Genomic DNA, 72,089 nt, shown 5'->3' with positions numbered 1-72,089 from the left:
GTGCTTCTCTGTGTCCTTTGTTTATTATCTCTAATTATTTTCACATATATGTGTTTGTATGTATATATGTGTGTATACAATATGAATATAAACTATGTACAAACAATATATGTGTGTGTACACACACATAGATACACATATACATACACACATATACATATACACACATACACATATACATACATACACATACATATACATACACACATACACATATACATACATACACATACATATACATACACACATACACATATACATTCATACACATACATATACATACACACATACACATATACATACACACACACACACACATATATATATATATGAAATAACTCTGTACATAGTTGTTTGTGTCTCCATTAGAAAGTGAGTTTCTGGAAGGTATGGACCATGATTGTCTTTCTTTGTATTGCTAGGGCTTAGGACACTCCCTGGCCCATAGTAGATGCCTGATAAAAGTTTGTTGATCATAAGGAGGGAGATATCACATATAGGGGAATGAAGAAGAAGAGAGTTATGATTTGAGAAATCGCAAAAATAGAGGACTGATAGCCAGGGGGAAAAGTTATAGTTTGAGAAGTCATAAAGATGTTTAGTACAACATTAGGAAAATTAATTAAAGCTCACTTTCCAGAGATTCTGGTAACATAGCTCTCAGAGTAAGATGAAGAAAGGAAAGACATTGATACGTTTGCATTGGTAGATATCCAGTCCTATTGGGTCTGAATATTGGACCTATTGGACCCATTGGGTCTAAGACAAAACAAAGACCTGTGTTTTCAGGGAATACAAATCCCAGTAGCTTCTCTCCTGTTGTGTCTGACCTCTAGCATCCTGAGGACTAGTGGACATTCTCACCATCTGTAAGCCATTAAATACTTGATACCCAGTTGAGTGATTAGTATTATGTGATAAAGATGACAAAATAACCATGTTTTCTGGTATAGTTCCTCTAAGCTCTGTTATTTCAGTTAATAGATTTGTGAGCTTCTAGAGCTGAAATGCCTGGGGAGAACCAGAGAAAAAGTGGATGAATTTCCCTCCCTCAGTTCCAGGAGTCTGGATATCACATGTTCCTCCTAGCTTTGTAAATGTCTGCTGCCTTCTATAGTCTTATGTGGATATTAAAGAGGAGAAAACAAGAATGGATAAGGGAGTGGGGCTGTGGGTCAATAATGTCGAAAGTAGAAGGATGAGGGGACAGGATGGCCTGATCTTAGCTCAGCTGTTTCCATGTTAGAATTGTCTCTCCCAGAACCCAGCTGTACCACTCCTGTTCCTTAACTGAATCAAACCTCTGAGCAGGACTCCTAGGAATGGCTCTAGAGCAATTACCTATCTGTTCACTCTTTTTGTTTTTCCTATCACCCTCTTCTACTTGTTTTTCTTCTCTGTTTTTTTAACCTCTCAGTATCTTTCTTCTCTATCAAATCTTATCTCTTCTCTTTTTCTCCATTTCTCTGTCTTTCTCTGTCTCTCTGATTGAACATACAAGGCCAAATTCCCTTTTCTGGCAATAAAGAGAGCTCCATGGGAGCGTGCCTTCTGACCTTTGAAGTGACAACATGACACTAATTTTGGGGGATATTCTCTTTTTCTGCTGTCATTGGGAGGCATGCATGTGGATGCTCTGTGTGTGTCTGTGTGTGGAGGCAGCACTTTTAGGACAGTGCACAGTTTCCAATGGAAGGAAGCTGGTTCACTCACTCCCCCACAAGCTTGACAGTTTTTCAAACATATTCACTGTCAGCCCTAACAACCTGTCAGTAGCTGCTAGGATGGGCAAACTGCAAAGCGCCCGGCGCCCTGTGACAGCCATGCCACAACGATGCATGTCTCACACATGAAGGCTGAAACTTTTGAAAGGTACCCTGGCCCTTTGGAGGAAAAATGAACAATCAGATATTTGGAAGCAAAAAAAACCAACAAAACCAAAACAAAATCCACCAGCCTCTTGTCACAGCTGATATCTGTTTCTTTGCCCTGAAAATTGAGGTGTATGTGAAGGAATTAAACATAGCAGAGACAATTGCTACCCAGCCCCAAGTCCAGGAACTCGTGCCCTGTTTGTTATTTGCCAACGCAGCAAAAAAGCAGAACCCGTGGCATTTCCCGGGGCGGAGGTGCCAGCTGAGGCTCACTCCATATTCCTCCCCCCCTTTTTTGTCTCCCACTGGGGCTAGCAGCCTTCAGTAGGCAGAGAGATAAAGAGGAGGAATGGGACCTCCAACACTCTAACTGGAATGGGAATCATAGCCTGAGAGAACACCAGCTCAGAGAGGGACCTTAGGGATCATCTAATTCAACAACTTCACTGCAAACATGAGGAAGTAGATGCTCAAAAGGGGAGGAGGGGAACAGGCATTTATTAAATATCTACTATTTACTACTTTTAAAAAAATTATCTTATTCAATGCTTACAACAACCCCGTAGTAGGTGCTGTTATTATCCCCATTTTACAGTTGAGGAAGTTGAGGCAGGCAGAAGTTAAGCGGCTTGCCCAGGGTCAGGTTGCTGGTAAGTGTTTGAGGTTAGATTTGAACTCAGATTTTTCCTGATTCCAAGCCTAGCACTTCATCTACAATTAAGAAACAGAACACAGAGTCATGGGACTATAGCTTGAGAGCTATCCTCCCACATCCCTAACTTGTTTGGAGCATCCTAAACTAAACGTCCCATAGGTATGCATAATTTAAGTGTCCAAAGCAGAATTATTATCTTTTCCCCCAAGCCTTCTTCTCTTCCAAACGTTCTCATTGCCAGCTGAGGCTCACTAGATATCTCCCCTTCCCTTTTTTGTCTCCCACTGAGGCTAGCAGCCTTCAGTAAGGCAGAGAGATGGAAGAGGATGAGTGGGACATCCAACACTGTAACTGGAACTGGAATCATAGCCTAAGTGAACACCAGCTCAGGCACTTAGATTTCAGCTTCAGTGTCATGATTTCTCACTACCCCTTATTTCACATATACAAATCATGTCTAAATCTTTTCATGTCCCCTTTATGTCCCTTTCTCCTTATACATCTACCACTTTGGTGCACACTCTAACGTATCTATGTATTGATTGCTAAAATAGATCTTTCTAAAAAGTTATTGTTATTTTTTGCTTTTAACTATCAGAATTTCTCACAGTATCCTTCAACTTATATAACACATTATTTTAAAAGAAAAAGAACAAAAATCAGCAAAAATGAATCAATACATTGAAAAAGCCTCAAAATAACATACCAAGTATACGCCCATGAACTTCTGATACTTAACAATGAAGTAGAGTAGAAGTACCTTCTCATGTGTCTTCTCTGGGTCCATGCATTTTCTTGTAATTTTTCAATATTCACATTCATTATTTTTTGATGTTCCTTCTATTTACATTGTTGCAGTCATTGTATATATTGTTTTCTTGGCTCTGTTTAAATTTTTCCTTGATTCTCTGTTTTCGTCACTTTGATAATTTTTTCAAGCACAGTTATATTCCATTGCCTTCATGAACTGCAATTTGTTGATCCATTTCCTAATTAATGGTCATCTACTTTATTTTCAATTTTTGGCTAGCAGAAAAAGTGCTCCTATAAATATTTCTGTGTATATGACATTTTTTCCTTATCATTAATATTCTTATGATATAAATAAACCTCGTTGAAGACTCTCTAGGTTAAGGAATGAGGGCATTTTAGAAATTGTATTACTATAATCCATAATCCCTTTCTAAAACGTTTGATAGCTCTATCAAAAATGTACCATAGTAGCTTTATTCCCAAAGCCCCTCTGACATATGGGTAATTAAATGGCATAATGGATAGATTAGTGGACCTGGGGGTTAGGAAGTTTGACTTCAAATCCAACATCAGATACTACTGTGATCCTGGGCAAGTCACATAACATTTTTATCTCAAGTTCCTCATCTGAAAATTGGGTATAACAATGGCACCTACCTCATAGGGTTGTCATGAGGATTAAATGAGATAATATTCATCAAAAAGCTTAACACAGTGCCTGGCACAGAATTGGAACTACATATATGATAAGAATGATAATGATATCAATAAACTATTATTATTATTTAACTATCCTCATTTTTTTACTAATTTCAGAGATGAGAGAAAATCTCAGTATTGTTTTGATTGCATTTTTTTCTTATCATTAGTGACTTGGAGAATTCTCTTATGGTTATTAATAGTTCGAAAGTTTTCCTTTGACAACTACTTGTTCATATTCTTTGACCACTACTTTATTGGGATGATGCAATAGATTTCTAGTTATACTCTCCGTCTTGATTCTCTACTTTAACATATCTTCCATAAAGATGTCAAAGTGTTTTTCAAAAGTATAGGTTTGAACATGTAACTAATTCCTGGATCAAATAGAAAGCCCTCTGTTTGGCATTTAAATCTCTTCCTAACCTGGTCTTCCTACCTTTCCATGCTTCTATTTTCCACTGACTTTCTGATCCAGCCACATTCGTTTACTTACCATCCTCACACCTATCATTACAGCTGCAAGTCTTTGCTCTGACTGTCCCCAATGCCTGGACTGTTCTGCTGCCCCAACTCTGCCTCTTTCCATGGATTTCTTCAAGACTCAGATCAAATTCCACCTTATACAAGAGACTTTCTCTGCTTCTTTCCATTTATTGTGCCAATCAGTCAGTCAATAAACATTTATTAATCACTTTTTATGAGCCAGGCACTGGGTCAAAGACTGAAGATATAAAAAGAGGCAGAAGACAGTTCCTAGAAACTTACTTACTTACAAACTAATGGGGAGATAACAGGCAAACAAATATAAATATGTGTATAGGTAAGTAGATAGATATTTAAGCTTTATGTGAATATAGTTGTTCTTTGTTCTTCAATCTCAGAGGGCCAAATTGACATCACAATGTTGGGATAATGTACAGTGTGTTCAGCTGTGTCTGATCATACTGGTATAGTTCAGAAGGCTCTACCACAAGTTGGGCAGAAATAGTGTGTATGACCATTCAGGAGGAAGACGTCTTTAGATCTGTGCATTTCTTATTTCTTTTGAGCTACTGCCATTCTGCTTTGCTTGTAGAGCACACTGCCTTCTTTAACACGGACACACCATGTGGGGCCATCTCATGCCCATGTTTCCCATGTTTATTTTTGATTCTTTAGAGAGACATTGAAAGTGTCCTTGTATTGCTTCTTCTGGTCTCCAAGTGAGTGCTTACTTTGTGTGTGAATTCTCCATAAAATAATATTTCAGACAAATATACACTTGGTATTCAAACAACACAGCCAGCTCTGGAGCTGTGCTCTTTCAGTAGAGTTTAAATACTTGGCAGTTCAGCTTGAGAAGAGACCTCCAGAAAGGTTGTCTGGAACCTGATCTTGTCAGGTGACTTCAGAATATTGCAGAGAAGTCCAATGAAAGTAGTTCAATTTTCTGGCATGGTGATGGTACTGTCCAGGTTTCACAAGGCATGTGATAATATGTCAGCACAACAATTCTGTAGACCTTCAGTTTGGTAGAGAGTCTTAGTACTTTTTCTTTCTCACACTGGGGTATAAAAAGGGGGCAAAAGATAGCCCCTGACGTTGAGGAACTTACAGTCTAATGGGGGACACAATAGGCAAACGAATATATACAATCAAGCTGTATATAGGATAAATAGGAAATAATTAAGAGAGGGAAAACACTAGAATTAGGGGTTGGGAAAAGCTTTCTGTAGAAGATGGGATAACTTCCCTTTGAGATTGCCTTCCATTTGCTGTATATGTATGTGAATATATGCACACATATATACATATATATGAATCTATATGCAGATATATAAATGTATTCATTGTACACATACAAATAAATGAAATATTTATAACTGTGATATAAATAAGTATATATCTATATATTATACTATTATGAATTAAATATACTGTTTATATCTACTCTATACTGTGTATATACATACATACATACTATTTATTTATGTATGTGTAATATTAACTTGTTTTTTGCCACCTCCATGAAAATATGAGCTTCTTGAGGAGAGGGATTGAGATTTTACATTTCATGCATCCCCAGGACTTAACATGGTGCCTGACACATGGTAAGAGCTTAATTACTTATTGACTGACACTTAACTAGGGTACAGAAGACTTGGAGGTCATCAAGTTAAATCCTCTCATTTTACAGATGAGAAAACTGAGGCATAGATTGGGGTAGTGATTTGTTGGGGTTCACACAGGTAGAAAATGTCTGAGGCATGGTTTGAATCCATATCTTCCTGATTCCCATATCCAGTGCTCTTTTCATTAAGTAGGAGGGAGATTCCTAGGCTTTCAAAGGCTGTATCAGTAGGTGCATCTATCAGGATTCAGCATCAGTCAGGACCCACCAACTTGTCAAGGCTTTTGACCTTGATTCCATGATAGTATGTGCATCTTCATATAATTATTGGAGTTAATAAGACCTTGGGGTAACACTAAGAAAGGATCATTGTCCAGAATGAGAAAGAGCCCCTATATCTTGGCCACATGTGTTCAGTTCTGGGTACCATATTTTATGAAGGCCAATGGCTGATAAGAAAGAAAACATCCAAGGATGGTCTACCCAGATGGTGAAAGGTGTCAAGATTTGCTAACTGGGTTGGACTAAATAACTGATAGCTAATTTTTGCATCATTTCTTTTGATGATGAGCTCAGCTTTTAATAGGTGTATTAGAATTTCCTTTTCCCCTAAATAAAACTATAGGGATAAAAATCCAATCATATGTAATTCCAGTTGTGTTACTTCCTATATGATCTTGAGCAAATAATTTATCCTCACAGGGACTTAATTTACTTATTTATAAAATGAGGCAGCTTTCCAAGATCTCTAATTTCTCTTCCAGAGCTATATTTATGATATAATCCTATATTATATTTGAAGGACTTTAGACTTATAAAAAAGGAATTTAGTTATCAGCAATAAAGAAGAGATCAGGAGTCAGAGACTATGGAAGTGGTATAGGAAAGAAGTAGGCATATTAATCATAGTCTAAAGAAGGGCTTAATAGTGATAAAACACAGGTATTATAGAAAATAAGTATCAAACACGGTAATGGGAACTGTACTGAAAACCAGATTAAAATGTAATTAGGAAATATTTAATAAAATGAATAGAAATATGCTATGTTATAGAAAATGTTAATAATTGTTTTTTTGAGTCAATATAGTGTCTTCAGAGAATTTTAAATGTGGTTCAATGGCCTCATTTGTATAAAGCTTGATACTGCTGTATACAACAAATTCACCACTCTGCAGGTCTAAGGTTAAAGTTGGAGTGAGGAAGAGAAAGAAGGTTTAAAGTAGAATGTTAAATTAGTAATCTATTGTTATCATATGGTGGAGATTCCAGGTCACTTTCCCTAAACATTTGCTTTCTATGTTTTGCTACAGCTCCTCTTGGCTGAGGAAATGTCAATAATAGTTTTAGGAATATGTTTCTTTGGCACATATCTTGTTTCTCTGGGGCTTTTAGAAAATTAATGGGACATGGCAGGAAAAGCAGAAGAATCAGGTTCAAATTATGATTCTGTTGTTTATTCCCTGTGTAATCTTAGGTGAGTCACACTTTGGGGGGGGTTGTTCAGTGACTTCATCTGTAAACCAATAAGAATAACTTTTTTATATGTTGCTTTAAGGTTTGCAAAGTTCTTTATAAAAATTGTCTCATGACAATTCTAGGAGGTAAGTCCTCATTTTATAATTTAGTAAACTAAGGCAGACTGAGGTTAAGTTAATTACTGGGTCACTTGGATGCTAAGGTCAAATTTTAATTCAAGACTTTCTGACTCAAGATCCAGACTCAATACACTGTGCCATCTTTAGGGGTTAAACCACATAATTTTTAATGTCCCTTTCTGTCCAATGCTTTATGGCTGTGGGTGTGAATAATGTAAGCATACAGGAAAAGGAAGCATGAAAGGGGAATGGGCCAGTGAATTTCAGAAGACCAAAAGATTGTCCAGTGCTTTAGGCACATGGCTGGCCCTCCTCTCCCCTAAGGGGGTGTGCTCTTCTCATTGGTGTGCTTACCTGGACTTCCCCTCAGACTCAGATGTTCAGAATTTTCCCAGGAGCACTTTTTCCTTGTCCCTGTAAGTGACTGACTGCTACATCCCTGCTGGCTTTGCTGCAGCAGAAGTTTTCAATGTTAAACTTTCCTTGTTCTATCTATATGCCGTGACGCCCTTGGGAACCTCTTCTCACCTTGATTCCGGCCCGTGGCTCCTATTAACTCTAATGGGAACTCGGCACATCACCCTCAATGTATTGAGATGAGATTATTTCCCGTCCAATTGTTTTAATGTTGTGGATATTGGGTGAGTCTACACACATTTAACCTCAGGTTTCATTATGAGACTCAGAGCATACACAGTGCAGAGAGATGATAAACCTGGACAGAGGTGCCAAGAAAAGATGTATTGATGAGGACTTTGCAAGAGTTCAGTGCAAGGAACAATAGTAAAAATAATTACATCTTTAAGAAGGGAGATGATTTTTTCCCCCTGTTTTAACTTTGAAGACTGGATGGATATTGCTAGAGTGTGTACAATTGTCTATCAGGAAATGCTATGAGGAGAAAACAAAACAGCCCTGTTCATTGGTTGTACAAATACATGGTGAAGCTGCCCTTTATTTTCTCTGTCTCTGTTTAAAAGTCTCCTCAATCCTCACAGACAGCATTATGGTTACAAAGGGTTTCTCATCCAGTTTTTCATTTAATCTTTGTAACCCTCTGAGGAGGGGAGGAATTAATTTTCCCATTTTACAGTTGAAGTAACTGAGACAGAGAGAAATCAAGTGACTTGTACATGGTCACAAAGGGAGTAAATATCAAAATGGGACTTTGAAACAGGTCTCTTGTTTCTCTTGGTGTGGTCAAAGGAAGAGGATTTTAATTTGGTTTTTTAAAGATAGGGATAATATAGGGGGGATCATATCATTCTCTCAAGCTATTATGCTATATTTCTTCTATCTTCTATGCCCAAATTCCCAGAAAACATGGTTTATGCTTATTCGCTCCATCTGCTCATCTCCCATAATCTGACACTACATGTCAATTTATTCCATTCCAACTTCTGATCCAACCATTTGACTAAAGCTTCAATCACCAGAGTTACTGATGATCTCATTACTCCTAAATCTCATGGCTGTTTTCTTGGACTTCCTTCTGTTTTCTCTCTGTGCAGCATTTGACCTCTCTAGGACTCGGTTTCCTTATCTATAAATAAAGAGGTTGAACCAAATGATCTCTAGAGTCACTGATTTCAGAAAATGTTGTGAAGAGGAAGAAAATAATGCAGGTGATTATTATTTGCACTCCATTCACTGTGCCATCCTTGTGGACACTGTCTCTTCCCTTGAATTGTGCCATTGCTTGTTTATGACTTCTCCTTCTCCTCTTAATCTCTCATTAGTTTCTTTTGCTGTATCGACATCTTTCTTCTATCAATAAGTGAGAGCCTGTCCTTTCATGGGCACATTGTGAAGAGTTTTATGAGTCAGACAAAAACTTAGTATTTTGTCCTAGAGGTAATAGGGAGCCATAGGATTTTTTAGGTAATAAGATGCCTTTAATGCTATTTTTTTCAATGTTATAGTCACCTTATCTTAAATTGCAATATCCACAAACTTTATGGACAGGCTCTGAGACTTGTACTTCAAAACCTCCCATGACTTCCATGATATTTATCAACATCTGTTTAACTGAATGGAACAACAACAACAACAACAAAAAAAAAAAAATGAGTGATTCTCTTCTTCTGCCCAGAAGGGTCAGGCTCTCTCTTTAGCCATGTGTAGACCTTGAGATTTAGAAATCTGAGAAGAGTAAGAGACCAAGATTTTGTGATATTTAAAATGGCTTTCAGAATAGTAACAACTCAGTGGAAAGAGTGTTAAATCAGGAAGCACAGGTTTGAGGTTCAACAGCTTTCACACTTAATAAAACATTGACATTGGACAAATTCCCTGCATATGTGTATTTGTTTATGTATATATGTATACATGTATATACAAATACATATGTATATATACATATTTACTTACAAATATATGTAATTACTTGAATATATATACGTGTGTGTGTATACACACACGCATATATAGATACAAACAGTGACATCTCCTTTTTGGATCTCAGTATTTTCATCTATAAAATTACCTAAGTACTACAGTAATTAATTGACTGAGTACCTTGAAGTTTATGGGGTGTTCAGGGAGGACTAGTAGTTCTGTTATGAGGGCTTGCTGATCCTTTTTCAGAGCCAACTCTGACCTGTGACTTGAAGAAACTGGAGCATGTACAGGGTCCCACTCCAGTAAAACCATCTTGGTCGACAAGCTGAACCACACTGAGGATAATTAGCAGGCTTCAAGTCCTTGGTGAGATAGGAAGATGTCTAGCCCAAGGCTTCCTCCATCAAAATGGGTGGATGGGAATAAGCTTTTCCAATAGCCATGAAATCAGCTGAAGCTGATACTATGGGGCACTTAGAGCTTGGTCTGACATTGAAGATGGCAAGGTCATCCACTGCATCCTGGGTCATTGCTAGTCATTTAGACTTTTGTCTTGACACTGAACTTTGATGACTCTGGAAGAAAGAGTAAAACTAATGACTGTATAATTTTGCCTCACTTAAAGCCAATTCACCCTCAATGATGTCATTGGTTCCCTTTGAAATGAAGGATAAACGATCTCAATTGAGAAATAAATGGGGTGGGGAGGAAAGAAACATACTCAGGGGAAAATGTAGGAACAGACAGAAAGAAAATATCCTCCAAATTCAGCTAATACATAATACTCATGGTGGGGAATAGTGGCAGGTAAAGCTGGAAAGTCGCAGGTAGTGCCAAGTTAAAGAGGGCTTTGACTCTCAAAATCACAGACTTGTGGAGTTGGAAGAGATGCCCCATGTCCATATAATCCATATGGTCCCAAACATACCTGAGAAGGAATCCTTTCTTCCACATACCCAACAAGTAGTTATCTAGACTTTGCTTGGTAAGGGGGAACCCAGTATCATTGCATTTTGGGATAGCTAAAGAAATGTTTTTCACCCAGCCTACATTTGCTCTTTTTAATTTTTATCCAGTACACCTAATTCAACTTTCTTAGACCAGATTGAAGAGCTTAAATTATACTTGGTCAACAGTGGGAAGACACTGGGGGATTTCTAGCAAGGGAAGGATGTTATCAGAATTATCCTTCAGGAACATTGATTTGTTACTTGGAGATGACCCAATAAGAAAATAATTGTAAAAGTTAACTAATTTTTAAAAAAAAAAAGCCAACTAATTTACTTTCTACACAGTTAAAGTCTAACAGAATTGTGAATATTTCTGGATAAATTCAACGTACTCTGTTGATATTTATAATCACTCCTTATCTGCCATCTGCTCTGGCTTTTTTCCACAGCAGTGAGTTATACATTGGAAAGGGCAGAGGTCTCACTCCCGCTTCCCGGTGAGGTTGGGGGGAGTAGGGGCTGTGTCATCCAGGCTGACTAATTGCAGGTTGGATCTGAGCTGTAATCACTGTCTAATTGCTGTTTATCATGCTTAGGACAGAGCATGGCAGCCTGTGGCAGGATGGGGATCATGGTAATGCCTCTAAAACCTGCCAGAGCTGGGTGTCTGAGCCTGCTACAGGAAGCTTTATCTTGGTGCTCTGAGACGCTATTGTTCTCATTAAGGAGATCATCGCTCAGGTGGAGCTGTTTCCCCAGTCACCCAGTCTTGTCTTGGTGAAACAGAGAACTCTTCCTGCCCAGAGTTATCTCCTGTCATCAGCTCCTGTGTCTCATCTTATGGATAGCGATCAATCAGAGGTTGGGAATCTCATTTACAAACCTTCTTCCTACCTGCAGTGGGGAGGATGCTGAGCAAGATCCCCTGACTTGGATGGGCTGGCTCAAGGAGGCCTGAAGTTACAGTCAAGGGATTGAGTTGAGGCTACTTCTTAACTGGGAAATTGGCTATCAGATTAATAATTCCTCAGCCAAATGGAGCTGTGGGCCTGTTGCCTGCCTCCTTGGGTCAGTGAGGTTCCCTCAAAAAACTGTATTGTGGTGGTTCTTTCCCCTGAGCCAGAGAATTTGATTCAATTCTACACCAAACATTGATTAAATGACCATATTCTCTATGTTTCTGGGCATACATTGCTATGATCAGCCACAGGTCCTGTTTTCAAGGAGTTCATAGTCAGGTAGCAATAGGAAATAATATTGCATCTAGAAATACAGGACTCAGGTCTTATATTCTCTTTGTGACTCTGGAATAAGTCACTTTGGGGAGCTTGTTTCCTCATCTGTAAAATGAAGAGGCTAGCCTAGATCAAGGGAGGGAGGGGGGTCTATGGATCCTTTAAAAGACCATGAACTTGAATGGATGAAAACAAAGTGTACATCTTCATTTTAATATAATTAGTTTCTTTTGTAATCCAGTGTATTTTATTTTATATATTTAAAAACATTAAAACAGGGTGATGTGACTTCTCTAGGGTCCCACAGCTAATAAATGACTGAGGCTACATTTGAATTCATGAAGAGTATTTCCAGGCCCCACTAGCTGCCCCCAAATCCCCTGGTCTACATCAAAAGTCCCTCCATTTCTAAGTCTATAGTTCTATGACTGTAGAGAAATAACTTTATTTGAATACTTCAGGAATCTATAATCTGGATAATGTCAAACCTTTCTCCATTGATCTAGAATGCAATTGTTCCAGCTCTTAGTGGATGAGGGATTTTGTGGTTAAATATATATCTATATCTATATCTATATCTATATCTATATCTATATCTATATCTATATCTATATCCCTTGGTGGTGTGAACCTTGATGAATGGCCTCTGAAGTTCAAGAAATAGCCTGGTTAACATATAAAAAGAGGACTTGTCCAACTTGGTGTATTTGACCCAGCTTTGACCCAGCTTTCATTCAGCTGGCATAACTTTTGATAATTCATGTTATATGGTTCATGAATTTGGTCTCTATCTCTTCTAATTTGTGAAACTTTGGATCTAACTAAACTTCTCTGGGTCTCAGTTTCCTCATTTGTCAAGTGAATTGCATTTGATTAGATAATTTCCTGGATTTCTCCTAGTTTTAGAGCTATAGTTTTTGATCTCATGCATCCCTAACAGATACATCTGTTTCATCATCTGTTAAGTGAAAGTGTTGGATTAGATGACTTCTTGATTAGGTTTGTTCTAACTTTAGAGCTGTGATTTTATGATCCTAGGACCTACATATCACAATGAGACTTTGAAGATAAATTTTAATCATAATTGCAATGTATGTGATTATAGGGGAAGTATTTGAAAGATATTCATGTTGAAATATTAGGAGAGGTCCAAGGGGATATATTGTTATTGATGGGATGACTAAAGAAAACTTCTTGGAAGAGATACTTTTTGAATTGGTCTTTAAAAGTATGAGTAAGAATATGAAAAGGGAGATAAAGGAGGAAATCACAGGTGGAGGGAATGAATCTAGCAAAATCATAGAGGATGGAGAAGAGGACAGAATGCATGAGAGTAATTTGGTAAATTGTAAAATATATAAGAGAAGGCAACCAGGATAGAGAAGATACTTGAGATTATGCCACGTGAGAATCAATTAAATTAACTGGTGACTTAGTCAAAGAAAATGTCCAAAGTAGAGAAATGGAGTGTCCTATTAGGGGAACCCCAAGGAGGCCAGTATCATTTGATTGATAAGTGCAGGGGAGGGAATAAGTTTTAAGAAGTCTGGAAAAGTGGAATGGGGGCTAGATTGTGAAGTGCTTTGAATGCCAAAGTGAGGATTTAATATTTGATTCTGGAGGTGAGAGGGAGCCATTGGTCTTTATTAGGGAAGGAACAACATATTAGAACCCTTGTGCTGGTTTATAAGCTGCCTGTGGTCCTACATGTGGAGCAAATAAGAAGACCAGATAGTATTAAACTTGAATCACAAGATCAATGATAGCTACAGCCTTAATTATATTCCCTGAGCCTTTCCCTTTTCCTGTGTGGGGTCTGGTCCCAGAGGTTTAAAACTATGGCATTCTGTATAATACTAATGGTACTTGTGATCAGCTATGGCATCTGAATTTTTTTCTTCCCCTGGCATGCTTAGTTATCTTTGATCTTGCGATAATGCCATTTCCCCTGCTAAAGTGAACAATTTGCATTTGTAGCTATGAAATTCAACCCTATTTTTGTGGGATGATTTTCCCCAATTGATATAAGTTGTTATGAATTTAAATCCTACCTGCTAAAGAATTAGCAACACCACCTGACTTAGGATCATCTGCACATTTAATGAGTATATTATCAGATTCATTTGCACAGACCATCAATACTGATATTGAGCAGGAAGGCACCCTGTGGGACTTCCTGCCTCCCTTGTCTGACACCTAGCTGTTGACACTAGGTCAGAATTAGTCATTGCAAATCAATACATGGTTATTTGTAAAGGATTCACCAGTGCAGAAGGGGAGGTTGAAAGGAAGATAGAAGGGGGAAGGGATCCTGGACAGAAGGGTTGGGGTGGGGGGTGGAAAGACAAATACAAAGTGAATAGTAATGACATCTTCATTAAAAATACATGCTGACCTGTTGACTTGAAGGAGGCCTGAAAAGCAAAAATCCCAGAATTCTCTAGGCTGCTTTTCTCAGACAAGGGGACTTTGATAACAACAAAACTATGTCACCTTTTTGGTCTCCTTGGATTACTAATGAAGAAGAAACACAGCTTCCAAAATGGACAATATTTGTCCTGGCCATACATAAGAAGGCTTCCTTAGTCTTTTGGCCTAAGCTTCTTGTGAACTTAGAATATACTTCTGAAAGCCTGGAAAGAGACTTCTCAATTAATTTGGTTATATACATATTGATTAAAGCCCATGATGTCTGCAAAGCTGTTCACCAGGCAATGAAGAAAATATAAAATTTAATAAGATCAGGCATCTGCCTATAGGAGTGCTCAGTGTATAATATAATGTAATTTTAAAAGTAATAACTAGTATATCTTCATAATCCTGGGAGGTAGACGTCATTTTTTAATCTTGTTTTACAGATAAAGAAACTGAAGAAGATAGAGGTTAAGTGACTACCCAGTAAGTGTTTGACATGTGTTTTTGTTTGTTTTTGCAAGGAAATTGAGATTAAATGACTTGCCCAGGATTATAAATTAGTAAATGTTAAGTGTCCAAAGTCAGATTTGAACTCAGGTCTTCCTGTCTCTAGGGCTACTGTTCTATCCACTGTGTCATCTATCTGCTCCTTAGGTAACACTTGAACACAAGTTTTATATTCTATCCAATTCCTAAAAATGAAAATAGCATGGTTGTACATGAAAGAAGGTCAAACTGCTCTAGGAGATTGTGGAAACATTTCCTTGTTATTTCTGGCCTTCTGGATTCTGTAGGCCCCATTCCTCTTCTTCCTGATTTATTCAATATGAAGGATACAACTATTTAATTCGGCTCAATTCAACAAATACCTATTATACAACTACCATATGACAGGTACTGATTTGGTATTCAGGATATAATAATTTAAAAATTAACCACAACAACATATTAAGACTATACACAGTCTCTGTCTTAGATAATCTAATATAATGAAGAGAAGGGTATATGATATATACAGTACAAGATAGAGAGTGATGGGGATTTAGGCAATATCTAGACAAAATATTCTAAGAGAAAGGTGTTAAACTTGTGGCATTTGCCTGCAAAAGTATTTCCAAATCGTATTAAAATTGTAATTGGGGGAAAATTTAACAAAATCATTAAAAATACATAAAAACAAAGATAACATTTTAAAATTAGGTCATTCAGGATTAAGGTCTCCTTCCCTTTTTTATTTGAGTTTGGAACCACTGATCCAAGAGTAAGGAGGAGACAAATTCAGCTGGAGAGAATAAAAGAAAGTTTCCTAGAATGGATGAAATCTAAGGTGGACCTCAAAGAAAGAGAAGGCTTTCAGGGTTCAGACCATATAGATCATGTGTTCCAGGGATGGAGCTGGCCTAAGGGATTTCACACAGAAGTGTGAATTTGGGTGAATTTGAGGTGAACCTAAAGGTCCAGTTTGATTATAACATGGAATACATGAGAATAATGAGACCAATGTGACCAATGTTGAAACATCAATTTGGAGCCAGATTGTGGTAGGCCCAGATGGTCAATCAATCAATATTTGTTAAGTTCCAAGTATTGTGCTAAGTGCTGAGAATACCAAAAAAAAAAAAAAAAAAAAAGGGAAAAAAAAAAAAAAAGGCAAAAAAGAATTCCTGTCCTCAAAGAGCTCACAATCTAATGAGTAAGATAAGCAAATAACTATGTACAAACAAATTATTGTTCTCAGCTTATAAAAGCCCCTAAATGGTAAAGGAACTTTGAGAATTCAACCAGGAAGTACTGTACAGCTTGTCTGGGAATTTTTCCCACTCCAAGATTCTGAATGGCTGTGAATAGAAATTCTCCCAGCCTTGAAATGCAGCCTTGAAAGGAGCAATGGAAGGAAATAACAATTCTGAACCTAGATTAATCTTATAGGAAGGGAAAATTGGAACAATGGATAATGTAGAGAAGGAAAAGATTCTAGGAACAAAACAACAGAAGATTAGAAAAGGGGTGTCCAGAATTGGAATCTCCCTTCTTTATTTTCCATGGAACCATGTTGATGGATTTGTTGTTTTCTTGATGCAAATTGTATAATCATAGTTACAGATTCTGCTGGATCCTGCTTTGGTGATATTTAATTTCTATCCAATCCAGGTAGAGTTGTGTTAACACAACATCCCCCAATGCTTTGATAAAGATGAAGGAAGGGTACCTCATTAATCCCAGTGATGGAAGATTATTTTTGAGAGCCATGGTAAAGTTTGTGTTGAAAACCAGATTGACATTGTCAAAAGGAGATGTAGAAATTCTTTCTGGATATTTGGATGTTTATTTCACAGCATTGTGGGTCATTAGGAGTCAGAACTGAAGAGAGACAATAATAGAAATCCAACTTTCCAACTTACTTCATGGAAGCATTTTGATAACACTCTTTCTCCCACCTCCAAACATTCTTTGCTCCTTCCTATTTATCACAGGAAAGGTGATACATTTTGATAAATCAAAGAGAGACACTATCCTAGGAATGCATAGCATTTATATCATGCTTTGATGCTTTTAAAGCAGAACATTTGATTCACAATTCATGGAACTAGGTGCTGTTATTATTCCCATTTTATAGACAAAGGAACTGAGGAGAAAAGAGGTAAAGTTATTTGCCCAATGTCAAATTTCTGAGGGCAAATCTCTCTCTGATCTTATTAACTCCAAATTCAATCATTTAACTACCATCTTGTTAACTAGGAAGGAATGACAAAACAGAGTCAGAGGGAAGGGATGTTTGATTGAATGTCCTGAAAATACTAATTCTATCTAGTAGCTAAGAAGCATTAAAGAAGCAGCATAGTTAGAGGGATAAGCCTACAGCATTTGCAGACTCTTTGAAGGAAATGCATAAGTTTAATATTGAGAAAGTAAGACTTAGGCACTGAGGCAGGAGAAGGGATGCTTTTCATCTCTGAGAATTTGAGGGGCTCTTTGATAGAAAAGGAGCAATGGTAGGAAATAACAAAAAGGCAAATTTCAGATTGATATAAAAGAAAGCATCTTAATAATTCAGAATTGGTCCGATGTGGAATTTATGAGTTCTTCATAAGTGGAAGTCTTTCATTAAAATCTTAATGACCATTTATTAGGGATCATAGGCTCACACAGTTACATAATCTCAGAGTTATGGGGGAACATTAAAAGCTATGTAGCTTGATTTAAGTATCACTGATGTTCTAGAACCCCACGTTCTAAGCTTATATGGATAATATCTTAGGGGGAGTGGGAAACAGTGGCTTGTTTTCCCCCTATCCAGACTTTTCTCTGGATATTGAGAAAATTGAGAATTTTCTCAATTACACTTGTGTCTTAGTCTTTATAAATATGAGTAAAAAAGCCCTGGGAAAAGAATAAGCATTTATATAACACCTGTTTTGTGTCAGGAACTGTGCTAAACAATTTTTACAACCATTATCTTATTTGAGACTTCCATGAAATTACTCACACCAATAGTATCAGGCATAGACTAATCTTAATTTTACCCCAGAGACATAAGGGAAAAAAATGTAAAGGATTCCCAGGAGTTCATACCAATCAAGGCATTCTTGTCCTCTCCATTGTATCCCAATTTCAGCCTCAAGAACCTATATAGATTTGTAGACTTAGAATTTATTCTCTGGGTCTGTATTTTCCTTAGGTTGGAAACATTGGTGTTGCTCACATTTTAGTAAATTCAACCCAGAAATTTAAACAGATATCCAGATGTACAGGATTATACTGAGGCTTTGCTCTGGAAGAAAAAGGAATTGGGAGTTGTTAAAGAGGCAATCTCCCTTTCCCCTAAGGGTTACACTACTATTCTAGTAGTGAATTATTCTAATTCACAGCCATGGAGGGCAAAGTTCAGATTTTTCCAAAAATGGACAGAGTCAAACAGATCATTTCTCTTGCTGAGAGTAATTACCCATTCTCCCTAAGGTGTGAATTCTACAAATGAGAAGTAATTGGGCCAACGTCTTACAGCCAGCAAGTAACGATCACAAGATTTGAACCCAAGTCAATATAAATCAATGCATTTTCACATTTCAGCTATGTTTTCTTATGGAGATATAATGTTTGCAGGTATAAGGGAATCAGCTTTTCCTTTAACAATTGTCAAACTTTTTCATTTAACATATCAAGATACTATTGATAGGTGTTGCAGAACATTTTATTAAGATGTATTTAACATATGAGGAAACCATTGATAAGTATTGTAACATTTTATTAAGGTATATATGCAGGAAATTTTAAAAACTTCTTAAAATGAATAATTTATATAGAATATGCTCAATCATAAAGGACACTTCCTTTTATAAAACTAAAGCAATCAAACTTTTTTAAATAATGATAACTAAATTTATTTTAAAACATAGGCACACTTTGCAAAGTAAACCCCTTCCATTTCCCCTAACATAGAGAAGCACTTTGCAGCTTTATCTTCTTAGCCCAAAGGAGCAGCTTTATAACTTTACCCTACTCTTTCAGTCATATCCTTATTGTATTTTAAAATGTCTTTTTTTCCCTTTTTCTTTTTTTACTTTCATTGACAGTACTAACTAAAGTTTCATGGAACAAGAAACAAAATAAAAAGGGGACAAATGTCTAGCTAACTTTTCTCTGATTTAACTTTCAATTTTTTAACATCTCTGGAATGGAATGAAAATCTTTTAGGAACAGACAGCCCACTTAAACTAGGCAGGAACTAGAACTACCTGGGCATCAAAAGCATCATCTCAACGGGTGTTGCAGGAGTCTAAGGATGTCTGTTAGAAGTAAAAAAGGCCAGGACATGAATCAAGCCACTAAATGTGCCTCGTCTATTCTTTTGCACCAGAGCCTAAAGGAAGTGACTGAGGAAGTGAGTGGGAAGAGGAGGAAGGAAGCAGGAAGAGAGAGGAGTTGTTCTTGTCCATCTTTCATTTCAAAGAAGATCAATGAGTAAATTGGATTTAAGTGAGACAGAGCTATGTCTTCAGCCTCACTCTCTCCTCCAGAGTCATTTGAATCCAGTGGCAAGGTAAAAGTCAGGCATGAGAGTGGCCACAGATACAAAGCAGGGGAGGAATCTTCAGAAACTGGGAGAACTGTCTCATGTTCCTGGAGACTCCTGGATCCCAGGCAGTCTCATCACCAGGAGAAGGTGATAGCATGTGTGGGCATTTCTGGGTTCCCCTGTCTTACTCTTTGTGCATGCCTATGGAAGAAAGTGGAAGCAGATTCTTTGTTCAGGTAGGGTCTGCACTGGGTTCAGGGGTTCTTACCTTTTTGGTGTACTGGACCCCTTTGCCAGTCTGGTGAAGCTTATTGTCCTTCTCCTCAGAATAATGTTAAATGTATAAAATAAAATGCATGGGATTACAGAGGAAAGCAGTTATATTAAATTTCATTTGAAGGATTGAATAGAGCAGGTATTAAGCACTTTCTATGTACAAAAGCTCTGGGGATACAAATAGAAAATCAGACAATGCTGGCTCTCAAAAAGCTCACATCCTAATGGGGAAGAAAACACATAGGAGATTTCTAGGGCAAATTAGACAAAAAGGTCCCTTGGACCTTAGAGTACAGCAACAAAACAGCAGGTGAAGAACAGCTAAATGGATAGAATGCTGGCCCTGGAGTCAGAACGACCTGAGTTCAAATCTGCCCTCAGATACTAGCTGTGTGACTCAGGGCAAGATTGCCTTGATTACCTTCTCTGTCAACCCCCCCCCAATAATGATATTATATCTACTGATAAAATGATAGCAGTTTCTGGTGTGGAAACATTTTACATTGCCAATTTTCCTATATTTTTATCTTTGTATTTCCTCATACTTAACACAGAACCTGCTGAACTACTAGATAGGCTCTATCTCCATAGAGGTTGCTTCTCAGAATAATAGTTAATTAACCCCAGGTTAAGAACCCATAGACTATATTTTTTTAGGTCCCTTCTAACTCTGAGACTTTCTAGAAACCAGGGACTGTCAGGATATAGATAAGAAGCATGGTTAGAGGGATAGTTCATTTATAGTCATTGAAATGGCATTTCTTGTGTCCAGAAATTGCCTTTATTTCTTCTACTTAGTGAGACTGTGAGTTGAACAGAAAGGAAAGGTAAAAGGAAGGTAATAAATATTTAATATTCATTAAGCACCTACTATCTGGCAGACACTATATTAAATGTTTTATAAATATTATCTCATTTGATTCTCAAAACAACCCTTTGAGATAAGTGCTATTATTCTCCTGGTTTTCATTTACGGAAACTGAGGTAGACAGAGGTTAAATCCCTTACCTAGGGTCAAACAGCTAGTAAATGTCTAAGGTGAGATTTGAACTCAAGGCCCAACACACTATTCACTGTGCCATCAGTATGACTATCCTTCCAACTCCCAACTACTATGTGAGATAAGTGATTCAATTAAATTAAATTTAAATTAATACCACAACAAGAAATTGGAGAAATTTTGTTCAATGCACTAAAAATATTTTAGCAGTGTTCAGAGTTTTCAGAGAAATTTTTTGTGCATCTCTTCTTAATACAAAAAGAAGGGATACATTAATATATTTGTTGAATTGAATTTAATGATTTACAGATCAAAGGAGATTTCCCTATAAATCAGCTTCAACATCTGAAAGACTTCTCAGAAAGCTGGACTTTAGAAGATAATAAGTCATTTTTGATAATACAATCACTTTGGGTGGGGAAGGGCAGGATTGTGATTTCATCAAAAGTGGGAAATTTCCAATGTGTATTTCAAGGGACAACCAGTTCATTCAGGACAAAGATGGTTTTAATTTTGTCTTCGTATTCTCTTGTACTTAACACAGGACTTGACACATAGGTGGTGCTGAATAAATACTTATTGATTGATTGGAAACTTCCTTCAGTGATGTATATAGGAAGCTGCTTTATAATTTGTAATTTCAAAACTTAGCTTGGGACATAAAATAAGTGACATGTTCACAGAAATGACATACATAGTATGTCTCCCAAGCAAACCTTGAACCCATGATTTTCTGATACTTAGGCTGTCTTATTGTTATAAATTATGCCAGTGGTACTCAAAGTGAGGTTCAAGGACACATTTTAATAATAATTTAATTTTCATAATAATGACATTATCTGCCTACTAAAATATTGTTCCCTTTTCCAACTACAGATCTGTGTGAGACTGGATTTTCTTTATATACTTTACCCCAAACAACATATCACCACAGATTGAATGCAGAAGCATATATGAGAAATCCAGCTGTCTTTTATTAAGCCAGACTTGTAAGAGATTTGCAAAAATATGTATAGCCATACTGCTCTTCTCACTATTTTTTTTTGTTTTGAGAAATAGTTATTTTTTCATGAAAATATGTTACTCATATTAACATGCAATGGATTTTGTATTGCTACTTTTAAATAAATTAATATTTCAAAAATATTAGCTTTTTCCAATGTTAAATATCAATAGACATAATCCGGAGAATTAACAATTATTTTAAAAAGTATTAGTTTTTTTTTTCTAATATGTCAAATATCAAGAGATATAACCCACATAAATAAAAGCTCTTTGAGAATCCTCAATAACTTTATGAAAATAAAGGGATCTTGAGACCAAAAACATGTGATAACTGCTACCATGCTGCCTCTCAAGATAATTCTTAAAAAAATACAAAAGGAAAGAAGGACATTTAAAAAAAAAAAGATACAAGAAAAAGTAAGCTGGGAATATAGTAGAGTAAGTACCAAATGAATGCTCTGAACGTGAAGAAATTGTGTTCATTCTATTCCAGTATTTTTTTCCTGGTCAAATGATAGGTGATTTACATGAAAAATTGCCTTGGCATTTCCAGCCCTCTCCAGTGGCTTCCAGGGATAAATTGCTCCAGAGGGTAATGAGGCCTTTGGGGGGCAACTGGGACCTTCTGCACTTTTTCCCAGGTAAGAACCATGTAGCATCTGGGACCTATTGTCTCTGAGGTCTCTCTCTAGTGGTCTAGCATAATAGGAATGTGACCTAGCATTACAGTCTTAGGAAAGATATTCTGTTACAGATTGATTTTATAGAGAAATATAAAATTTGGTTTTGTCCAAGGTAAAACATTTTTACAAAAAACAGTATTACTCTTTCTGCCTCCTTCTTTGTTTTCCTTCCTTCCTTCCTTCCTTCCTTCCTTCCTTCCTTCCTTCCTTCCTTCCTGCCTGCCTGCCTTCCTTCCTTCCTGCCTTCCTTCCTTCCTGCCTTCCTACCTTCCTTCCTTCCTGCATGCCTTCCTTCCTTCCTGCATGCCTTCCTTCCTTCCTTCATTCCTACATGCCTTCCCAATTTGGTTTTCTTCAGACAGATTCATTGTGAATCTATCAGCAATTAGTTCTTTCCCTTGCATTTGCTCACTTTGCTTCTGTTTGTTTTCATACAATTTTGGAATTAGAAAGGAGCTCTCTGTTGGGAATATCCAAATGAAAAATTGAAAATTGTGTTAGTGTTTATTACACCTTTATAGCTCAGTACCGATTGCCTTAACATTAGGAAAACAGACTAACAAAAACAAAAACAAAAAGGCATTCATTCTTGTGCTGTCAGTTTGAAAATAGATATCTGGCTTTGACATCATGGGAGACCTGGATTTAGATTCTACCTCCAATACTTACTCCCTGTGGAATCATTTGTAAGTCATTTAACCTTAAAGTACAACAATTTCTTCACCTCTACAATGGGCATACCTGTAGTAATGATTTTCTCAAGGCCATAGAGAGGACAAAATAAGATAACTGATGCAGAAAGGGTTCTAAACTTTAAAATACTATTACTACTATTATCATGTTTGTGTTATTATTGTTATAAATTGTCTGAGTGATCTGAAAAAATTAGAGAATTATGTTTTGAATATAAGCTGAAAGGAGTAGAATTTTGATGTTCTGACTCTGGTGATCTCCCTCCCCACTTACATTATTCTCAGTCTTTAATTGAAACACAGGAAAGACAAGTATGAACTCCATTCACCTCCCAAAATCTCTCTCAGTTATACTTCTAGTCAACCCAGGGTCACATTATTTACTAAGGGAGAGGTCCTTAGCTCCCCCTCAGAGGCACTAATAACTCTATGTTGCCTCTGCAGCCAAAAGACACTCAGGTCAGATGAATCATTGACAAAAGAAGATAATCCATTGGCTTGGTTCCACGTGATTTTTGTAGCATAACCATGTAAAGCAAATGTTTTTGTCTGTGGTCAAATTCTTGGGCATGATGGTGGGAGGAAGATATTCGAATTCAAATTTCATCAGCTTTATAATTTTTCCATAGCCCGTCTTAAATGGAGTCATAGGCCACTTGGCCCCAGCATAAAGGGGTTTATGAAAACAATTTGTTCCAGTAGTCATGAAAGTAAATAAAGCAGGGGCTATTAGAGCCTGGTAAACTTTGAAGCTGCCAAGGGCATCCACTGCATCCTGGGCCATCTCCACTGGTCCTGACTTTTATTTTGCCCCTGGACTTTGATGACTTAGGAAGAGAAAGTAAGACTAACAGTTTTGTAAACTCTTTGCACAACCCTTAAATCCAATTCCTGTGCAAGTCAAGGCATCATCCACGATACTTTTGATCCTCAAGGAAGTGAAGGATGAACAAGGAAAATGTGTGTGGATCACTGTATTTTGTTTGCTTTATGAAGAGAGCTTTTCTGCACCCTAGGGGATGATTTGCCCGTGTATCTATCCAATAGACAAATGGATGGATGGAATAAGTATTTATTAAATACCTGCCATTTTCCATGAATGTGCTAAGGACTTTACAAATGTTATCTCATTTGGTCCTTACAACAACACTGGGAAATGAGTTCTGTTTTTATCCCATTTTACAGTTGAGGAAACTGAACCAGACAGAACTTAAGTGACTTTCTCAAGGTCACAAGCAAGTATGTGAATCTTGATTTGAACTCAGGTCTTCCCAACTTCAGACTCTGAGCTCTATCTACTTTGCTTTTTAACTAGTTGGTTATTATTGGGCTATTTAGGAAGCAAGAAGCAGCCAGTCCTTCCAGGTATGAGTAGGAATATGTTTCTTTTTCTACTATAGAGACACAATGATGATATCAAATAGTCAATAGAAAATTAGTTTATACTCTCAGAGTTGGAATAGATTATAAAACCCATACTGAAGAAGGGATTTTTCCTATATTTGGCCTTGTCCTTCTTAACATTTTCATCACTGACTTGGATAAAAATCCCAGATGACATGCTTATCGAATTTGCAGATTTACAAATGTACAGAATATAGCACAGTGTCTGGCGATAATAAATGCTTAATAAATGCTTGTTAACTGACTGATTGACAGGTAGTTGACACAAAGCTGGGAGTCCTAGCTAGCAAACTACCAGAATCTGGGTTCCAAAAGATCTAGACAAGGCAGCACTAATAAGGTGACATTTAATTGGGAAAAGTGTAAGGTTTTTGTTGGAAAAAATCAGTTTTACAAGTCAAAAACTCGAATGCATAGTTAGGTAGCAATTTGTCTGAGAAAGATCTGAGGGTTGGGAAGCTTAGGAGACAGTAACTATATTGAATTGGCTCTAATGTGACAGCCAAAAAAAATGAATGTGATCTTGGATTTCATGAAGAGAAACACAGATTCTAGGAATAAACACTGCTCTCCCTGAGTATAGCTGGGTTTGGTTCTGAGTGCCACCAGGTTAGGTAGGACTTTGAGACCATCTAGTGAAGGGCAACCAGGAGGGTGGTAGATTTGACATCCATGGCACCATGCATAAAACAACTAGCGATGTTTTGAGAAAAGAGAAAACTTGGCTCAGTACACAATATCTGTAGTCAACTGTACGAAAGGCTGTGATGTATAAGGGCAAGGGAAGTAATCCTAGTTTGCCCCCAGAGATTAGACAAGAAGAATTGGAAGAAAATGCAAAGAGAGTTTAAGTTTCACTTAAGAAAAAAAAAACCTTAAAATATTGAGAACTATTCAGAAAGCAAATGGGTTATTTCAGAAGGTAGTTGAATACTTTTTTATTGGACATCTTCAGATGTATGGCCACTAATCTGTTATAGTGTGTTACAGTGATAATTCCTTTTTCAAATATGGGTCAGACCAGATGGCTTATGAATTCCCTTCTACCTCTAAAAGTCCATAATTTTGTGATCACCAGAGTATTATTTTTCAATTTATACTGACACTTTCAATGACAAGGAATTCATTACCTGCCATTACATTTTTAGCTAGCTCTTAATTGTCCAAAAGTTTCTCCTTACATTGAGGTAGCTTTTTCCCTCTAAGTAAATGCCTGAATTGGAGAAAGATTGTCAAAGAAGGGAATTACTCATGATGAGAATGTGTGTATGTAGTGAATAGAGACATCTTGGAATGAAAAAATACAGGAGGCCCCCAAATTCATAAATTTAAATAGCTTAAAACTTCATTAAGATTTTTGGAATACCCTAAACAATTATCAGCACATTTAGTTTCTTCAAACAGACCAACAATTATTGAAGAATTTTGTTTTGTTTTCCTTTTTCATTCAAATGTTTATAAGTATCTACTATGTGTAGAAAAGGTGCTGATAAGGGAAATAGTTTCTCCCAGGAAAACATTTATAATATATAAAGAATCTAAACAATATAGTTGAGACAAAGAGAAAAAATATACAAGTTGGTTTAGAAAAAAACTGAGAAGAGAAGTGACACTTTTTCATGGGGAAAGGAATTATGGAAGGTTTTATGAAAAAGAAATGACTGAGCTAAGCTTTGAAATAGGAGAAATATTTGAAGAGATGGTAAGGCGAGGCATTGAATTCTGGAAGTAGAAATAGACCTGTGGGAATGCATGGAGGTAGGAAATTAGGACCAGGGATAGCTAGAATACAATTTGGTGCAAAAAAAATTTCTCTGCAGCTGGTTCTTAGTAGCTGAGCTCCTTCCTTTTGGTCAATGTTGCTTCAGTTTGCCATGGCTAGTTTCATACATAGGAGGTGTTTTGAGGTGATTTTCAGTACACCCACTGACTAATCTGTTAACAAAATAAGCAAAACAAAACAATAAAAATAAAAACAAAAACATTATCTTTAGAAGGGATCAGATCTTCCCATTGATTATTAAACTTTAAAAATGTTGGGTGTCCCAAGACTCATATTCTACTTCAGCTACTTGTGTGCTAGGTCACAAAAATATAAAGGCTATTATGTACATATATATGTATGTATGTATATATTTGTATACATATATATGAAATAAATATAATATATTTAAACAGATTATATTTCTATATAATTTAATATACATATATATGTGTATATAAAATAAGTCAATATCAAGTTAGAACAACCAAAATATCTGACTGACTTACTAACTTGAAATAGTGATGTATAATAGAAAGATTATTGAACTTGTACTCTGAAGAACTGAATTTGAGTTCTGCTTCATTCACTCATTTACTGTATGACTTCAGATATCACCTTCCCTTTTTAAGAGTTAGTTACCTCATCTGTAAAATGGTGTCATTAATACTTATACTGCCTCCCTGACAGGGTTATTATCTTGAAGATGTTTTAGTTAACCAGAATGCCCCATAGAAACATGAGCTATTATTTATTATTTGAGCATTCTTTCTGCATTACAAGAACTGTGCTACTGAGAAAAGAACTGTGGGCAAAGCAAATTTGCCAGCCACTTAGGACAGTTTTTTCCTCGAATCACCAAGGGCCCTTGTAAACTCTAGACAGACACCCCTGAGCCTGTCCCCATCTGCCCAGGGTGACCACACGCTCCGATTGTTCTGCCACACCATCAGCATGAAAGAACAGCTGGTTATTGCTAAATTCTGGGATTTGCTTCTTGGAGAAAAAATAATTAACACTGGCAGGAGTTTGATTGCATTAATTCACAGAAAGCAACACCCAAATGATAAATCCATGGTGGGGGAACTGCCCATATGTTACATATTGGCTTAACATGGATGAGGCATTAACTACACCAAGTCTGAGCAAAAGCCTTTATCAGCTTTATTAGTACTGAACTCAGTGCCTTCCACTGGGGCTGACACACTTAATTAAAGATGCTCTGGTCTAATTAGGTTGCGCATCAAATATACAAATACAAGCTGAAAAAAAACCCCAGTGACCTGAGCCTAAATTCCCTTTGATATGCATAGTTATCTCAAATCTTTTCCACAGAAACGGAGAGCCCTGCTAGGAATGTTGCTCCTGGTATGAGCAGGTCTGAAAGAAGGTTGAATCCTAATATGGCTGAAAAATGAGCATTGGGGATTATGTCCCCCATTGCCTTTTGGAACAGAGTAAGAAGGAATGAACTTATTTGGTTTGCTAGCCACATATCAGAGATATTGGGGAGAAAGTGCTTTATAATCTTTAAGAACTTAAAATTGGGGCTGTCAAGATGGTGATGACAAAGCTGACTCTTTCTTGCTAAGTTCCATATCCAGTCCTTTTCTCACATTATTTCTCATACTTAGGAAATTAAAATTTGTGAACTATAGTTATAAATTAACGAATATGGGAATCCCTATTTATGTACTACCTTGCTGGATTTCTAACCAGCAAAATCTTGAAAGTTTGAATGGTAGAATCTTAATTATAGCTGTGGTCAACTCTCTCTGGAAAAACAATCAAATTTGCCATCATTAATGTTTTGTCACATATATGTAGAATTCACTTCTTGTCTCTTTACCTACCCATTAAAAATCATAGAATTAAAATGCTACCTCCTCCAGGTAGCTTTACATGACTCCATCCCAGCATTAGATTTACCTTCTTCCTTCCATAGTACTGTATTTTGTTTGCTCCTATCTGAGGGAACTAACTGGGTATCTATATTAATTTCCTACTGGATTTATTAAGTTTATGATTATGATCACTTCTTAGGTAAATGGTAACTCTTTCAGTCTTTAGTGCAGGGCTGTGTACATTGTAGGCACTTAATAAATGTTTATGAAACCAATAAAGAATGATTTATTTTTTTAATCACTTCATTTCCTTTCTTGAATGAGAGATATAACATCTCTAACCATTTCTTTCATACCTCCTCCATGGTCCCCATCCCTTCTTGTATGGGCTATTATAATAATTTCCTCTTTAGTTGGTCTCCCTCTAATCCATCCTGAATAGGCTTCCATATTTACCTTAGTATTGTATGGGAATGATGACCTCACTCCCCTCCTCATAAAACTTCATTGTTTCTCCATTGCTGATTAGTTAATGCTCAGACTCCTTAGTCTGGCATTTAAGGTCTCTCACAAGCTAGGTGAGCCTTAATCTTATTTGATTCCCCACCACATGTGCTATATTCCTTCCACACTGGGATATTTGCCAGGGAGAGGTTGTCTAGAATATAGAAGAAAGAGGCAGATTGAGATTATATAAAATTTTGCTCCTTTGTTATATCACTCCTGAAAGGAACAAAAAAAAGTTTGTATGTAAAATGGTAATGAGACATGAGACAAAACATAAAACCTCAGATAAAAAGTACTTGAAGAGAGTCATATGCTATGCTAAGAGAATCAGTGACTAGAGGTGATGATGGCTGCAATGGCTGGTTGTCCATCACTTCCCTTACATATGATTTTTTTGGGTTTTGGTAGATATAGCTAAGAAAATATAAATCACAGGGCTCTTTGTGGACTGTGGGAAAACTTGAGTATTGTCCGTCAAATCTAATAGAATTCAATTTTAGTTCAATTCAATTTGAAGTCAAGATGGTTCATTACTCTTTGTGGAGGACCTAAATGGAGAAATTAGAATCCAAATAAAATCAGATGATGACAAGCTGAAACTTCAACAAGCAGAGGAAAGAGATGATACAGAAGCTGCTTGAAGGAAATTAACAGTGGAAATTGCCCCCTGTTTGTTGAACTGAGCAAGTTGTGGAGAATCAGTAGATAAGAACTGCTACTTGGAGCTGAGTTAGCTGACAGTGATGATTGAAACAAGGCAAACTCCATTGCATTCTTGAAGCAATGTGGAGAAAGCAGAATCTTTCTGGTGAAGAGCTGGTCAGATTATCATATCAATATTGCTCTATAACTCCAGCTATATATGCCTATGTTGCCATTAATGATAGAAAAGAGGGGGGAGGAAAAGAGGGGAAAGCCAGTACTTTTTCTTGTGAGATAGATTGATAACATTTTTTTTAAAAAAAAAACATAACACTTTCTCAGCACTCTGGCAAAGGTGGCTTTGTGTTAAAAAGGACTTGTTATTGCTTTAGCAACCCAAGAATAGGCAGGAAGTAACTTTGTCTAGGAGGGGATCTGTGAATACAAAAAGGGAACAAATAAAAGAGAATCAATTTTTTAACCAGTAAGGAGACACTTGGCGTAGACTATTTTCTAAAGAGATTGAGATCATCAAGATTTTCAATCCAGAGTTATGAATGATACCAGGGACATCAATTTTCCTATTCTTAAATCTTTCTGCTATATAACCACTCTCTCTCCTAATAGAATTACTTTCTAAAAGTGAGAATTTGAGTGGTAACCTTGGCTATAGCCATTCCTCTATTCCCATCCCCAAGTATGCCAGTGTGAATGCATATTGAAATGAGCAATCCAGTCCAGAGAGAAAGAGAGAAAAGGGGGGTTGATGCTTATGTACTTGATGTCTCACCATAAGAGAGAGAGAAGGAATTAACAGTTGACCCACAGCTGTCTGGAACCTAAATCTCCTTTTCTTTCCTCCTCAGCCAGTATTTGAGTTCATCCCCTCACTTCTTTCTATTCTGCTAAAGAAGTATATATTTAAAATTTTTGTATCCTCTAAATATTCCACCTTGAGACACAGTCCTGACAGCTACCACTAGTTACTTAAATGTGCTATACTTTTGAAGGCTCAGGATTTTCAAATGATGGCTCAAATTATTAAACTTTTCAGTCTGGGAGATATATCTTATGCTAGCACTAATGTGAAATAGAGAAAAAGAATTAGCTATAGTATTATCATGATTATTCCCCAGTGATGACCTGAACAAATTTGGGGAGAATACTTCCTTTTAAAAAACAAACTTTGGATTCCTCTGAGAATCAGGTGAAGAAGAATATAAAATGGTTTTATCGCTTATACTTTTTCTTTCCTGTCCAGAAAATCATGTTGTTTTAAAATAAATCATTAAGCCAGAAAATAAACACATTACTGTAAGGTTCTGTAATGGATTGTGTTTATTTATTAGGAAGACCAGATCAGAAATAAACCTAATTAAATCACATCACTCCTCTTCTCAAATGATTTCAGAACTCTTTTTCACTATTTCAGGGGAGTTCTGGGGAGACTTTTGCCTATTATTTGAGGTCTTTCACACTATGGCACCCCTCACATCTTTCTAGGATTTTTATTATATTGCTACCTTCTATATACTCTAAACTCCAGTTAAACTGGATTATTATCTGTTTCTTGAATTCTGAATTTTCTATGGCTTTACTTATATTATTTTCTATATCCATTGAAATGCTTGAGTTATGGAAGTCAATTGTTAAATTTTCAGTGTGAACATTTATACTTTGAAAATGGGCAAACACTGTAAATTAGGGTTTTATTTAATGCTCTGTGATTGTATACATTTAAGAAAATGATGGAGAAAATGTTAATGAAGCAGATTAAATATAAAATTGTATATTTTGGGGGTATGGTTGATGGTTAAACATTTACCAGCACCCTCCTACTTATACCTGAAATTTCCTCTCTTTAGAGGAAGTTTAACTCCTAAAGAATTGGATACAACTGAATGACTAAATCATTGTCCTGGAAGTCCTTCTTAGCTTCTAACTTAATACAATCAATTAGCAGATACAATGAACCCTCCAGATTTCATTTTCTGCTTCCACCCACCCCAACAATTCCAAGTTGCTCTCCCTATCTCAGCAGAGAATTCAATTTAAGTCCATTTATTAAGCATCTATTATATATAGTGCAGAGGGCTAGGTACTGGGGAGATATAACAGTAAAATAGAACTACTGCCTTTTTGAGTTCATAGTTTTGTCTATCTATAGATAACTCACTAAAGGTTTCATGATTTCATCAGAAAAGATAAATCCTGCCACCAGTGAAGACTGGTGTAATTAATAACAGTAATTAATACATACACATAATATATATATATATATACACATTTATGTATATGTGTCTGTGTATTTGTACATGTATATATAGGTATATATATATATGTATATATGTGCATTTATATATGTATATACAACAAATATAATAAAGAAGTACAAAATAAAGTGCCATGTAAGGTCTTATTTGGAAAGTAGAGGAAGTAGCACTTGAGTTAGGAGTTAAACACTGGGCAGTGATTCAACAACAAAGAATCAAAAGGAAGAAATTTCAGGTATAGGTAGGAGGCTGCTGGTAAATATTTAACAATCAGCATCTCCCCCACTAATGACCTATTCAGGATCATATAATGTCTGAGGTCACAATTTGAACTCACATTTTCCTGAGTTCAGATCCTCTACCTATCCACTGCATCACCTAGCTACCCCAACAATGATATTACTAATCTCTGAAACAGAGAGTTGATAGACTTTAAAAATCTGAGGACCCTTTGCCTGCCTTGTTAAGGTGGTATCTTGCTTGAAAGAGAGGGAAGGTTGAGGGAAATGATCCCTAAGGATCCCATCTACCTGCACAATAGGAGTGGTTGTAATCTTGCAGTCTGGGAAAGTGAACCCAGGAATAATTGAGTGAGGGATCATCAATTTAGAGTCAATTATTTTAGGCCTTGGAAGAGACCCTGAGGAGGAGAGTGGGATGGGAAGATGTAAGGACTGCTAACTTATGACACCGTTAGACCTTTGTACCCGACCAATTATTGCAAATTCATGAGCTTTGCCCTCTCACCCCTTGGCGCTCTCTGGACCCCAAAGCACCTTCCAAATGCACAGTGTTGGTCACCATTGCCTTCTTGTCATCAGCCATGGAAGGGCTTAACAGGACTTTCAGCCAGGGACTCTTGGGACTCTTGGATTTTCTCTATTTCCATATATTTGTTTTCAATTTGTGAGACAGAAGAGAGAAGGGTATAGCAGAGGTAATCCAGTCAGTGGCCATGAGGACCTGGAAAGGGCTTCAAATAGAAACGTTCCTTTCGCTTTAGAGGTATAAAAATTTACTCTCACTCTCCTTTTTCTCTCTTTGTCTCTGTCTCTTTCTGTTTCTCTGTCTCTCTCTGTTTCTCTCTCTGTCTCTTTCTGTCTTTGTCTCTGTTGATCTCTGTCTCTGTCTCACTATCTCTGTCTCTGTCTCTCTGTCTCTCTCTGTTTCTGTCTCTGTCTTCTCTCTGTTCTGTCTTTCTCTCTTTTCTCTCATTATCTCTATCTGTCTGTATGTCTATCTCTGTTTTTGTCTCTCTTGGTCTCTATCTTTCTCCTTCCCTATTCCTCTATTTTTCCAATCCTGTTCTTTCTTTTCTTTCTTTCTTTCTTTCTTTCTTTCTTTCTTTCTTTCTTTCTTTCTTTCTTTCTTTCTTTCTTTCTTTCTTTCTTTTCTTTCTCTCTTTTCTCTCTCTCTCTTTCTTTCTGTCTTTCCCTCCCTCCCTCTTTCTTTCTCTCTCTTTCCTTCTTCTTTCTTCTTTTTATTTTCTTCTCTTTTTTCTTCTCCTTCTCTTCCTCCTCCTCTTTCTCCTCTCCTCCTCCTCCTCTTCTTCTTCATCTTCTTTCATCTTCATCTTCTTCTTCTTTTTTCTTCCCCTCCCTCCCTCTCCTCTTTCCTTCTCTTCTCTTCTCTCTCTCCTCTCCTCTCCTCTCCTCTCCTCTCCTCTCCTCTCCTCTCCTTTCCTCTCTTCTCCTCTCCTCTCCCCTCCCTCCCCTCCCTCCCCTCCCCTCCCTCCCCTCTTCTCTTCTCTTCTCTTCTCTTCTCTTCTCTTCTCTTCTCTTCTCTTCTCTTCTCTTCTCTTCTCTTCTCTTCTCTTCTCTTCTCTTCTCTCTCTGTCTCTCTCTCTCTGTCTCTCTCTCTCTCTGTCTCTCTCTCTCTCTCTCTCTCTCTCTCTCTCTCTCTCACACACACACACACACACACAGTTCTAGGAGGAATTATTCAATTACATTCTTTATAACCTGTTACATAGCTGTTGCTTAATAAATACTTGAATGACCAATTTGAGAATAAAGTGTTAATAATGGATCACCAGATTTAAAATTCCAAAAGAGGAATCTCAGAGAATACCTAGTCCATATGTAGGCATGGATGACAATGGCTATCGTCCCTACTGTCTGCACGGAGAACATTTGTAATAATAACAATAATGGTTATCATTTACAGAGAGCTTTGAGGTTTGTAAAGCACTTTGTAGAGCCTGTTTCATTTGTTTTTCATAACAACCCTTAAAAGTAGGTTAAGTGACTTTCCCAGAATCCCATATCTAGTAAATGACTGGAGGTAGACTTGAATTTAAGCCTTCCCTATTCCAATCTTGCATTACTCACTTCTTGTCCTTCAGTGACATACTCTTTTTTAATTAGATTAATTCAATTACAGATATGCAGTGGACCATTCTAGTCAGGACTTAATCAAAAAAGAGTATGCCATTTTGGGGAGGGAGGTAGGCACTGTAGGAATTGCAGTGGTATTTTTGATGAGTGAGTTGGTTCACTAACTCCACTTGATAATCACTCAGCTGGGGCCAGGGTTTGACCTTTGGGGAGTAACAGTCTGAGTTAGTTTAGGCTGCAGAAATCTCCTCATGTCTGGAGGGTTTGGGCTCTGTGCTCCAGTCTCCCTTTCTCCCTCCCACATACAGTTCAGAGTGAATACAGACCAGATAGATTTAGAGTCATGGTTTTGGGAAGCTGAGGACTTTTTATGGACTTCCAAAGCTCACCTTAAGCTGTTATCCTTGATGTGTTCTGGAAGGGGATGGGCCCTAAGGCTCTGAGGCCAGAGGAGTATTCATGTTGGTATTGGTCCTTTAGAGATTTGGGGATTGCAGGTAAAGCTCAGGACCTCCCCAGGATGATTGCTTAAATAATGGCTGTCCCTGACTATAGTAACTCCAACACTGCCTGTGTTTCTATATTTTACTGGGAGAGAATGTGAGTTCTGTCTCTTTACTAGTCTTTTTTTGGCCATTTATGATTTTGGCTCTGGATTGTTGCAATTAAGGGAAAAAGGACCTGACACAGACTGAGGGTGATACAGTGATCTAGAACACAGAAAAAGCTGTAGGGAGAATGTATATGTGGGCATGGAATAACCCCCAGATTCTACAGGAATATTGCCTCATTCTGTTTCATGCCCTGTGCCCTGTGCTTCAAGTTCTGAATCCTGTAAGCCAGTGCCTACTGTCCTATGCCCTGTGGCTCATGTCCAATGTCCAAATCCGTGACCTCACATCCTTTGTCCTGTCCTTTGCCTCCTTCAGCCACATCCCGTGTTTTGTTTCTCAGACTCATGTCTCATGTCCTGTGTCCTTTGCCCCTGTCCCATGTCCGGTTTCCTGGGTCTAGGACCCTGTGGCTCGAATCTCCTATGTGGTGTCTGACACCAGCTATCCCAGCTGTCCAGTCCCCAGAGCCACCTTTGGGTCATGGAAGGTACCTATAAGGGCTTACTCAGAGACTGCTTTTCTTCCTGTTGGGGTTCCTATTGGATCCAATCTGCTTGTTTAATGACCCTCTCAGCCATGCCCTTGCTCTGCCTTCTGTCTGGATTCTGAATTTGTTTGCTCAAGGTTTTCAGGCCCATTAGACAGGGCAAGGTTTTGTTTTCCCCAAAGATCTGCTAGTTTCTGGGGCACTGGCTCTGTAACCTCTTTCAAGCCCTTATTTTGGCTCTTCTCATCCCCTATTCTGGGTTCTGCTGTTCACTGATTCCTAACTAATTGGAAGAATTCTTTCTGTCCCAAAGTATCACATGGTGACCTTCATTGCAGCCCTCTGCATGGTCTGTGATTATTAACCAGTTAAGTAAACAGTCACTGGGAGTGGGCAAAACAAGCTGTAATAAGCAGTGAACTCTTTAGAATGAACCCTGGAGCCAAGATCTTTGTCAGTCTTAACACAGGAGAGGCTGGCATGGGGGGCACTGGAATGATGTCTAATAAGGAGATGGGGATCCAAGTTATGAAAATTGTTCCTGGTGAAGGCTCTCTTCCCATCCCTGGGAATCTCAGAATATCATAACTGAGAGGGTACTTAGACTATGGGACACACTGCCAGAGTTAGGAGGTCCCTTAGAGCATAGACTATGCTGTAACAGGGATCCTCAAACTACAGCCCTTGGGCCAGATGCAGCAGCTGAGCACGTTTATCCCCCTCACCCAGGGCTACGAAGTTTCTTTATTTAAAGGCCCACAAAACAAAGTTTTTGTTTTTACTGTAGTCCGGCCCTCCAACAGTCTGAGGGACAGTGAACTGGCCCCCTATTTAAAAAAGTTTAAGGACCCCTGCATAAGTCAGAGCTAGAGGGAGAACCCCTAGAACATGAGAGTGTCAGAGCTGGAGGCAGAACTTAAAGATCATCTGTCCAACTGCTTCATTTTAATGAAGAGGAAACAGACTAATTGGGAGAGGGTCACAAGGGCTAAGGACAGAGCCAAACACCAAATCTGTCCCCTGACTCTCAAGACCAGTGCTCTTTCCATAACATCTCATTGACCATCTGATACATAACTAAATAAGAAAAGTGACTGAAAAGAAACACAAGAGGAAAAGGAAAATAAATTCACTGGTAATTTTGAACATCTAGTTTGGGCAAGTTCCATAATCTATCAGTCTACCTCAATTTTCTCTCTTGTAAAATGGAGATTATAATTAGCACCTTGCTCTCAGGATGAGAGGTTGTGAGGATAAAATGAGATATTTGTAAAAATGCTTTGAAAACCTTAATATATTTCTGTATATGCTAGGTATCATTATCATCTTGATCGTGATCCTTACTGTATGAAAAAATCTTGCCATATAGTAGGTTTTTCATAAAGACACTTAAAAACTTGTAACTTTTGCTTTATATCATCTTCATTTCTGAATCTGTCCTTGCCCTTGCTCTCTCTGAGCCTCTTACTTCCTTTGTAAAACATGGAAGTTGGATTAGATGATCTATGATTTCTATCAGCCTTAAAATTCTGTGATTTGGAGTTTACAGAGCACTGAAAGAATGTAGTTTATAAATGAATCATGTCAATAGCATGTGACATTCTGGAGTCACTTGGGACTCTATTAGAGAATGGACTGTCTTTAGTTAGACTGGAATATACAACTGTTAATGCCTGCCATCTTTTAAGGAAGCAGTTTGAGTTTTAAAGAACACTAAAAAAAGAAAAAAAAAAGAAAAAAAAGAAAAAAGGCTTGAGATCTATAGATATTCCTAGTGTAACTGGGATTGAATAGGACAAACTGTCTTCCTTGCTTCTGACTTGCATCATAGGTGTTAATTCAGAGCTTGGGTTCTTTGGGTTCCTCTGATGATCATGTGTGATTCAACTTTGGGTACTTTGGGGAATAATGACATAATCCCTTTCTTGGCCATTGAACCAATGACTCAATAAGTCTTAAAAAAAAAAAAAAAAAGAAAAGAAAAGAAAAGAAAGAAAGACTCCGCTCCTGGCTCTCTTCCTTTGACCTTTCAGGTAACATCATGTAATTCTGGGATTTTCTTTGCAAATGGGAGAAAGCTGGCTCTCTGCCACCCTTGTAATTAGGCAACTATTCCCAGATAGCAGTTAGAGGATGAGGGTTTACACTGGGCAAACAGGCTTGGACCTCTGCTGGCTTCTTCTGATTGTATTTCTTTGCCTGACTCAGGACAGCTGTTTTCAGATTAAGAGGTGACCTTGTGAGTTCAAGAGATCTAGAGGTCCTGAGCCCATTAGGTAGAGATAACTATGAGGACATTTCTTCATAGGGGAAGGTGACCACCACCAAGAGTTCCAGGAGGATCTCAAGTTTAGGCTTAGCTGGCTTTAAGGAGACAAGGTAGACCTGAGGTGAAATGTGAAATATATATCCAATAGTTCTACAAGTTGTTTTTTGCTTTGATGAGGTTTAAATTTCAACCTCTCAGGAAAGTATAATTACAGTTATAAGGTAAATCACTGAATTTTGTTTTAATTCTTTCAGTCAATGTATTTGTTTATGTTGTATATTGTTCATGTTTTGGTTAGCATTTCTCTTTGGAGAGAAATGCCAGTTCCTGATTGACTCAGGACTGATTCATATTGACTATTTAGTGTTTTTCTATTCCCCTCTTTGGGGAGACCTCACACATAAACATAAACCTAAATTTTAAGTATTTTGTCCCCAGGGCAGCAGGGTAGAAGCCTAGGGAGCCAAAGAGTATGAGAAAAGAGGTCTAACTTCTCTCATTAGAAGTCAGGATTCACTCAGATGGAACCTAGGCTGCACGTATAGTTATAGAGCTTAAAGGGTCCTTTTAGTGAAAAGGGAGAGAACCAAGTACTACAGGTCCTCTGACTCCAGTGGTGATTGATATTGTTAGATTAAGAGTCAAGCATCATCAAAGTGGAAGATTAAGGTGTTTCATGATTGGTGACATTAATATTTCCGATTTTGGATCCTAACATGGGGCAGTTGACTGAAACAAGCTCCACCTTGTTGGGTCCCAAATGGAGTGTGTAAGTCATATGCCCTGAAAGGACGTTGATGATGTTAATCTGTCTGGGAAATCTCAGTCGATTTCTTCTCAGAAAGGATATGCTAGGGGTGGGTAGAAGAGGAAGCAATGTAGTAGTAGGATGATAATATACAGAGGGGTCATGAATAGTACCCAAGCAAAAATAAAATTCTGCCTCCAAAATCTGGTAATGTGCAATTTTCCAACAGATTTGTTGCAGACTATCTAGGAAGACTGTCAATGTGTGTGTGTGTATGCCTTCATTTTTCTGTTTCTTCAGCACTAAGGAGACTTAGTATCTCTGTTACCATCAAGCACAGAACTCTTGATACAGCAAGAAGTTAATACATGTTTGTTTTATAGTTAAATGGTATGTATATATGTGTGCATGCAAACACACGTGTCCATGATGTATAGACACTCTTAAAGGGTTAATAAAACATTGTCAGGGCTACCATATTGTTTCCTTAATCTACAGGTCCGTATTTCATCATGAAAAAAATGAATGAGTACTTCTTGGAGTCAAAGGGCTTTTGCCAAGGCCCAGGAAGGCTGTATCTATGTGAAAACAAAACAAAATAAAACAAAAATGAGTTTAACTAAATTCAACTTAAAAAACAAAAACTTGAAAGAGCTTGGTTTGGGGGGGGTCCATTCTAAGTCAATTGAACTTTTCACTTTTTGGGAAAATACAGTCAATTTCTTTCTTACAATCTTATTTCTGGAACTCTTCACTAGGAGGTGTTTTTGAAGAATACTTCCAGCTTGCCCTAAGGAATTTAGTTACTATGTAAAATAGAATAGAATCCATTCATCCACCAACACAACTCCCTATGAAAATCTGTTTTCAGAGGAGAGAAGAGAGAACAAAGAGAGGAGGAGTAGAGGAAAGAAAATGCTAAAAATGTTTCTCTTTGGAGACTATTTGAGAAATACTTCTGCTTTTCTGAGGCAGGCCTGATGCAAGGCACCAAAATTTAATTTTTTAGAATATTTAAATAGAATATAGAAGTTAGGTTCAAATTTACACTTTGTCCTTTATATGTGTGACCTTGGGCAGCTCACCTTACCTCAAATAGTTTGAGTTTTCAAAATGAAGGAATTGCTTGTTTGACTGTTCTATGACCTGGTCAGATAATATATAATAATAGTTCATAGGATTTTAGAATTGAAAGGGAAAATAGAGATAACCTAATTATCTCATGGACATACAGGCTAGAGTAAGGTAGAGAAGTTGTATCATTGAGTTAATTCCTCTGTAAGCAGATGAGGAAGTGGCCTGAGAGTAGCAAAGCAAAGGATGATAAAGAGGATTCTTCCTCAGAATCTGCAAAGAAATTGGATAATTGTGAAAATGACCACTTGGACTTTGGTGGACAGCATGTATGTACATATGTGCATGTTGTATATATAAATAATTGTCAAATCATTTCACTAGACACATTGTATTTTATTTTAAAAACTCCTGATTAATCATGCTTGTTGCTTTTTTTTTTTTTTTTACATTGATTCCATTTATAGGGATAATGGTAGAAGATATGGGTTGTCAAAAATACACAATTAGAATAGTTCAGGGACTAAACTTTATCCTAGTGATCAGAAATCATACTGATATAAAAGCACTGGAGTTTTTTTATTTCTTTCATAATTTTTGTTTTAAATTTCACAAAATGGAAAGAAGAAAGATATATGAACAGAGAGCTGTTTCCTTAGGCTAAAATTATTAGTTCATTATTGTTTTCTATGACCATACTGGGTCATTTTGTAAACAGGAGTACTTCTGTGCAGAAAAGAGTGAATTAAAAGGTGAGAACCAGAGAAAAGTTGACCATGAGAGTAGGCTGGTATAGTCTGAGAAGAAATAAGCCTTTTGCAGAAAGGAGGAAAAGTCCTCCTCAATCAAACTCTGTTTTCAATTGTGACATCTGCTAGCAAGAAGTTTGAAGATGAATTTATTTCTGAGTAAAGAAAAGAAATGTAAAGTTTAAGAGTACTCAAAAGACAACCAGTATGGAGACTAAACTATAGCCTGTGAGGATGAGTTTAAGGGGGATGGGAATATTTGCCTTAGAGAAGAAAAGACTTAAGGGACATAAGATCAATTACTTCAAATGTTTCAATTAGAATGAGATTAGTTTTACCTGACTGAAGAATGACTAGGAACATTTGAGGGAATTTGTAGGGAGAGGTCAAGATGACTGAAAGAAAAAAATCTTGCAATTCCAAAATGAAAAGGACTCCCTGGGAGATGAAAATTTCTCTATCATTAAAAAAAAAAACTAAACAGAAGAGGGAATGTCACTTTCTGGGGGTGTTTCAGGGCAATTACTCTTCATTTATAGAGTAGTTATGTCTCTTCCTACCTTGAGATGTTGTGATGCTGTGGCTCTAGAGAAAACAAGAACGATTCATCAAAACCTAAGCACTGACATGGAGTTCTCAAACCTGTCTTAGAATTTGAGTCTGACACTTATAATTATTGTGTCTCTGAATAAGTTATTTCCCTTCCACTGAGCACATAACGACTACCTTAAAGCTCAAAGCTGGAAAAGCAGGATCTTTTCTTTCCTAAACTCTTGTCACCTCTGCCCTTCATTCAGGAAAGGAAGTCTTAAGCAAATGAGCTTTGAGCCCCTGGTTTTAATTATTTGATTAGCAATAACAATGTGATACCATGTGGGGTAGGGGATAAAAATATAGTCAGGAAGTCCTGAGTTGAAGATTCTCCTCTGACTAGCCATTTGTGGGACCATTAGCAAGTCACCCAACCTCTCAATATCCCCAGGTAACTCTCTTAAGTAGATAACTTAGAGATAAGTTGAAGATGTGCATTAATGAAATGATTTCCATAGTAGGAATCCCTAGTTGGATGGAATTGAAGACCCTGACCAAATGCTGTTGCTGCTGCTGCTGCTGACGATGGATGATAAAGAGGAGAGGAAGAAAGAGAAGGATAATGAAAGTAAAATAGGTTATCTGTAGCTCACTGGTTCCCTGAGAATGCAGCTTATTATTCTGCCCCCTTAAAACTTCATTTCTGGTTTCATGATTGCTAGTTATAGCTCTCTCTGTCCCTCTCTGTCTCTGTCTCTCTGTCTCAGTCTCTCTGTCTCTGTTTCTGTCTCTATCTCTCTCTGTCTCTCTCTCCCCTCTCTTCTTCTTTCCTCTCCTCTCTTCTCTCTCTCTCCCCCTCTTCTCTCCCTTCTTCTCTCTGTCTCTGTCTTTCTGTCTCTGTTTCTCTGTCTCTGTCTCCCTGTTTCTGTCTCTCTGTGTGTCTCTCTCTTCCCTCTTATCTTCTCTCCTCTCCTCTCTTTTTCTCTGTCTCTCTCTCTCCTCTTCCTCCTTTTCTCTGTCTCTGTCTCTGTGTGTCTCTCCTTCCTTCTCTCTCTCTCTCTCTCTCTCTCTCTCTTTGTCTCTGTCTTTCTCTCCTCTTCCTCCCTCCCTCTCTCTCTCTCCTCTTCCTCTCTCTCTCTCTCTCTGTCTCTCTCCTCTTCCTCTCTGTCTCTCTCTCTCTCTCTCTGTCTCTCTTGTATGTGTGAGTGTGTGTGTGTGTGTGTGTGTGTGTGTGTGTGTCTAACAGGGGATATGGGAGCCCAGCAAATCTGCTGATCCAAATGCACCTAAATCTTCATCTTGGGATAAGTAGTTTTAAAAAACGATACAAAGTAGTCATAAATATAAGGGAATTAAATTGAAATTTTTATGAAAGGGGGTTAATAACACTTAACTACCTCACCTATGTGTTGTGACGATTAATTACCAGCCATAAAGAGCTGTGAAAACCAATAAAGCACAAGGAGAAAGGAGCAGACACAGGCCTGGTGAAGCTTCTCAGAGGGACCAGCTCTGCCTTCACTCTAGGGCCTGTTCTAGCTGCCTCCTATAGGGGCACCACTGACCAGCTTGGGTTTTTCTGAAGTTCAATCCCAATTAAACCCAGGCAGGAGCTGGAGGAACTTTGTGAGTTTGGAAAATAATCATCCTAGGATTAATGAATGATGGAAGGAGTGTGACAGAAAACTTAAAATTTTTAGGCAGTTCCCCCTTTGTCTCATTGGTATCTTTTGTCTTTAGGATGAAACTAATGAGAATTTCCCTTTCTTCTTAGGCCAATATTCTGACAAAATATGTGGCTATTAGAACAATCAATCCATTTCCCCAGTAAAATATTTGGCCACTAGATCAATCAATCAATTAGTCAATCAATTAAACATTAAGTATTTTTATAGGTCTATTCTATATAAGACACCAGGGACAGAAAAACAAAAATACAGCTTTTATTTTATCAGGGAACTAGCATGTACATATTTAGGTATTTTCACAATAAGTATGCGGTGGTTATCATTTGGGAGAAGTACAAAAGGCCTATTGTGTAGAAAGTGTTGCTTGAACTGAACCTTGAAGGAAGTAAGCAGTTCTAAGAGATAAAAGTGAGGAAGGAGGCATTCATGCTATGGAGGATGACCATAGAGATGGGAAATGGAGGGCCTTGTGAGGAACTAAATAAAAAGACAAATTTGACTAGTCCACAGCAGTCAAGGAAGGGGGAAAAACCTATAATGAGATTGGAAAAAATAGAATAGTGTCCCCTTGTTGACGGACTTTAAATGTCAGATAAAGAGATTACATTTGATTTTAGGGGCAATAGGGAACCACTGGAATTTTGTTGAGTAGAAGAATTATAGAATCAGATCCCCACTAAAGAAAAATCAAGTTAGCAGTTGTTACCTATTCTCTCTGAAACCTATGTATGAGTTTGATTCCATGTGACTTTGCTCCTTCCTTTTACACTAGTCATCATCCATTTCCTAATGCATCCCCTTCTTATCTTCAAGCTATGTTACTGTATAGTTCCCATTATTTCTACTTTTGCCACTAGTTCCTCTTTGGTGATCAGAATCCAGTTCAAAATTATACTTCCTCATGTTACTTCCTCCAGCTTTTTGAAAGATGAAATTATCGTTAAAGCAAATCACAAATTATCAACTTTTCTGCTTTGAGGAGAAAGTTCCACAAGTTTTCCATATATCTAGTGTCCCTAATCATTATCACTAATAATCAATACCTCCATGCCAGATTCGTGATCTATTTCCTGAGCTCCTCATCTAAGTAATGCTCCTGTCCAGGTGGTCTATAGTACACTTACTCTACAATGTTACTTGTATTCTTGCCTTCATCAACCCTTCCTTGAATGTTACTTATTGAAGAGGAGGAGAATCTTTATATTTTTGGAATTGCTCACATGGAAATATCATTTTAATGATAATGATTCTGCATAGCTCCTTTTATTCAATTCTGAAAGAGATATATTCTAGCTCCATATTTTAGTCCTCAGCTACTTCTCGGTTAGTCACAATGATAACTATAGTGTGATATTGGTCTTCTTGGGCTAGTAGTTCTTTCTCATGTTATTTGTTATCCATGTGAATATTTGTGGCCAGAAGTTTCATTGTTGTCTCTCTTCTTGGGTCCTGACACCCATAAATTACTATTTTTTTCCTTTCAACCATTCTTCTTCCTCTGTTGTACCTGCTGCACTCTGCAGTGGATTAGCAGATCTAGATCTATGTGGGCAGGTTTCCACCCCCCCCCTCCTCTCCTTTCAGCATAAAGCCCTCCTGATAAGATTTGTAAGACTCAGGCAAAATATGTTTTTACCAGCCCTTGTTAGACATACTATATCCCTGGCCAAGTGCCCATCATTTGTATGTTTTAAGCCATGGTCCAGAAATCCAAATCCCTTTCTCAGACACTGCCCTCTCAGACACTGCCCACTTAGCCAGTTGCTCACTTCACAGATGGTTTTTGTTTTCTAAATCCACTAACTTCAATTGACAGTAGTGTTTAAAAACACCACCTGTGCCTTTAAGGTTGTCAGTTTTTGTCTAGGAGTTCATAGATCCCAGAGATGTTTTTCTAGGTTTCTTCTGATGACTTCATTTGTCTCCATGTGAATCACCATGTCTCAGTGAAATCCTCCAAAGAGTATCCACTCAAGCACTACAGGAAATGGAGAGGATGAGTGGTTGGGGGGGTTGAATAGTGGGGGGATCCTCCTTTAGTTCCTTTGATATCTTGAGGATACCAACATAGCATTTGAATTGTTCACTTTTATTCTCTCAAGAGGACTATCCCACCTCCCTTTTCCTGTTGTTCTTGTCTTGGATGCTAATAAAAGATGTGCAATAGAGTGAAAAGAGCTTTGGATTTGAAATCAGAGAACCTGGATTCGAATTCTATCTCTGCTTCTTTTTGATTATATGGCTATGGTCACTTATATGGTCACTTTACTTCTTTGAGACTCAGTTCTTATCTGTAAAATGAGATAGTTCTAAATTATCCTTATAGTACTGACAATTTTAAGTTCCATGATTCTATTTCTACCTTTCCATTCCACAAAAATCCACCATAATTTGTCATTTAAGGCAGACTGAGAATGTCTGTCATATGTCACTTCAATACTTTTGGGTCACTTATAATGTTGATTCATTTGAGGATATGGATTTCCATGATTTGTAGCCGTGGAAGCATTGGGAGATGCTTAGTGTACAGGAATGTACTTTTAAAGTAGAGAGCATCTTGGGATCATTGGAAGTGGCTCCTAATTTTCAAATGTGATCCAGTACCATTGTGTCTTCCTATTTAAGTCTGTGATCATCTGATCATCTACTGTTCTTTTCATTTCCTTTGATCATATGTGCAAAGACTAAGACAAAGAGACCATTGCTGGAATTAGAAAATTTGGGTTCAAATCCCATATATTACTTGGGCCTCAGGTTTCTCATGTCTAAAATAAGGAAATCTAGTGAGATGGCCTCTCAGGTCTCTTTTAACGTTAGGGTTGTGATCCTATTATTATTTAATTTAGCTGGCAAAATAGAAAGGGATCTGTTAACTGAGTTCAGATGGGCCACTTCCTACCAAATGTATTTGGATGAGTCACTATCTCTCTGGAACTCCGGTTTCTCCTTTCTAACATTAGGACACTAGGCTAGCAGGTCTCTAAGGTATATGGAGTGTCCAGGGAGGATTAGTACCTCCAGTTTGAGGGCCCACCAAGTCCTTTTCAGGCCCTCTCATCAATTTTTGGTGTCTGTTTTCATCCAACTCTAACTTACGGGTCCAAGAAGTGGCAGGGTCCATTCCCTGGTAAAACCATCTTGGCAGATGGGCTAAACCAAGTTGAGGGAAACCAAAGAGCTTCAAACCTATCCATGAGTTTGGGGGGTTTCTACTTAAGCATGTAAGACTTCCTCCAGCAGAATGGTTAGATGGGGATAATTTGTTCCCACGATCCAGCTTGAAGCAGGTGGTGTGGAGTGTTTTGAGCTTGTTCAGATATTAAAGATGGCAAGGTCCATCACTATATGTTGGGTCATTGCTCATTATTCTGACTTTTGTCTTGACTTTGATAACTCTAGAAGAGAGAATGAGAATAACAATTTTGTGTAACTCTGCCTCACTTAAATCCAATGCATGTGAAGGCATCACCTGTGACATTAAAAGAAAAAAAAACAAAAAACAAAAACAAAGAACAAACAAGTGCTTTCCAGGCATGATTTTATTACCTGGATTCATTCTTTGTCTCTGTTACTTTAAGTTGTGTGACCTTGAACAAAGCCACTAAACTATTATGGATCTTAATTTTTCTATCTATAAATGGATAGGTTTGGATTAAATCATTTCTAAATTCAGTTGTAGGGCTATATACTATTGAACCTATAAAGTATAAAACTTAAAATATTATATCAATTTAAAGTATTAAGATTTTAATTTAGAGTCATACTCTTTCATACTTTTAAGAGGTAGATCAGGAATTGACACTAGAAATCTTATTATGTAGATAAAGACCTTATACATACTGTGGAGTCATGAAAGTCTTCAACCACATTAAGTTCCTTAAGGGTGTTCTGTTACTTCATCATTCCAATGGGGCTAAATTTCCAATCAGTTTGTGAATTGCATTCTCCATTCAAACCAGAGCTAGAGAGTCCTGGCCTTTTCTCTCCTGGAGGGCTTTTCCTACCATTCCTGTCCTTTGCACACAAATATTCTCTGAATTGGTTCCCATCTCTTCTTCAAACAACTGCAATTGATTTCCCTTTCATATTTTATAAGACATTCATAAGGGGATTTCCTTGGCAATTGTCATGATGACAAAATGGCTGCTATGGTTTCCTGAGAGTAGGGCTGAAGAAGAATGGAGCCAGAGCTAGGGAGGGGATGGGTAATGGAAAAACAGTTTTAGAAATGTTAACTGATGAATTGTCAGAAACCATTTTGTACATTTTCAGAGCTGTCTACTGCATTGTTTACTAAGGAAACATGCACACAATTCATTCTAGGGACCAAACTCATCTCCCAATCCCAAGCTCTCCTTGTTTAATGTTCTGAGGTCCTTTTCATCTTTGCCCTTCAGTATTCTATGTTCAAATATCTGACATTCTGTGACATGTGAGCTAAAGTGTCATCCATTTCTGCTAATCTACATCAGAATGTCATAGACTCCTTTTGCTGTCTGTGGTGGAGCCTTTTTCAGAACTATGCTTGTAAATGAATACAATAAAATACATATTTTAAAAAAGAAAAGTCATTATGTTACAATACTATTTCAATTAAAAATTGAATTCAAGATTAAAAAAAAAAACTTGACTGATTCTAGGATAAAAGCCTCTCCCCTACATTTCAAAGAGTATGAGGCAGCTACATGAGTTAGTAAATAGAGTGCTAGATATGGAGTCTGAAATATCTGAGTTCAAATTCTAAGATATTGGTTAGCCTGGATATGACCCTAGGCAGTCAATTTACTCTCTGTTAGCCTCAGTTTTTTCATCTATAAGGAAATTGAGGGGGGTTACTTTGATGATAGAAGGGAAGGGAATAAATATTAATTCAGGGCTTGCTATGTGTTCACCTTGGAGCAACTAGGTGGTGCATTGAAGAGAGCACTGGGCTTGGAATCAGAAAGACTTATCTTCCTGAGTTCAAATCTTGTTTCAATCACTTATTAGCTGTGTGACCCTGGGCAAGACATTTAACCCTGTTTGCCTCAGTTTCCTCATCTGTCAAATAAGCGGAAGCAGGAAATGGCAAACCACTGCAGTATCTTTGCCAAGAAAACAAATAGGGTCACGAAGAGTCCGACTGAGCAACTGAACAAAAATGTGCTCAGATAGCTAAGGACCCTTCTAACAATAAAACTTTGATCTTATGATTTATGAATCTTAATCTATTTCTCTCCATGGCAGACAAACTGGGCTTCTCTCTTCCCCTGAGTATGTTCTGAGTAAACTAAGAAAGAAATTGGTTTATTCTCACTCTTCCTAACCTCATTCATTTATGCCAGAGTCTTCTATGGAGAATTGAGGGGAGGGAGGGAAAACTTTCCCTTGTTTAATTGGGAAATACCTGGGTGGGAAGAGGGAATCAGGGACTTGCCTGAGGCAGTAACATTGATTTTTTTTTTTTTTCTCACCATTCAGAACAGATTGCCTTTTGTTTACATAAGATGTTAAGTAACTGGGATGAATAGGAAGAAGAGAGTGGGCTGGATTACGTTGGGGAACATGAGCAGCCATTTCAATGATCTCAAGCTGCTATCCAATGCAAAATGAAGTAAAACATCATTTTTAACACAAATGTATTCCCTCCTGTGTGGTTGGAAATCTTGGAACACCATCATTTTCAAAGAATCAAAGTGCTTTGTGGGTGACCAAAAGGGAAACAAGAGCAACAGGGTAGATGCTGGAAGGCTGCCAAACATTTCCATTGGAAATGACCTTTGGGCCAGGAGTAACATAAGGGATGTCATCAGAGAAATTATGATGGGAATTGGTAATGTAGTGAGGGCAAGAAATAACAGATAGGCAATCTAAGAGCACTACGCATACCCATGAAACAAAGAAGTCCTAGTGAGAGACCTCCAGCCTTTTTAGATTCATCCTTTGGGAAAGATGCATGAGAGAACATGAATTACAATTATACACACAGTAAGAAAAAGACAGGATGTGATCTATACCAGCAGCAGAGGAAGTATATTCACTGATGAGATAACACACAATTTGATCAGGCTGACCAAATTTCTCACATTTTATCTAGTTGCTTTGGTGTCAGCTTCAGGTACTGAGAGAACCTTAGCTGATACTATTCATTCAACTCATTTAAGTAAGTACTCATTTTATGTTAAGGTTTTTGTTATATTAAATTCTTTGTTTAGATATTACAGATAGAATAGATATAGTGATAAATATGTACGTGTATTATAGTTTTATATATATAACTATATATATATATATAATTATATATGTTCTTGTCTCTCCTATTGGAATATGTTCTTTGAGGACAAGAATTGTTATTTTTATCTTTGCATCTTCAGCTTTATCATACAGTAAAGGCTTAATGAATTTTTATTGTGGTATATTGTGATTGCTTATTAGGCACTGGGATAATACCAAGTTAGAGGAGACAGTCTCTGTCTCTGTCTCTGTCTCTCTCTTTTTCTCTTCCTCCCTCTTTCTTTCCCTCCCTCCCCCCCTTCTCTCTCTCTCTCTTTCTCTCTCTCTCTCTCTCTGTATATATATATATATATATATATATATATATATATATCTCAGAATATAAGTTCCTTGAATCGAGAGTCTTTTTCATGTATTGTGTGTGCATGATAAAGATTTTTTTTTAGTGTGATAAGACCTGACTATACTTGCATTCTATATCAAGGCTTTTAAAGCTTTTTCCACTAATGACCTCTTTTTTAATGTAGCCCAGGGTATAGGTATATAAAATATATATACAAATCAAATAGTTACTGATAATAAATGATAATTTTGTGACCCCCACATTCAGTTGCATGCTCCCATATGATTTGCAATCCGTAGTTTAACAAGGTTTTGCACTAGAGAGTCCAGTGTCATTTCAATGTCCCATTAAGGTAAGACAGAGTTCCAAATAAAATGATACAAGCTAGATTTCTTACTTCCTCATAATAGTTTTAAGCCAAAGCCATGTTTGACAGCAGGATAAATGATTGGGAAGCAGTTAATGAGTCATACAGCTTGTGTCTGGAAATCTTGATTTTCTTCCTTGCCCCACCTTAGGCCAATATTTTTCTGTAGTCAAATGGAATCTATTTGTAGTGTGATTATAAAACAAAACAAAACAAAAAGTCCACTGAATTTTGGCTTTAAATCCAATCTCTAAAATCCATTTCATGTATAAGAAGCTAGAAAAGTAATTTCCATTTCTAAACCTCAGTTTCCTCCTTTGTAAATTAAAGTATTTTTTTAGGTCTCTTCTAACTTGAAATCCCATGATCCTACCCTCCAAGGTCTAAATGAAACCACCCCTCTCCTGTGAAGTCTCTTCTGACTAGTCTAGCCCACAAGGATTTCTCTATCCTCTGAGATATAGCACTTAAGTCCTGGGAATTCAGAATTTATCTCTTTATCTCATAAGCTCTTTTATTGTCTCCAATTGTGTCATGAATCTCTCTTGTCTCCCTGGTTAGACTGTGATCTTCCCAAGGGCAAAGGACTAAAAGGAAAATTCTTTCTTCTTTTGCCCAAAGGACCCTACCGTATCTGACTGGGCACATCATAAGTGTTTGAACACAGAAGCATGGAATGTCAGAGCTGAATTAAAACTACTTCATACTGATTGACTCTGAGTGGGGTCCAATTAATTTTCTCAACAATCTATGAGGCAGCAAGAAAGGGCCACTCTGTGCTTTAAGCTTATAGAGCTCTCTCTGTTATAACTACCCATTTTTCTTCCCTAATTTGTTTTACCTGTGCCCAGGATGTGTAGGAGAACTAATAACATGTCATGGAGTGAAATGTTCTGATCTTTTCTCCAAGGATCTGTGCTGAGGAAAAAAGCATTCTGTGTGTGTGTGTGTGTGTATAATATTAGTAGTATAATAGTAATAGTTGTAACAGTAATATTGGTCGGGATGGAAGTGTAATAACTGTTGGGGCTGGCCCTTTTCAATAACTGGTGTTTTGTTAGAAGTTGTCTAAGTCTTTTTTATGCCAGCAACCTGGAATATAAAGAAAAGAGTAAGTTGAGAGAGTGCACAGGTATGTATGACAACTATAGGAACACCTACTGCAGGGTTTATTCCCAAATAGGGCAGAGATTGCTCCCCAGGTACGTACCAGAAATGGAGAGCTGCCGGGATTCTGAGATCAGCTCATAGTTCTGCTGTTGCAGAACCCGTAAACCACACTGATTGTGCATCCTGCACTGAGTTTTTTGTGATCTCCTGGGAAAGGATGGGACTTAGTTGGCTCATTAAGCCCCCTGGGGATATCTCCCTGTGTCAGGTTTGCAGACATAATTTTAGGAATCCAGGGGAACAAAAAAGGTCTCTGTGACTAGAGGTCTCTCAGAGGGGTCTGAGTTTTCGGGGATGGTACAGAGTGGATTCCTGCTTCAGAGATGGACTAGATGAATCTCTGAAAGAATCCCCACAGACTTAATTGCCTGCCATTTACATAAACTAGCTTGATGGAGGGGTTGTGGTATTCCCCTCCCCCTGCTCTCAGAGAGCAGCTGTGACTTTGCCACTTCAACTCTCCAAGACCACATGTGGGTGTTCAAGTATCTGAGCTAAGCCAGCTTAGCATTCACACTGATTCACTGTTGTGTCTCCTTTCTAGACAATCACACCCTTAATTATTTGGGATGAAGACTTAATCTGACTGTAATCATATTTTCTTTTACCTCATGTCTGTCTTTTACAAAGTAGAGTCCCAGTGCAGCCAAACTTGGAATTGCAGAGAAACCCAGTCTCTCCCAAATCACTTCTCGGTCCTATTTTCCTCTGGTGCCCCAAACTCTGTTCTTGATACTCCCTCCTTCCCCCTTCTAAAATCTTCTCTCCTTTGATTCCTAGGATGGAAATGATCTGGTGCACTAATTTATACTAAAGGGCTAATGACTGAAACATTTTTGCAAGCTAGTATAATCTAGTAGAGCACTGGGTATAGAGATTAAAAAGTCTAGATTTGAGTTCTATGCTCACTATTTATTATTACCAGTGTGACCTTAACCAAATCACTTCTCTCTGGGAAGCAGTATTCTCATCTGTAAAAGCAGAAATTGAATTGATTGAGCTGGATCAGTGGATCTCAAAGTATGATCTAGAGAATCCTGGGGTTCTCTGAAACCCTTTTAGAGGGTCTAGAAATTCAAAAATAGTTTTTTATTTCCAATATGGTAAATGTCTATAAATATAATCCAGATAAACAAAAACGCTTTGGAGAGATCCTCAATAATTTTTAATAGGATAAAGATACTGAAAACAAAAGTTTGAGAACCACTGATCTAGATAGTTCTGATAATTCACTACCATCTCCTCCTATCAGCCTTATCTCCCAACTAAGATGTGGAAGAGCTCCTGTGCAAAGAGGGGCAATTTTCCTCTTCACCTATATTTGCCATTCTCCATCAGTATTCCTCTTCCTCTTTTCTGAAGGAACAAAATAAAGATGAAGAGAAAGGCTTTTGATTGATCTAGCCTTTGGAGGGAAGAGGAGTTTGAAACTTCTTTCCACCTGACCATGTACCTTCTGTCTTATACTTATACCTGTCTCCAGCACAATCTCTGGTCTCCTTTGAGAAGAAGAGTATTTTATACTGTTTGATAAGTGATTCTCATACCTCTCTATGAATCAATACTTGGGGACACCCTTCATATTCCAGTAATTTTGAACCCTTGTAGATTATTATCCAAACCCCATCCCCTACCTCCCATCTCTCTCTCTTTTTTCTGAAAGTTGTCATTTTCAAAACATTTGCATAATTTTCAACATTCACTCTTGAAAACCTTGTGTTCCAAATGTTTTTTCTCTCCCTTCCCCCCATCCTCTCCCCTAGGCAGCAAAAAATCCAATATATGTTAAACATGTGCATTTTTTCTATACATATTTCCACAATTATCTTGCTATACAAGAAAAATCAGACCAAAAAAGAAAAAAAAAGAAAGAAAATTAAATGCAAACAAACAAAAGCCAAAAATAAAGTGAAAATTGTTATGATCCATGTTCAGTCCTCATAGTCCTCTCCCTGGATGCAGATGGCTCTCTCCAACACGAGTCCATTGGAACTGGTCTGAATTACCTTGCTGTTGAAAAGAGCCATGTCCATCAGAAATGAACATCATATAATTTTGTTGCCGCTGTGTACTATGTTCTTCTGGTTCTACACATTTCACTTAGCATCATTTCATATAAATCTCTCGAAGCCTCTGAAATCATCCTGCTTATCTTTTCTTATAGAAAAATAATATTACACACTGTTCATATACCATAACTTATTCAGCCATTGTCCAACTGATGATTCCCAGGTCTCTCAACACTCTAATCCCAAAGTTCCAACCATATCCCACCTTGACCCCTGCCCCCACAATTTAATACACTCCAACTGGTCCCTGTTGCTTCCTGTATCAAATACAAAATGCTCTGTTTGGCATTCAAATCCTTTCATCTACCTTTCCACTCTTTTTACACTTTACTATCAGTCCTGTACTCTTTGATTTTCTGGTTATTCCAAGATCCTCCATCTAGCTTCCTCCTTCTGTCTTTCTCATCTCACATCCCTCATAGGTTTTCTGTTATTATCTTTCAATGCTATCTCACATGATTAGGTGGATTTACTCCTTAAGAAGGTGAACCCCTCTATTATTCAAATGATCTCATTATATCTTGTCTTCTTTAATAGATTGCCCCCTCAGTTATGCCCCCTTTAATCACCTGTTTTGAATCTTTCTCCCAGTCTACTGATTCCTATCCTATTGTCTACAAACAAACTCAAGTCTCGATGCTGAAAAATCCCTTTCTTGATCCTTCCATCCCTGCTCTCATCTTTTGATCCTTCTGCCCTTGGTAGCAAAGCTTGAAAAAGCCATCAAAAATAGGTGCTTCCACTTTCTCTCCTTAACCTCCTACAATCTGACTTCTGACCTCATTCCACCAATTACTCTTTCCAAAGTTGCCAGTCATCTCTTACTCACCAAATCCAATGACCTTTTCTTGATGTTTACTCACCTTGATTTTTCTGTAACTTTTGTCACTACTGATTCCTTCTTCCTTTTTGAAACTTTTTTCTAGAAGTTTTTGGGGCATTATTCTCTTTTGGTTCTTGTTCTATATATCTGTTTGCTCCTTCCTTATATCTTTTGGTGGATTCTTCTCTAGGTCATGTCCTTTAACCATACATATCCTATGGTTCAATTCAGGGCATTTTTCTTTTTTCCAGCTATATTACTTTACTTGGTGATCTCACACATTTAATAACCAGACTGATGCTGAGAATTCTCAGATTTACTTAACTTATCCCAGCTTCCCTTTCTGACCTCCACTATTATAGTTTAGCTGCATTTTGGACATCCTAAACTGGGGAAGATTAAGGTTAATGGATCATTTGAATTCAGGACTCCTGTGCTATTGTGGGCTAAAGCCAATCAGGTATATTCACTAAGTCTGACACTTATGTCCACCATTTGTGAACGTAAACCCTCCTGTTGTCTAAAGAGGGGAAAACCAGCCCAGGTTAGAAATGGTACAAGTCAGTGATCCTATGCCAGGTTTAGACCTATGAATGTCAATCTCACTTCTAAATTAGGTAAAATAGGTACACCTATTGTTAAAAAAAAAAGTGGTGCAGAAAGCACTTTGTACATAACATGTCCTCATCAAGAGCAGGTCATGCTCCACTAACCTCATTTTATTTTTTGACAAGATTGTTAAACTGATAGATGAGGGGATATTGGGAATGTAGCTTACCTAGTTTGAGCAAAGCTTTTGATAAGGAGTTTTATACTCTTCTTGTTGAGAAGATGGGGAAATATGGAGCCAATGATAATACAAGTGAATGGATTCAGAATTTATGGAATTGCTGAATTCAAAGAGTAGTTGTCAATGATTCAGTGTCACTGGGAAGTGTAGAAGGAAGTTCACAGTGGAATACCCCAGAGATCAGTGCGGTTTGAGTTTGTCATTTGCTTGAATAAAAACATAGGTGATAGATTTATAAAATTTTCAGATGATACATAGCTGTGTGGGATAACTGGAATACATGACAGAATCAGGATGCAAAGATAATTTTTTCCTAATATTCATTTTATTTTAGTGATCTGGAACCAAACCTGCATTATCTCTGAGATATTCATTGTTGCAACATTATCAGCTGATGTGACTTTGACCTTTTTTTTTTTTTTAACAAAAAGGTTCTTGACAGACTAGATGATTCTACTGAAGTTAAGAAGATGAAACTCAATATCAATAGAGATCATTGTTCACTTGAGTACAAAAAAAATTCACAAATATAAGATGCAGGAGATATGGATACATAGCCACTTTTCTGAAAAGGATTTAAGGGTTTTAGGGGACTCAGCATGAGATCAGTATGAATTAGCAATGTGATGCAGCCTAAGGTTGCATCAGGGGAGACAGAGGATGTCATAATCCTATTGTACTGTATACTCTTCTCAGACTTTATTTGGAGCTCTGTGTTAAGTTCTGGGCACCAAGGACATTGGTAGACTGAAAAGATAGACAACCAACATAGTGAAGTCCATGTCAAACGAGGATTATTGGAAGAACTAGGCACATTCAATCCATGGAAGAAAAGACTTATATTGGATTTGATAGGTATGGTCAAGTATTTGAGGGCCATTACATGGAGAAGGGATTAGATTTTTTCTTTCTTTTCTTTTTTTTTTTTTTTCTGAAGCAATTGGAATTAAGTGACTTGCTCAGGGTCACACAGCTAGGAAGTGTTACATGTCTGAGACTGGATTTGAACTCAGATCCTTCTGACTTCAGGGCCAGCACTGTATCCACTTGCCTCCTAGACTTTTCTTATTGGTCCAAAAGGGAAAAATATGGACCAACGGGTGGAAAGTTAAACAAAAAAAAAAGGAAGTCTAGTCAATAGACATCTAGATAAAAACTTACTTAAAAAGAGAACTTTCCAAAAGTAGAAAGATTTAGCTTCAGAAGTGTTGGGTTCTTCCTCCTCCTCCCTGGAAGTCTTTGAGGAGAGGCAAAATGGAAACTTGTTAGGTATGTCATGGTATGGATTCCATTTAACATAGGTTGGATAGATGGCTGCTGAGGTCTCTTCCCATCCTCAAATTCTTCGATCCTGTAATGGTTTATAGAAATGGAATTTTTCATAAGTTCCATTTATGATTTTTATGCTTATTATTAATGGTAACAATTCTGGTCCTGGGAATATCGTTGAGAATTATAAGGCTACATGATCTAGAGCTACATGGGATTTTGTGGGCTACATAGTCCAGAGATTGGTATAGTAGAACCCAAGGGCCAAATCCTGACCACTGCATGTTTTTGTGTAGTCCACAAGCTAACTTAAAAAAAAATTAAATACAATACAACTTTTCTTATTAAAGTTAAAATGATTCCTAGCTCACCAACCTTACAAAAAATAGGCAGCAGGCCAGATTTGGCCTTCAGGCCATAGTTTGATGACCTTTGAATTAGTTTAATGTCTTTATTTTGCAGAGGAAGGGAGACACAAAGTTTACTTGTCAGAGAAGGCCTTTGAACTTAGGTACTTTGAGTCCAAAATCATTACTCTTTCTACAGTAATCCTTTACTGTTATAAAAACCTTGGTATTTTTTTCCCCTATGCCTTAAATCATGTCCCCTCACATACTTTACCTCATATAGGAAAGAGTGATTTGAGCTTGAGTCAATAATATGGCTGGGTGTCCCATCCCCTCCTCAAATAAGTGCAGTACAGATTTTTATAAAAAGTTTTTATGTATAGGTTTTGTATGACCATAACTTTTCCCAGCATCAAACATTCCATATAACAAATACTATCTAATTATGAAAAAAAAAAAAAAACAAGAAAAAAGGGGAAAAAAATAGGTTAATGGACCAATGCATTGAAAAAGTGTTAAAATACATTTTTTTTCTGGGGGAGAGGTTGTTTACATTATTGGGGTCATTGTGTATAATGTTATTTTGATTATACATATTTCATTCTGAACCAGTTTATAAACACTTTTTCATGATTCTTTGTACTTATCATTTTCAGCCCTTATTACAATAAAATATTATTTTATATTCATGCACCATAATTTATTTATCCATTTCTTAATCAATGGACTTCTACTTTGTTTCTACTTCTTTGATATAACAGAAAGTGCTATTATAAATATTTTAATATATTGGGGACTTCATTCTATATCTGGGTCAAAAAGTATGGCCATTTTAGTTAAAAACTCTTATTTTCTAACCCCAAATTATTTTCCAGTGTTTGTACTCCTTCACAACTCCACCAAGAATGCCTTAGTGTGCCTAAATTCCCATAATGACTCAAACTTTGACTATTTCCTTTTTTTGTTATCTTTGTCATTTTTTAGGATTTAAGATGAAACCACTTTGTATTGTGCATTTCTCTTAATATTAGTAATTTTGAGCATTCTTTATAGATAGATAGATTTATAGATGTAGATATATCTATAGATAGATGTCATAGATATAATTTATAAATATATCTGACATTTATTTATGTATTTATATATCTAACCCTTATCAGATAAATTTGATATACATATTTTATCCTCATTTGATTGTTTATTTTCTTATTATAGTTATAATTCCATAAATTTTTTTCATTTTCAATGTTGTTTTGATCTAAGCCTAATTTCTACCAGACTACTTTCAAGTTTTCCTAGTTTTTCATCAAATAAAAAAAATCTTTCCTAGGTAATTTATGTTTTCTGCTTTATTAAAATTTGTTTCTGATGCTCCCTTGTCTAGTCTTTTCCACTGAAAATTAGATGATTTTGTTGATTGCTGCTTTATATCTCTCTCCCTTTCATCATTTCCATTAATATTCTTGATCTTATGCTTTTTTAAAATGAATTTTGTTATTATTTTATTGCATCCTATAAAATACCACTTGGTAATTCAGTTGTCATACTTTTAAATGCATACATTTATAAATTTAGTATTAATATTATACTATTGCCTATTATTCCTTTCAGCATAATATAATTTCTAGGTTTAATCTCTTTTTGTTTTGTGAGTGTATGTTCTTGCTTTGTCTAAGAGCATTATTGCAACTCCTTATCTTTTGGATACATCTGATACACAGTAAAAAATTATTTTCCAGAACTCCATTTTTATCCGTTATATATTTTTAAAAAATGTTTCTTAACAAAAGAATGTGGAGTTTAAAAAAAAAATCTTTCAATCTTTTTTGTATCATTGGATTATTCAAATCATTTACACTAAAAGTTACTTGTTTTTATATTTTCCTCCATTTGTCTCTAATACTATTTATTTTTCCAAATTAGTATTTTTCCCTTTTCCCCTATAAATACAATTAATTCATTCTAGCTTTTCAGCTAGCATAGCTTAATCTAATTAAAGGCTATTTCCTTGTTTAAAAAAAATTGTAAAGCAAAATAAGTAAGAGAAGGGATGGGGAGGAGAAAATAATTCACTAAAACTATGCAATGTATTAGCTATTCTATGTCTCATACCCATAATCCCCTGCCAGTTCAATTAGAGGAAGGTGTGTGTGTGTGTGTGTGTGTGTGTGTGTGTGTGTGTTTCCTTTTTCAGGGACATGCTTTTGGCAGATTTTTCATGAAATTTCATATTGCCCTGGTTCAAACTTCTGTTCTTTCTATCATACTTCTTACAGTCTGGATATTATCCTCTTTAAGCCCCTCCAGAACTTGGAGCTCCTGAAAAGCCAGGCTTTGATAAATAAGGTTTACCTTGTCCATAACCAGGTCTCTAGGTCACTTCTTGAAAACTAAGACATCTTCATCCCATGTACACACCCCTCCCCCAAACACATGGCTTCATGCCTTCAACTCTGTTTTATGTCTTCCCTTTCCTCATCAGAATGTAATTGAATGTCATTAGAATGCTCCTTGAAGGAAGGGACTAGCTTGCTTGCTTAGATTCCCATCCCTTGCTTTCAGCCCAGAGAATGGCACATAGTGAGCACTTAATAAATGCTTTATCTGTCTCTCTGTCTGGCCTCTGTGTCCATCTTTATCTGATATATATATATATATATATTATCATCTGACTTTATACATACATAATACAAGCATGTAATTATCTGTCTATATATGTATATATTTCTCTATATCTGCATTTATATGTGTTTATCTTTATCTGTTGATATATAAATATGGATATATATATGTATGTATGTACATTATATATATATATATATTTTTTTTTTTGTCTATCTATCTATTTTTCCATCTATCCATCTGGCACAGAGACAAACAAAATCCCTTTTCTCAAGTTCCCATTTTTTAGCAAGATATAACATGTAAATAATGAGATATTATATAAAGAGTAGGTGACAGTTAATCTTAGGGAAGAAGGCACTGAAGCCCCGGGGGCTTAGGAGGGGTCTCATTGAGATGGTATTGCAACAAGAGATGCTTCTAGAAGGAATTAAAGGAAACTAAAAGCTAAAGTGAGAAAGAAGAGTATTTCTGGCTGGGAAGACAAAGGTGGAAGGTAGGAGAGGAGGTAGCAAAGTAAGCCTGTGGAGTGGATTTTAGAATGTGTAGAAGGGAGAAGAGTGAAAGACTTGTGAGAAGGGAGGGGGGTAGGCTATGAAAAGCCCTATATGTCAGAGAACTTTAGTTTTTATTTATAAAAAATTATTGTTTCATTAATTTATATAAATATTACATGTATCTCTATATCTATCTTTATTCTTGAGGTAATAGGGAGCCACTAGTATTTATTGAATCAGGCGAGGAGGAAAAAGCCAAACTGCATTAGCAGGGATACATTTTAGGAAATTCCCCTTTGAATACTGAAAAGGATGATGAATTGGAATGAAAAGGAAGTAGATCATTAGGAGGCTATTCCAATAGTCTAGGTAAGAGATGATGAGGTCATGGACTGGGTTTGTCTCTATGGAGAAATGGAGAGGGGAGAGATGGGGCTACATATTAGAAATACAATGAAAGCAAAAAAGAAATCTTCCATTGTGTAAGTCATAGGAAGTTATCTCATGCTTCTTTGGATTATTTGTATTCATTGTTTCCCATGACACAGTAATATTAAATTACACACACATACCACAATTTGTTTGGCAACTGCCTAAATAGAGGGTATCTACTTTGTTCCTAATTACCATAAAAACTAAGACATATGTAAAGGTCTTTGCAGACTTTAAAGTGATATATAAACGCTAGCTAATTATTGTTGTTATTTTGGTCCTCTGTCTCTCTCTCTCTTTTTCTCTGTCTCTGTCTCTGTCTCTCTGTTTGTCTCTGTCTGTCTGTCTGTCTCTCACTCTCCCCATGTCATTGTATATCAGAACTGGGCTTTAGCCTGGGGAGTGAATGAGCAAACCAGAATCCCATCCTGTCTCTGCCATTAAGTTTCTGAGTGACCGAGTCATTTCTTCTCCATGATAAAGTCCATGGGCCTCCCTTTCTTCTCCTATAAAATAAAGCAGTGGGCCACATTACCTCCTGAGCCCCTTTCACTTACCACTTTCCTTATTGCATATTCTAAAAGCCCTGCCGGCTCTGATAGTCTGTGTTCTAAGCTCTGATAGTGTGAGTTCTAGGAAAGTCTTAACAAATAGCCTCAAACTCTGAAGCATCATAAGAGATTCTCAGCTCCACGATTTATCTTAATTTTAATGAAATGTCTTTAATGCCAGCTTCCTAATTGTGTCTTCCTGAATGGGTTTCTGAAGGAAGTCCTTTTTTTAAAATCCCAGGAATAAAGGAAAGCATGTAACAGGCCAATGGCATTCACTCTATTGATAATTATACACTTTCTCCTTACTGTAATTGCCCCCGTTTGAACTCTGTTGATTTCAGCAGAAAGCATTCATTATTTTATCAACAACTGGCAGACCCCGCTGGTATTTACCGACTTCCCTTTAACCAAAACAAGGATTACAGCCCAGGCCACCGTTCAGCTGCAAAATCTTTGCTAAGAAATTCGGGGACTCCTTTTGAATGAAACACTGTACAAAGCTTTAAGCACTCTTTGCAACTGAGTTGTATTAAATGATAGACAAAAAAAGCCCTCTGAAGAATTGGTGCTTAATTACAACTTAATTAGCATAATTATGCATGCTAATAGCATCTCAAATGAATAGCAGTTGTCAGGAGGTTGGGACCATCTGTAAGAGTGTCGGATTAATACATCATTTTTTATTTCTAACAACGCTGTAACTCTTTCCCTGAAAGTGATTTTCATTAATCAAGTTCATTTTTATTATATAGAAAATTTGGCATTTTTCATTATGGGCCATTATCTGTTTCCCCATGCAGTCCTAATACAATACTAATGAGCCCCCACGTGGCCCTCTGCACTGACAATAAGAGTACAGGTGTATTAGTATAATTGTTACAAACAGCACATTGTACCTCCGGAAGAGGCGAGTTCTAATCTCCAGGTATCAGGGTTTCCACTTTCTACCTTCCCCAGGGCCCAGTACAATTTCCAGAGCTTTAGGAGAAAAAACATACATGTTTGTGGTTGGGAAGCCGCCGACTTAAAGTGAAAGCCCCATGTTTGTTCAGAGCCCCTTATACCTCGAAGCTGGGAGATTCCCTGCTATAGCAGACCTTCCTTCTCTAAAACAGAAAGCTTGGGGGAGGTGAGCAGGGACCGGGGAAAGGGAATAGATGGTTTTCAGCTGTGCAGCTTGCTTTCTGCAAAGGATCTCAGCAGGAGGCTTTGGGAAAGCCTCCAATGTTCCTTTGGAAGGTATTCTCAGGGGGAAAGACAGACAAGAGCCTTGACAACATTATTCATCTGTTAACCATGATCATCAAACAGCAGGGGGGAAAGCAGCCTCCTAGCCTATAGGTCCCAGAAACATTCCAAATGGGGGTCACCGAGTGTGCATCTGTATCCTACTGAATGAGTCCTACTCTGAGAGCCACGAGCTTCAATTCAGCCTAGAGATTTTTCATTGTCCTAAAGTCATGTTGGGCTGGGATTATATTGTTTCATTTGGGCCATTTCCCCCTTATTTGAATATTTTTTCCTTTTTTCTGATTGCCATGAGTTCTCTTAGTGATTTCCCTGCCTTACTGGAAGAAAATTCTTAACCTTGGATCCAAAGACTCCCCCAAATTCACAGATAAATTTCAAAGTGTTGATGAAGTTGGATTGGAGAAAATTATAGCTTTATTTGAATATAATTTGTTTCCTTGGCAATGTTACCCATTTTATTCTATGAGTTTTTAAAGGCCTTATTCTGAGAGGGGCTTTACAGGTTGCACTGGACTGCCAAAAGAATCTGGGATACAAAAAGACTTAAGAACTCCTGGAAGATTATAAATAAGATGTAGGCAGACTAAAGATCAAAAGGAAAGTATTAAGATCAAGGAGGAGTAGGAAATGCTCTGATGTCTGACTTATGCATGAATACCAGTTGATGAGAGACAGCTAGGTGGTACAGTGGCCGGATCATTGGGCCTGGAGTCAATAGGACCTGAGTTCAAATGTGATTTCACATGTTTATTACCTGTTTGACCCTCGGCAAGTCACTTAACCCCAATTACCTAAAAAAAGGTATTAGATGTTGAGCAAGATTATACAATGACCAATTCTGATTGATGTGGCTCTCTTTATCAATGAGATGATTTGGGCCAATTCCAATAGTCTTCTGATGAATAGAGAGCCATCTGTACCCAGAGAGAGGACTGTGGGATCACAACATAGTATTTTCACTCTTTTTGTTGTTGTTTGCTTGCATTTTGTTTTCTTTTTCTCTTTTCCTTTTTTGATCTGATTTTTCTTGTGCAACATGATATTTGTGGAAATATGTATAGAAGAATTGCACATGTTTAACATATACTGGATTACTTGGTGTCTAGGGGATGTAGTGGGGGAAAGGAAGGGAAGGGAGGGAAAAAATAGAACTCAAGATTTTGTAAGGGTGTATGTTGAAAATTATCCGTATATATATTTTGAAAATAAAAAGCTTCAATTGCAATAAACACAGACAAAATAAGTATTAAATGTTGAGTACCAAAGCCTACTTTGAAATTTTGGCCCTGATACTATCATGTCACCTTCATGTGACTTTAATTAAGTTCCTTCTCTTTGAGATATTGTAAACCAAGGGGTTATACCTAATGATGTCTAAATTCTTTTGCAGTTCTAGCAAGCTATGCATGATGAATGTAGAAGTTTTATCCTTAATTCTTGGACCAGGCTTCTAGCCTGGAAGCATCCTGCAGGAGGAGGCGTTATGAGCTCTTAGGGGATAGTTATTTCCTGGCTGAATGTTGTCACTCTCTGTAACTTTATGTGTGCTGTAGTGAGAAGGATCACAGCAAAATGAGTTTTGTTTCATCCCTATTACTTTCTTTCTTGAAAGGCTCTAAGTGAATCCACATGTAGAAAGTAACTTCATTCCCCTTCCTGCTTTCTGCACTGGTCAGACCCAATCTGGAGTGGAACAGGACATTTTAAGAAATAAATTGATGGTTTGTGTTTTTAGAAAAGGGAGATCAATGAATTTTATATATAGGACGCTAGATAGAGGTGGCTATATAGAAAGACCTGGGAGGATGATTAGTTTGAAAAAGAAAAGATTAAGGTGATGATATTGTTGTAGTCCTTTCTCTTTTAAAAAAGATTTGTAGAGAATAGGAATTAAAATTTCTTATCTTGGTCCCAGTAAACAAGAGTAATAGATGAAAACTGCTTAAAAAAAAAAAGAAAAGAAAAAAAAGGAAAATCTTTCTAAAAATTGAATTGTTAAGAAATAGAATGGGTAATCTTTACTGATTCCCTGTTACTTCCAGGTCAAAATATATATTGTCCGAAGCTCCTTATTACTTAGTCCTCTCCTGCCTTTCAAGTCTTTCTCCACTTAACTCCCCTTCACATGTCCCACAAGCCAGTGACTAGTCCTCAGAGCCAACTTCATTCAGTTATTCTGATTTATATCCAGATGGCTCTGGAGGAGAAAGTGAGGCAGGCACTTTGCACAGCCCTGCCTCACTGAAATCCAATTCACTTGCATATAACGCCATTACCTCCCTGATGTCATGGCCCTTTACAAGAAGGAAGGACAGACAGCAACTATAACTGATCTCCACAGGATACTTCATCTCTTTACTCTGAATTTTCATTGGCTGAACTCCATATTTTAAATTATCTTCTTTCTCATCTCTTTTTCCTGGCTTCTATGATTTTCTTCCAAACTGACCTTAAGTTCCACCTTCTGTAAGAAACATTAGCTTGTTCTCCTTAATCTTAATACCTTCCTTCTTAGATTAATTCCATTTATTCTGCCTACATTTTATTTATACATAATGGTTTTCATTCTCTCTCCCCTAATAGACTATGAGGTTCTTTAAAAAAGGAACTATATTTTGCTTTTCTTTTATCTCTAATACGTAGCACAATACCTTAGCATGAACTTAATAAATGTTTGTTGATTTGTTAAGTATCTGACTATGGAGTTAATAAAATAATAATATTGAGCAATCATATAGGCTTTAAGGTTTGCAAAATGCATGTTATTTCACTTAATAATAATATTTACATTATTTATATAATGCTTACTGCATCCAAGAACTATTCTAAGTGTTTTATAGTATTATCACATTTGATCCTCACCACAACCCTGGGAAGTATGTGCTATTATTATCCCCATTTGATAGAAGTAGGAAACTGAGTCTGAGAAAGGTTATATGATTTGCTGAGGATGTCACAAATAGCAGATGGCTGAGACAAAACTCAAGTTTCTTTGACTCCCTGTTCAGTACTCTATTCAAAATGTTTCCTAGTTAGGAAGTTCCTCTTAAGAAAAAGTCTGTAAGCAAAGGAGGCTGCTAATACTATGGAGGAATCCTTGTTAAAGTACAGATTGCATCAGGTGACCCCAGAGATTCCCTCTATCCCTGAGCTCCTATGAAGCAATGCCACTGAAAAATGTTGCTTCGTGACTTAAAGAAAGTTCATTCTCTTTAATGCCCTGGGAGGGATGGGCATCTCAGACCAGACTCTGGCCAGCTTCCCATATGATTTGCTGAAGTATTCCATCAAAGTTGCAGGAAGGGCAGGTACTATGCCCAGATTGCTTCTGGGGCCAGCTGACCTTTGACAATAATAACTTATAGGGAGAGGAGAGTATATAATAACAGCCTGCCTTCTAGGGGTTTATATTCCACTAGGGGATTCTATATGCACATAAACATAGTAAAATACAAGGCTTAGAATGATGAGGGAAAGAGAAAGATTCAGACAATTTCTCTAGGAATGTGAAAAGAAAGGACTGAACTCTTTCAAAACTGGGATTGGGGATCAGGAAGGCCACGGGAAGAAAGTGGACCGAGTTGCCAAGGAAGTCAAGGGTTCTAAAAGGTAGAAGTGAGGAGCAAATACTTTGCAGGCATGGACAGGGCATTCTGGGGCATAGGCATTTTGCTTAAAGAAGCGGCCCCGGTGGTATGGCCATCTTAGGCAGCCCAGACCAGCAGGATGACCGATAGGGCTGTTACACATCAGTCTGTGAAAAGTTTCAGTCAATTATTTTATTTTTCAGGAAATGGACTTCCCCCTCTTACTGAAACTGCAAGAGGGAAGCCATATCAATGATAGTAGTGTGGAGGGGTGGGATACCTTAACAGCAATGGGGGTCCCCAGTTCAGTGTTGCAGGTTTTGTGAAAGAATTCGCAGTCCCAGTCTCCAAGTGAGGATTTCTTTTCACTGAGAAGCTCTTTCTCTCAGTGGGCCCCTTCCTGATTAAGAAGGTAGCAAAGATTGGGGTACAGAATTTTGATCTTATTTAGCTTTCTATAGTGAGGGGCTAGGGAACAACTTGAGGGACTAATTTCCAAATCAATAAAGGGTGGTGATTGTTTGCCAGGACAAACTGATTCCCAGATCAATTGGAGGTGGGAGTTTCCCATGGGCACCAGATAGGAGAGTGGGGATCATCTTGAATCATGAATTTTCTGATTATTTTGGCATCCTAGAGTGAGAACAAATTTAGAATTCCAGAATTATGGGGGGAGAAAAGCTCTAAGACCACCTTATGATGGATTTAGAACAACTCTCTAAGACTACTAGTTGAAGAGTGCATTGCTATATGCATCCATTGGTAGGGAGAGTCTCCTCATCTGGAGTTGGTTCTAGCAGTTGATATACTAGGTCCAGTCCTAGAATGTAGAAGGAGTGGGCTAGGCTGTGGTGAGAAAGACTGTCCTTTCCTCAAGGCATTGCTTCAGGGCACTAATTATAACAGATAGGACACAGCACACAAAGCAGTATGATGCAGGATAAACTGTACCACACTAGGTTGTTGATTAGAATTTAATTCTCTTTTCCACTCTTCCAAAGCCTCTGACCCACAGATGAATGGATTTTTTTTTTATCCAGCTATTTCAGAGCTGAAATTGAAATGCTCAGGACAGTTGAGAGGCTAGAAGAAAAGAAAGGAAGATAAAAATAGTTCCCAGGTATTCAGTCCTATACTTACCAGAAGCTTTCCTCATTAAAACCCCATGAAGAAGAAAAGCAAATATCCTCACCGCCATTTTTCCCGGGGAAAAATAGAATCAGAAAGGTGAAATTCACTTATCTCACTAGAATTTCCCTGTTTATAAGCAACAGAGTGAGGATTTGAACTCAAGTCTTTTGTCTCTGAGTGCCTCATTCTTCTCAATCTGCCAACGATACCCAGACTATACCCAGCAGATCCTTGGGAAGCAGAGAAACTTTTTTGTAACAGGACATAGAATTCATGTGTTCCAGCCACCTGATTAAATTCTTCAGTACTATAAATAAGCAAATATATCTTCTGTGGGCTGAATAATTGTCTCATAATAGTCATAACTATTTTTGAATTCATGTAAATCCTATTGTGATGAATAAAACTCATTCATTTAAAAGCATTGTTAACTTCACAGTAACCTCTCATCATAATATTTTCTCAATCAAAGAATGCTAATAATAGTTAACATTTATATGTTTTTAAATGTTAGTAAAGTGCTTGACATGCATTATCTTACTTGATTCCCACAAAACCCCTGTGAGATAGATATTATAGATATTATAATCTTGATTTTATGGATTAGGAAACTGAAGCTGAAAGCTGAAGTGATTTCTTCAGGGTTAAACATCTAATAAGTGACATACAAGGTACTTGACCTAGTTCATCTTTGAACTCTATGTTCGGTATCCTATCTACTAAGCCACATTGCTTAGGGATCCATCTGTTTTTTTTAATACTGATGTTTTATCAAGACTGGAGAATATGACATTCTAAGGGAATGATACTGCTAGGAAAGTGGAAAGTCCAAACATGTAAGCCTTGATGGAGGGAATTAATAATGAAAAAAACTAGAGGAACTTTTAGAAAAGGGGGAGCATAAAAGGCATTGATATGAAGAAATAAGACAACTTCAGCAAACATATTAATATCTACTGTAGTCAAGACAGGTCTTCTGAAGTAAATAGATCACATTGGATTTGGGCATATTGAAGGACAAAGTGGATATTAGCGAAGATATGAGAAAAATGGATAAGAGGGTCTTGCTGAAGGCTTGCTGAAAAGAATCTTGGAAAAAATAAGATTTCACATGTAGGATTTGGGTAACTGCAGAGAGCTGATGGAGAACTGAAAAAAGGAGCATGGAAACTAACAAAGAATGATTTAGGAGCCCATGAACCAGACCTGGAGGCATGCTCTGACCTCTGAACCCAACTGGGAATGAGTCATGATTGAATTAATGAAAAAGTAACTTCCATGGAGTAAATGACAAGACTTTAGATAATTTGAAATAGCTTCTGGGGCAGCTAGGTGATGCCATAGTGCATAGAGCGCTGGGCATGGAGTCAATGGATTCATCTTCCTAAATTCAAACTTAATCTCAGACATTTAGTAACTGGGCAAGTCAACTTCTGAAAAAGAGAGTGACAAACCACTTCAGTATTTTTGCAGAAAAAATCCTAAAGGAGGTCATGAAGAATCCAGCATGACTGAAATAACTGAACAACAAAACAAAAACAAATAGCTGGTGGAATGAGATGAGACACGATCCATTTTAGTAGATGGAACAATGAAATTGTTATCAAGAAGGCCTAGGCTGAATCCCTTTTAAAATATTGATTATCTCTGTGATCCTGATCTGATTCTCAGTTTCTTCATTTATAAAATGGGGATAATAACAGTATCTATTCTGTGGGATTCTTGAGAAGGCTAAGGGAGATGATGAATATAAAATGCTTTGTTGACTTTAAAAAGTCATATAAGTGACTGTTAGTGTTGCTGTCTAGTAACATGGCCTGACACTGTTACTATATTATTTTCTTCATCTTTTGTCTTCTAATCTTGGAGATTTCTTGAGGTCCTGGTCCTCTGATCAGTTAATAAACTCGATGGACCATTATTTTAGGAAAGACTATAGCAATGTTCAACTTCCCTCAAACTTGACTATGAATTTTCTCCTCCTCCTGTCCAGAAATCTTGTTCTTGTTTACATACCCTTCTGTTTCTTTAGCCCCTTTCCAACTTTTCTTTATATGTTGTCTTCTACCTTTAGAATGTAAGCTCCTTAAGGGTGTGGTAAGTGAAATAACTGAGGAAACAAAGATTTGAGCTTCCAAACATATTGCTATGGTGTGTAGTTGTGCTACTAATTGGGACCAGGTCCCTCAGTAGGCACTGAATCCCAAATAACGATTTTGTACATATTTGTATACATGACATGAAAACAAAACCAGGAAATAAACCAGGATGTAGCATTAGGTAATCTTATTCCAGGAAAGATTTAGGACTTTCTGAATGGGAGGAGGAGAGTATGTTTTAGGACTTCCCCAGATGTCATTAAATTCTCACAGTTGGGAGGGGGAGAGGAAAATTAAACTCAAATCTCAAAATGGAATTAGTTTTACAAGATGGAATTAGTTGATTCTCATAATTTCCACCATGGTAGAAATTATTTTATAATTGTATCTTCAAGACTTACTACATATATATATGCTTAAAAAAACCATTGTATCCAATCATCCATACATTCATTCATCCACCCATATCAATGTCAATAATCTTTATCTTTAGCTATATCTTTATCTATCTATCTGTCTATCTCTTTGTCTACCTACCTATCTACCTAAGATGGGAAAGAAAATTTCCCCAGGAGAGAGAACATGGCAGAAAATTAACCAATTGGGACTTGTACCTAGTAAAAGCATTAGCTAGTTCTTAGTCTTATTTATAAATGACAAACATGATAGCTTTAATTCAGAAGACATTCCATCCCTGGGCCATTCTACTTTCAGCCTCTTTATCCTCTAGCTTCTTAAAGTGTGGGTCATGACATCATAAGGAGTCTCATAATTGAATGGGGGGGTCACAAAATTATGATTTATTATCAATAAATGTTTGATTCGTAGATATACATAGATATATCTATTTTATATATCTAGATACCCAGCGTCATGTAAAAATTTCTCAGGCAAAAAGGGGTTATTGAGCAGAAAAAGTTTAGGAGACCCTACAACCTAAAGGAAATGAGCCTTCCAGGCAGGTTACCTCAGGCAAATAATGAAATTTACAGAGCTCTGCAAGCAATCTAAACAACATTCCTTGTTGACCAAATAATAAGCTTATGTGTTCCTTCTGTGGAAAATCTATCTCTATTTCCCAACTCATAGTATCCTCCATTTAAAATGACTTTATCCATGTTTTACATTTAATTTTCCATTTTCCATGTACATATTGCTTTCCAACTCAATAGAATATAGAATAGAATTGAAGCTTGTCAAAAACAGGTGCTATCATTTTTTTGTCTTTGTATCCTTGCTCTAAACATGCTACCCATATCTAATAAATACTTGTTGAAATTGGAACTCAGTAAGATAAAATTAGGCCACATGTAAAATTAATCAAGGTCATATATCTTAAGGAGGGAAAATTCCTAATAATTAGAGCCAGTTCAAAATGAAATGGGCTGCCTTGAAAGGTGATGGGTTCTCCTTCATCACAGTTTTTTAAGCAAAGATTGAATGGTGAATATATTTGATTTGTTTTCATGTTGGAGAAACAAATACCAATGGTATTGATAATATAATAGGGTACACTTAGGATGACCATATAAGACTAATAGGATATCAGAATCTCAAAAGAAAGTTTTTAGTATATGTCTACACACAAAACTATAGGAAACACTATATTTAATCTGATCAAAGTTTGTCTTGCTGATTGATCAATCCTCTTCACATCCAAATAATGTAACCAGACTGACAGAAGAATGAAGCTGATATAACAGTGGATGGAACTATTTGAAAGTAGGAATTGTTTTTCCATTTGTTCTTGTGTCTGCTAATGTTCTTGGTCCCTAATAAATATTAGACCTTTAGTAAATGTCTGCTGAGTTGAATTGAACTAAATTGTACTGGCTTGATTTGAAATCAAACACTCTGGTCCTGTCTTAAATCATTTTGTCACCCTAGCAACTCACTTATTTTTTGGGCCTCAGTTTTATTATCAGCAAAAGTAGGCAGTTATATTAAGTGACTCGTAAGTTTTTTCCTAACATTGCCATCCTATTTCTCCTATCAATATTAGACTGGGAGCCAAGGCACCAATGTCTTGTTTGAATTCTGCCATTGAGTCACTGTGTAACTGTATAAGTCCTTTCATTTACTTTGGCTTTCATTTTCCTTTTGTTCAAGATAATGGAGTAGAACAAGATTATGAAGAACATAAAATTTTGAGTCAGATGGGACCATAGAGATTCTTGAGTCCAAACCCATCATTTTATAGATGTGACACTGGAACTCAGAATAAAGAAATGGCTGCCCTAAAGTCACATAGTGATCTTGAAGGGACCTCCCAGGGTTGTGATTCTGGAAATCATTATTTCTTCTCAAGTTATTTTGGTGTTAGTGTAAACACAGCTACAATGGCAGTTCCCTTAAGGTTGACCTGTCACTGCCCCTCAGCATCAAAGAGCAAAGATTTAGTCTTTTTCTGTCAGGTCACCTTCTAAGGAAATGCTCTGACCTCAAGTAACTTGAAGGATTCTGTAGCTGCTGTTGTTTAATATCCCCAAAGAAGAGATGGAACCAAGATGGTGAAGTAAAAACAAAGACCTGTCCGAGCTCTCTTCCAAACCCCTCCAAATACCTTAAAGTAATGATTTTAAGCAAATTTTAAGAACATCAAAAGCCACAAAAAGATGGAGTAGAACAATTTTCCAGCTAACGACATCACAGAAGATCAGTAGGAAAGGTCTATTGCACCTGAGAAAGACTATAGACTAGAAGCAGACTTTGGGAGTCAATGAATCAGCAGCAGCTTCTAGAAGTTTTAGCCCTAAGATAAAGGTGGCCAAACAGATGGTGAGAAAGAGATTACAGGGATCTCTTTGCTAGCCCTGAGGCAGGACTCTGTATCTTGCCTATGGGATCCATACCCAGATCCAGGTAGCAGTGCTGGGTGACTGTACACGTCCATAGAAGAATCTCTGAAAACAGTTGCACAAAATCTCTGAAGCTTGAGACACTGCACCCTCCACCCTAGAAACAGTCCTACTTTAACAAAGAAATAAAAACTGAGTAATAGGCTGGGAAAATGAGAAAAAACAGAAAAAGATTCTAATTATAAAAAAGTTATTATGGTGACATGGAATATCAAATTACAGCCTCAGAAGAAGATAACAAGTCAAAGCTTCTATATCTAAAGCCACCAAGAAAAATAAGTATTGGTCCCATGGCATGGAAGAGCTCAAATGGGATTTTGAAAATCAAGTAGGAGAGATAGAGGAAAAATTGGGAACAGAAATGAGAGTAATGTCAAAGGAAATACAAAAGGCTAATAAGGAGAAGAATGCCTTAAAAAAGCAAAATTGGTTAAATGGGAAAAGAGATATAGAAAAATAATGTCTTAAAAAATTAGAATTGAGAAAGTGAAAGCTAATGATTTTATGAGAAATCAGACAAAACCAAAACAATAAAAAAATAGAAAAAAATGTGAAATATCTTATTGAAAAAAACAACTGACTTGGAAAACTGATTCAGGAGACAAAATTCAAAAATTATTGGTCTACCTAAAAGCTATGATCAAAAAAAAGAGCCTAGACAACATCTTCAAGAAATTATCAAAGAAAACTTTTCTGATATTTTAGAACCAAAGGTTAAAATAGAAATGGAAAGAATATACTATAACTTCCTGAAACTCTGAGGAATATTATAGTTAATTCCAGAACTCCCAGGTCAAGGAGAAAATATTGCAAATAGCCAGAAAGAAACAATTCAAGTATAGTTGAGTTGCAGTCAGGATAACATAAGATTTAGCAGTTTCTACAGTAAAGGATCAGAAAGCTTGGAATATTATGTTCCAGAGAGCAATGGAGCTAGCTAGGTTTACAACCAAGAGTCAGAAAAACTGAGTATAATCCCTCAGGGGAAAATTCAATGAAATAGAGAATTTTCAAGCATTCTTGATGAAAGGACCAGAGCTGAATAGAAAATCTGATTTTAACATACAGGACTCAAAAGCAGCATGAGAAGGTGATCAAGAAAGAAACAATTCAAGAATACTAGGATCCCAAAAGGTCAAATGGTCAGATAGAGATTCAGAATAATAGTCTTACAACTCCATAGGATTTCACAAACCTCTTTTCTCACAACATTCCTGGGTGCAGATAAAACCAGTATTATTATTCTTATTTCATAGAATAGGAAAATAAACTTCAGAATGGGGAGATGATTTGTGTATAATTATACTCTGAATATGTAGAAAAGATGGGAATGGAGTCATATGACTTTCCATATTCTAAAATCCTATTGAATGTCTCTAGTTGAAAGGGATCTGGATCCAAAGTCAGAAGACTTGGATTCAAATCCTGTCTATAAT

This window comes from Sarcophilus harrisii, chromosome 2 (assembly GCF_902635505.1).
Source record: "Sarcophilus harrisii chromosome 2, mSarHar1.11, whole genome shotgun sequence".
Classification (NCBI taxonomy): domain Eukaryota; kingdom Metazoa; phylum Chordata; class Mammalia; order Dasyuromorphia; family Dasyuridae; genus Sarcophilus; species Sarcophilus harrisii.
This window is presented reverse-complemented; position numbering follows the sequence as displayed.